Source organism: Cryptomeria japonica, chromosome 4 (assembly GCF_030272615.1).
Source record: "Cryptomeria japonica chromosome 4, Sugi_1.0, whole genome shotgun sequence".
Taxonomy (NCBI): domain Eukaryota; kingdom Viridiplantae; phylum Streptophyta; class Pinopsida; order Cupressales; family Cupressaceae; genus Cryptomeria; species Cryptomeria japonica.
The window spans coordinates 500,760,536-500,832,624 of record NC_081408.1 but is presented as its reverse complement, the minus strand read 5'-3'; the positions used below and the strand labels follow the sequence as shown (position 1 = coordinate 500,832,624).

General features: G+C 33.3%; 2 protein-coding genes across 3 annotated transcripts; one reads left to right on the top strand and one right to left on the bottom strand.

Moving 5' to 3' along the window:
- The first annotated feature begins 38,131 nt into the window (after positions 1-38,131).
- LOC131060357 (FHA domain-containing protein PS1) lies at positions 38,132-50,280 on the top strand. Of its 2 annotated transcripts, XM_057993535.2 has the most exons (11): positions 38,133-38,576; positions 40,145-40,293; positions 41,689-41,823; positions 41,983-42,060; positions 42,337-42,465; positions 44,086-46,116; positions 46,240-46,368; positions 46,457-47,257; positions 48,333-48,492; positions 48,607-48,977; positions 49,882-50,280. In XM_057993535.2, the coding sequence occupies exons 1-11, from the start codon at positions 38,306-38,308 to the stop codon at positions 50,164-50,166; spliced, it is 4,539 nt and encodes a 1,512-aa protein (XP_057849518.2). In that variant the 5' UTR covers positions 38,133-38,305; the 3' UTR covers positions 50,167-50,280. The 2 variants fall into 2 exon arrangements, with proteins under 2 accessions (XP_057849519.2, XP_057849518.2); XM_057993536.2 differs by lacking the exon at positions 42,337-42,465 and having other exon boundaries at positions 38,132-38,576.
- Positions 50,281-64,116: 13,836 nt separating this feature from the next.
- Positions 64,117-64,975, bottom strand: LOC131060421 (B3 domain-containing transcription factor NGA2). The gene has a single exon (XM_057993657.2). The coding sequence runs from the start codon at positions 64,835-64,837 to the stop codon at positions 64,304-64,306; it is 534 nt and encodes a 177-aa protein (XP_057849640.2). The 5' UTR covers positions 64,838-64,975; the 3' UTR covers positions 64,117-64,303.
- Between the last annotated feature and the right edge of the window lie 7,114 nt (positions 64,976-72,089).

Here is a 72,089-nt window from a genome sequence, read left to right as displayed (position 1 = left end):
CTCTGCAATATGCTCTCGTGGACATGTAGATGACAATGAGGATGTATTTTCCCCCGTGGTCTATCTTATAGACTACTCCTAGCCCTCGCCTTCATTTCCCGAGTCAGTCTTCTTTGTCCCGTGACTTTGTCACTTTATCCGGTCAGTCCATTCTAGCCTATTCTTTCTTATCAAGAGATTGTCTGCAATCTTTTCGGACATTTTCATCCAATCTCTCGAGGGGGCATATCATTCCCATCCTGGGGCAACTCTGTATCAGTTCATCTTATCTTCTTTGAAACAACGCGACAAGCCGCATTGTCTCAAAGAGGGGCAAAATGTAGACACCCAAAATTGTCGTGTCTAATTAAATAAATATTTTATTTATTTAATTATCTAAGCTTAATTCTTCTATTAATTAAATAAATCTTTATTTATTTAATTAATTCATCTATCCTCTTCTAGCCTTATTTCTCATTTAAATAAATACATTTATTTATTTAAATTATCCTTTTCCTAAATTAAATAAATATCTTATTTATTTAATTATCCCACTTCTTCTATTAATTAAATAAATCTTTATTTATTTAATTAATTCCTTAACCTTTTCTACCCATGACACATGTCATTCATCTCTTAATTCATACACTACCTACCCCTTTCATTATTTTATTATTTCTTTTACCTACCCTCTAATCATAGCCGACCTCCTTTTACACCTCTCAATCTTAACCCTCCATTTCATATAGTGTCTTCTATATAAGGAGATTCTTCCTTCATTATCAACCCTGGCTAATCGCTCTATGCATTCTAACTACTTGATCAATTGACTACACTACGATCCTACTTGCAACGACATTCCGTTCTTTGTTGAGCTCTTGTGCACATAAAATCTGAGAGCAAATATATCAAGCAAGATCAATGGAGATAGGAAGAATGGAGATCAAAACCCTATTGGACATGTGATGGTATAATATTTGTGATTTCATTTGATTTGCATTGTCTTAGGTAATCTTCATATTTTATGGTGGATCTTTGTTGTTGTTAGGCTAGGGTTTTGTGGTTGAATTCATTTAGCCTTTCAATATTGTTATTATTGTTATCCATTTTCACCATATACAGATATAATATCCCTCAACCCAAGACCTCCTAATTTCTTTGGTTTACACACCTCATTCCAGACAGTCAAAAAAATTCTCTTTTTATTCTCAACTCCTGACCAAAACAACCTCTTTTGAATATTATCAATTAAATCAACAAATTTAGCTGGGATTCTGAATAAGCTCAGGGCATAGACTGAAAGGTTCTGTAAGGTCGCCTTTAACAACTGAATTTTCCTAGCCTGACTGAGAATAGAACCTTTCCATCCAACACGCTTCTTATTAAATCTATCAACTAGAAACATCCAAACAGAATCTAGCGGTGCAGTCCCTAAAGGAAGACCCAAGTAAATTGAAGGGAAGTCTCCAACTGTACACCCCAGTATATTAGCTATTCTTTGTTGCCTTTCAAATGGAATATTCAAGAAAATGAGGGAACATTTACCTGTATTAATGAACTATCCTGAAGCTTCTTCATAGGTGACAAGGACTTTTTTGAAATTTTTGGCCTCTCCAATTGCAAAATTTCCCATCAATATAGTATCATCAATGAAATGTTGATGCTAACAAATTGTTGTGTCAGATGAGGGGTGGAGCTCCTTTAAACAACCATCTCTTACCATCTTTTGCATGTACCGTCCAAGACTTTCTACCATTATAGTGAAGAGGACTACGGATATGGGGTCCCCCTGTCTTATTCCCCTAGAGGACTGGAAAAAATGAGAGGGAGAACCATTAACAATAATAGAAGTGTTGGTCAAAGAAATCAATTACCATATAAGCTATAAAAAATTATTTCCAAAACCAAAAGCCACCAAGACCTTGAGAAGAAAATTCTAATCCATTCTATCATAAGCTTTTGACAAATCCAACTTCAACAAAAAACCTTGGCTCTTAGATTCAACAAGAGAATGAATATTTTCATGCATAGTAACAATCGAATCTAAGATTTATCTACTCAGAACAAACCCAGTATGCTGGTAGGATATGAGAAGAGGAAAACGATCAACAATCTGGACGTGAGCACTTTGGAAATGATCTTATAAAAAGAATTGCAGAGACTGATAGGAAGGAAAAGCATCAAAAGAATCAACACTAGGAGTTTCGGGTATAAGAGCAATGATTGCAACATTAATCTCTTTTAAAATTATTCTAGCTCCAGAAAACTCCTTCATTGCATTACAAACATCTTCTGCAACAATATCCCAAAATTTGTGAAAAATGAACATTGGGAAGCCATCAGGACTAGGAGCCTTATTACCTTCAAAAGAGAAAACAACTTTTTAATTTCTTGACTAGAAGGAACAGTTGACAACTTTTTGTTATTCTCTTCATTAAGCATGCAAGGAATAGCATAAATAAGACATCGTTGAGCCTCAAGTGTCAGTCTCATGTCAGCAGATAAAAACTCATTGAAATACTAGACCACTTCACAACTAATATCTTCCTCAGATTCAAACTTGCTACCAATTCTGAAAATGTGGTTTTTTTAATTGGATGTCCCATGTTTCATTATAGAAAGGTGGAAGAATTTGGTATTCACATCACCAGAAGAAAGCTAGGTATCTCTCAACCTTTTCTTCCAAAATTCCTCCTCCTTAGAGATAATGTCATGGTATTTAGACAATATATTATTTTCTCTTTCTAGGTAACCATCCTTATAACCTTCCTCTTGGATTTTATCTTGGATTTCTTTCAACTCCAATTGGATAGCAGTCTTGTTAACAAATATATTCCCAAAGGACTCCTTGTTCCAGTTTTTGATATTCTTCTTGACCTCTCCCAACTTTTTCATCACTCTAAACATGACAGTACCATTAATACCAATATTCCACCATTGTTTGATTTTATCATGAAGAGAAGGATGAGAAAGCCACATTTTCTCAAATCTAAATGGAAAATTCTTTTTCCTTGAAAAAGAGTCAGCAATAAAACTAATAGGATAATGATCAGAGCCAATTGTTGAAAGTGCAGAAAGAGAACACAAATAATTACACAAATAATTGTTAGAGACTAGGGCACGATCAAGTTTGACCTATATAAGGTCATTGCCAACTCTTCGATTCATCCAGGTGAAGGAGGCGCCTTTAAGGTCCATATCAATCAGACCATGATTATTTAAAAATTCCATAAGATCCAATTTACTATCCAGCTACACTTGGGATCCACCAAATTTTTTTGAATCATTGGTCAGGGTATTGAAATCACCCATAGCAATCCAAGCATCATTCGAGAATTTATCCCTAAATTTAGCCAGAGACTTCCAAAATTTTCTTTTAGCTGATCTACTATTTGGGGCATAAATGTTTGAAAGAATCTAGCTAAAATTATCTCTAACATGGTGAAATTTAGTAGCAACATGATTAGAATCTTCCCATAGAGAGGTTCCACTAATGATATTAAGATTCCAGAACCAGACAATTCCTCCAAAAGCTCCTTTAGAACTATAACCATGAACACCATTAGAGGTGAAGAAATTCAATTTTTCCACTCTATCTTTTGGCAATTTTTGACTCTTTAACTAAGACAATATTTGGATTATGGTCTCTAATAATATTACACATAACTTCTTGTTTATGAGAGCTATTTAACCATCATATATTTCAAGACATTATCTTCATTTCTTACTAAGGGTTAGATTCTTACAAATCTCAAGGATAGTTCATTGTATCCCATCTCCAATATCTTGGCTACTATCTTTCTCTTTGTGCCATCTTGGAGATTTCCTCCCAACACTTCCTCTCAATTCAACATCATCTCTTGTTCTATTTCTAGTAGTCATTCTAGGTGCTAGATTTTTCTTGGAACTTTTCTTTTTGATGACTGTAGTAAACCCACTGTCCTCCTCATAATCTGTTTCTTCTACGCTCAAATTCTCCTTGCCCAAATCATAATTTCTCTCTTTGGAATTTCCATCTATTACCTTTTCTAGTATTATATGCTAGTTTTTCTCCTCTAATGTGTGTTGGGAAGCATTCCCCATACACTCTAGGCCATCAAGGGGGTATGTATATTTAATATAGCTAACAAATTTATTTGAGTGAGAAGACATCTTCTCATTCACGCTATTCAATACTTCCTCTGAGGATGGGATAGGGGAGTCAGGGATCTCCTCATGATAATTCTCTATTCTATTATCCTTTTTTCCAGAAGAGCTAGGGCCATTGTCTACATTCTGCACTGGATCTTTATCATTATCTTCTCCTTTTGTACTAGGTGTCACTTCATGTTATTTTTCATCAAGTTGGGCAATTCTATCTACCCTCTTTGGGATCCCTCCACCCTCTAGGGTAGAACTATTTCCATCCCTCACTTCTTTAGTACCACGAGTCTCCTTAGGATTATTTCCTTCTGGATGATCCTTCTTAGCTTTCTAGACTTATTTTGCCCTGCCTTTTGAATTCACAACATTATTCAGAAAGTATTTTGCCAAATGACCTAATTTTTTACAGATGAAACAAACAAAGGGAAGGGTCTCAAACTCAATCAGTTGAACCCATTTCCCTAGCTTAGAGAGAATCTCAATCGAAGAAGGAAGATCGATGGATTGAGCCACACTTACAAAAATCCTAGCAAAAACCAACCTCTTCCTAGCCACAATCGTTTGGTCTATCGATAATAACTCCCCAAAAGAGCTCGCAGTTCCTTTGAGCACATTCTCATTCCATAACTCCATAGGGAGCCTAGGAAGCCTAACCCAAACCGAAACAACCTCATAGAAGTTTCCAGATTCAATGCCATTTGGAGTCCATTTCTTTAAATCCAATGATGACTTGCCTATAGCCCAAGGCCCACCAATGAACAACAACAATGTCCTCTTCACATGAAAAGAAGAAGGAGAAGAAATCTTTAGGTAGGGCTGCTACTTCCACTTGCCCTTTCAAACATCATTTCTTTCTCACAAACTCTCTAATAGTTTCAATATTAGGCCTTAGGCCCATAAACTTCCCAACCACAGATAAAGCCATCTGAGAGATGCTATGGTCAATAACTGGATCAGGGACTGATATTGAAACACAACCACTACTGGGATTTGAGAAAACTATAATAGGGGGAAAAGAGGATTTACCATTTGGTTTAACTCCAAAGAGAGAAACCCAAGGTAATTTATCCCCAACCTCTTTCCCGCCCAAATTCAAATTTGAATTCTGAGTTTTCCTGCCAGAGACAAAAACTCCATCGTTGGGTCGTAAGGTAGGACCATCTTGAGATTTGTTACTAGGGCCCCCACTAGAACATGAATACCCTTGGGTAAGGGGCATACCATTGTTAAAAGTCAACTCCTTACCTAGGTCCACTTAAGGCCTTGAATCACGAGATCCCGCAGAATAGCTCTTCGTTCTAGCATTCGTGACAGTTCCAGCAAATGGTGGAAAAATAGCTATCTGTCCATGATCATTCCTACAATCCCCATCACCTTTAGCACCTCCATCCTTCTGCAAACTGCTACCATCACCGCTACCATCGCCGCACAACTGTTATGTCCTTTTTTACCTTTGAATTTTGTTACATTGGTAACTTTGTTGGTGTCTCTCAGAATTTGTTCAAAAGTAATATCTATGAAGTATTTGAGACAACCATGGAATAGGTGAGGGATCCTCTTATCCCTTAGTAGACTCGTTCAAGGACCTATTAACTTTGCAAATGCAGTTTCAACTTGTAGTTACATCTCAACTAAAACAAATTCTTACTCATGCAGGACAAGTTGAGCTATCTAACATTTTTCTCCTCCATAATTTTTAATTCAGAGACAACTTGTACTCACCAACAATAAAAGAGGTACTGATGCAACACTTGAAGAAGACTGGGTTAATTGATGATGTTGTGAATATCATTGAAGAAGGTTTACCTAAGGTAAACATTATTCTTATTTTCCCTCAAAGAAAAAACAAACTTTTGATGGATTCTTTTAGATACCATTTTTATCATGTTGTAAAAAAGGCAGAAAAAGAGGCATTGAGAAAGATAAATGATAAAATAATGACTGAAGAATCATATCAGTGTGCTAATCCACATGATAAGTTTCAACAAAATGTGAAGAGTTTTTAAGAATATATAAATGAATTCATTTCTTTATATCACCAAAATCCACCAAGAACAGAAGGGATCAAATTGACTCCATTGAGCTGTAGGTTACTAAGATGGTCAACATATATGATATATCAAAGGATAAAGATGGATCAACTAGAGCTCAAAGATAAAATCTTCATTTGTAGTTATCATTGCTTCAAGACCAAAGAAATTAAAGAAACAATTCACTCCGCTAAGAAAAGTAGTCAACTTGAGACTTGCTTCATTATTTGGGTTGCTAACTGAAGCAGAGAAGATTGATCAGAAGATGAAGGCTCCTAGTAGTGTGGATGAGGCTAAGGATTTATACATAGAACTTTAATGTCAAAATCATGTTCTTTCCTCAACAAAAACAAATCGGACATCTACTCTTACCCAACTCAAGGTAATCTACAAGGGCATTCTACCATCTAAGTTGTAGGACTATTATAGATAAGACTTTTTTGGCTTTATATAGATTTGCAAATGCTTGCAGTGTCTTTGTTTTTTTGGCTTTTGTTCAAAATAAAATTTACATAAAATCAATTTTGGGACATCTTCATCTCAAGAGGAATTTAGTTTGTAGAGATCATACAATTAGGAGTACATGCAAAATTTTGATTGTCATAAGTAGGAGATATTATGCCATTTTCCCTTGATGTCAAAGCATGGTAGATGACTTGTAAATAAATGTGTGTTGCCATCAATGACAAAGGGGGAGATTGTTAGCAATATGAGTTATATGTTGTCATTGGGTCAACTTGCCATTGATGTCAATATATCATACGTGTATTGAAATGGATTAGTGCAGTTGAAGAGGTTTATAAATGGTGTGAGATCAACATGTTTGAGGTAGATGGTTTGAAATAGTTAGATACATGGGATCAACATGATTCAAAACAATCAAGTTATCCTGGAAGATTAGAAAATGCATTCAAGACATAAGAAGACAGTAAGATAGTCCAAAATTATGGTATGTACATGATCAAGCTAGTCAAATATTGTTTATACTTTGGATGAGGGGTGAAATTAAATTAATTGATTTCTACACATTCAATAAGTTAGATGAATGATAGGTTGAGTCTTCATACATGTATTGTTGAGAAAAGTGATCTAAGGAATAAACAATGTATCTTCCTACGATTGTGTATCTATATTTTGGTTTGCATTCCTCTGCATTGCATTATCTAGTTATGTAGTTTTGGAGTTAAGTTTGGTAGTTAGAAAGGATATTATTATTAGACTTGCATGTCATAATATCTTCTATAGGAGGAGTTTGTGTTGATTGTTCTCTAGAGTGCACTAGAATAGAGTTAAGTATCTCAAAAGTTTACCAATCTACTCCACATGTCTTTGGATGGGTAGATATGGTTGTACAAACTTGAAATATTATTAGAGAGGTGTAAGGATCGGTGTACCACATTGCAATATTCGATGTGTTGAAGGGTTATAATTTCTCTAGGATGCTCTAACTTCATCAATTTTGTGGATTTCTCTACTTGTTCTAGCACAAAATGGTTAGATACTTTAGGAGATAGTTTTAGGGATGCCATGGATAGTGTACATTTCTCATATATTGGTCCACATGATGTTTTTGGTCTCTCACTTGTGGTGTAAAGGTGTACAATTGGCAAATTTTGTGGTGTTGCTACTAATTGGGCCAACAATATGATTTCCTTTATTCATGGTTTGATATTAGTCTATTATATTTACTTTGGAGGATGTGTTGAAATGAATTTGGTCCCAATTATTCTTTGAGTTGATCAACAACTCATTTTGTTCATTATGCATGTGTTTGGAGTTGATCTATGTTGTATCACATGTTTCACGTAAAGGTCATCTTGGAGTTGCCCTAATTAGTGTTCTAGGTTGTTGTAGAGGATATAAATAGAAGAAAAAATCAATTGTAATATAAATCATAAGTGTGATATGAAGCTGGAGTAAGTGTGTGAAAAGGGGATTTCCACATTCACATATATCAGATACATCTTTGGCAGCATTTCATGTTCATAGTTTTCATTGCAATCTTCATGTATCCTACAATCAGATAGTGAATCTCATTAGTAGGTTTATGTATCTCTTGTATCTTTCCTAGCAATTCCATTAGGGAACAGTGAGATTTGTTAGGAAGAGAGCCTTAAAACAATATTGTAAAAATTGTTCATTTATATTATGAGATAGCTATCACCATCATTTTTCCCTTATTGAGTTTTCTACCTTAAAACCTTGATTTCCTTATGTGGAATCCTAGGTTGCATGCTTTACTTTAACTTTTTCCTTTTCGCAGATTTGATTTTATGTTTAATCTAAAAATAGATTATTTTTTAAGTATATGTTTATTAACCCCCCCTCTCAAGATTCTAGTGTTCAATATCCATGTGATGAGAGGCTTCTGAATCAAGTAGATGATTGTTGGATTGAAGGTGTGTTGATGTAAAGAGAGCATGTCCTTTGATCATGTCTTCACAACATGCCATAGAAGCTAACTAGGAATGTGTAGATCTTGAAGTGGTGGAAGAGGATGCACTAGATGAAGGCAACTAAATATGATTCCTTTAAAGATCTTTTAGATTATATATTTTCTTTTTATAACAACAATGCTCATCATGTCATGTCTTGGTGTGATAAGCATAGTCAGGCTTATTCTTCCTAGATGAAGATGTTAATAAGATGAGAGGGGGGGGGGGGGTGAATCATAAAAACTCAATATGCAATATATTTATCAGATTCAACCTCGGTAGCCTTTATTGATATGCAACTATGACTGTAAATCATTCAAACTCATAAATAGATACACTTAAAACATCATAACATATTTAACACTAGATTTAACATGGAAACCCAAATAGGGAAAAACCACTGTGGGATTTCGGACCCACTAAGAAATATACCCTTCTAGAGTATGCTCGATTAAAAGCCAATCATGTTACAGATTACATAAATACATTGCTAGATGTGACCCGGTTAAGGGATTTCCCCCAGATTTGTTAGAATCTTGCACTTTGTTAGAAGTGACCTTGTCAAAGGATTTCAAACACTCTTTCAGAATGTTACCTTGCTAGAGGATTTACAAATAAGACTATTAGGTCCACTCGGTTAAGAGATTTCCTGTCACTTACAAAATAAATAACAGTATAAGATATATCTGCAACTTCACATCTGAAATGCTAAAGCAGACTCTATGTGCTCAAAATAATCTTGTCATAAGACTTATCTTGCTCCTTGTTGGGCTTCTCAATCTATTCTTTAATCAGATATTCAATCTTCAGTGCTCAGTGATCACTGTTGTAGTATCACTATTCTTCTATTTGCCCGCATCTATTGTTCATCAATAATTTCTTATTTATAAACAATTCCTAACCGCTTAATCTCCTTGATCACATTTCCCATGATCAATCTTAGCTATTAGATCTTCAAACTTGACTAGGTTCATTGTATCCTTTGATCTGAAAATGTTTTATCTTGCCTTGGAACTTGTATTCCTTCCTTGAAACTTGTGCTAGGTTATGACCGTTCAATATGCGTTGTAGATCTAACTCCTATATTTTCGTTGTCGTAGATCTTCAACAAACTTCTTGCACAACATATCAATCATCTATACATCTCCAGCTCATTGGAATCCTTCATTTAATAATGCTATATCCATCCAATGCATTCTGTTAATACTCGATTGTTACTCAGTAAATACTGAACCTCGCTCGGTAGATATTCTGCCTTCTTTAACTGATAGTGATAACCTTAGGGTTTACTGACTAGCATCTTGCTCGGTAACATAGAACAGTATCAAACCTTAACTAATTCTATAGCTTGAAATATTTTCTCCTTCTTGTTCAGTCTTCGAATACTCATATATAGGATATCAAAACAATCAAAACAACAAAATCTCATCATTGTCTAACTCGGTAATAGTTTCCCATTGAATAACTTATTACTCCCCTTCATTTTTATTCTTTCTGTGTCACTTACCAACATCTTTATACTCATCAAAATATACTCATTAAGATATGGCAACATCATACTAAATCAGAAAAACAATTGCTTGACATCAATGACAAAATAATATTATCAAGACAGTAATCAGCCTTTCTCAATTATATCCATAATCTTCAACAACCTTCTCAATATCCTCATACCAACAAACTTACTGGAATGCCAACAATCTCCCTTTGTGAAAATACTAACAATCTCCCCCTTTGGCATTGATGGCAAAACCAACTTTAATGACAATACCAACTTGATTTATTTCAATTGATTCAGATTCGGATTGTTGTTAATCTTCTCCTGTTGTTATCCTTGAATTGTCCCTCGGTCATTAGTCTTCTCCCATCTTCACCTATTAACCTTCACTAATTAGTCTTCTCCCTCTTTGACAACAATGCCAAAAAGTAAAACTAATTCATGATTCCTTTTGTTGTGAAGTAATTTGCTTTCTGAAAATATAAATGTATCATCTTAGTCTCGGTCAGAGCAACTTGTCTTCAATCACTATTTCTTGCACAACTTTAGGTAACCTCCTAAAGTGTGTAAAGTAGCATCAACTCATAAATAGGTATCCTGTAGATTCATAGAATTGATGCTTTCACCGAATTCGGTTAGTGAGTACTAGATAGGGGTAGGACCCCTAACTTACTTCCGAGATACTCAAAAGTGTCCCTTGGCAGTGGCTTTGTGAAAATGTTTGCAATTTGTTCCTTTGAACTATATATTCCAGCACAACTTTCTTCTCTTGAACTTCTTCTCTGAGATAATGATACTTTATAGAGATGTGCTTTGTCTTAGAATGCATTACTGGATTCTTTGAAATGTTAATGGCACTAGTATTATCACAGAATATAGTTACTGGCTCGGTAACTTTCTCATTCATTCCTTCCAACAGTTGTTTGATCCATGCAATATTGGTCCAATTCAATGCTATAGCGACATATTAAGCTTCAGCTGTTGACTGTGAAATGCATCCTTTTTTTCGCTAAGCCAACTTACTAGTCTGTCTCCCAGAAAGAAAGCTCCACCACTTGTGCTTTTCCTATCATCAATGTTCCCTGCCCAATCAACATCAATGTAGACTTTTAAGTCAAAATCGTTCCTCTTTTTATACACTAAACCATAATCTTCAGTGCCTCTTAAGTATCTGAAAATTCTCTTGATTGCTATCATATGGGTTTCTTTGGGATCTGCAGAAAATCTTGCAACTATACCTACTGCATGTGCTATATCTAGCTTGCTGTGAACCACATATTGCAACTTTCCAATCATAGATCGGTAAAGTGTCTCATCAACAGATGTAGATTCATCATTCTTTGATAGTTTACAATTGGTAGTCATATGAGTGCTTACAGGTTTAGAATCCTCCATTCCAAATTCCTTCAAGATTTCCTTTATATACTTGGATTGAGTAATGAAAATCTCATTTTTCATTTGCAGTATCTGTAAACCTATAAAATACTTTATTTCATCGATTAATGACATCTCAAATTCTTTGCACAATTCATTTCCAAAGTTATTGCATAAAGAGTCATTTCCACAAAAAATAATATCATCAACAAATATGGCTGAAAGGAGTATTCCATGGTCTTCATCATTCTTCATATACTTCTTGTTGTTTTCACTTGTCCTTATAAATCCAATCTTGATTAAGTAAGAGTGTAGTCTTTCATACCATGCTCTAGGTGCTTGCTTTAGACCATATAACGCTTTGTTCAACTTACATACCTGATCTTTATTCATGTCTGCAATAAATCCTTTAGGTTGTTCAATATAAACTTCTTCTTCTAGTATACCATTTAAAAATGCAGATATAACATCCTTTTGATATACCTTGAAATTTTTGTAAGCAGCATATGCCAACAATGTTCTTACTCCTTCAAGTCTTGCCACAGGTGCAAAAGTCTCACCATAATCTATTCCTTCTTCTTGAGCATAACCTTTGCAAACTAGTCTTGCTTTATTCCGAATGACCTTTCCTTTTTCATTTAGCTTGTTTCTGAAAAATCCACTTTGTACCAATCACATTTTTCTCTTTTGGTCTTGGGACCAGTGTCCATGTTTCATTCTTCTTGATTTGTTTTATCTCTTATGTCATAGCATCTACCCAATCTTCATTACTAAATGCTTCTTTTACTATTCTCGGTTCAAATTCAGATATCAGACATGTGTTTTGTCTCAGTTTGTTCCTTGTCATAATTGGATCATCCTTATCTCCTCTAATTTGACTTGATGCATGATTTCTTCTGACATACTTGGCTAATATAGGCTCGATAGGATATGTATGATCTTCTTCATCACTTGGTAACTAGGTATTTTCTTCATCAATTTTCTCGGTAGGACTTCTCGGTTGAACATAAACAAAATCTTCATAATCTTTTGGTTCTTTGGAATTTCCTTCATCATTTCTTTCTACAAATTCATCAATTTTCACATTTGCACTTTCCACTATTTTGTTAGATGATTTGATTAGACATTCAAATGCTTTACTTCTAGAAGAATAACCAAGAAATGTTCCTTCCTCGCTTTTCTTATCAAACATTCCATTTCTGTCATCTTTGTGAACATAACATCTGCTTCCAAATATTTTAAAGTAACTTACATTAGGTTTCTTGTCATACTAGATTTCATACGGTGTCTTTAAAGTTCCTTTCTTCAGTTGTACTCGGTTTAGGGTGTAAACTGCAGTGCTGATTGCTTCTCTCCAAAATGTTTGAGGTACCCTCTTTTCTATCATCAGGGTTCTGACACAATCTACAATTGATCTATTTCTTCTTTCAACTATCCCATTTTGTTGAGGTGTTCTCGGTGCAGATACTTGTCTCTTTATATCATGATCATTGCAAAATAGGTTAAATTCATCATAAATGAATTCTCCTCCTCTATCAGATCTTAGACATTTCAACCATCTTCCTATTTCTTTTTCAACTCTAGCCTTGTACCATTTGAAAATTTGAAAGGCTTCTGATTTTTCTTTTAAAAACATATCTGACATCATCCTTGAGTAATCATCCACAAATAATATAAAGTATTTATCACCATAATAAATTTGAACTTTTATAGGACCACAAAGATCAGTGTACACAAGATCTAAAATTCCTTTAGAAGTGTAGGACTTACTTGTAAAGCTTGACTTTGTCATCTTACCCATTTGACATCCTCAGCATATTGCATTCTCAGGTTTTTCCAAGCTGAGTAGACCTCTTACTCGATGCTTCTTACTTATTTTGATCAGGTTATCAAAATTTACATGACAAAACCTTTTGTGCCATAACTAGGTATCTTCTATTTTAGCATATAGACAATTGTTCCAAGTTGAGTCAAGATGAAATGCATTGCCTTTTGTTTGTGTCCCGGTAGAAGCCAACTTTCCATGTTTGTCATGAACTTTGACACTTCCTTTCTGAAATTGTATTTGGTATTCTGTATTGTTTAGTTGTGCTACACTCAACAAATTGTATTTCAAACCTTCAACCCAGTATACATCATCACATTTAGCATTGTCAAGAAGTTTGATAGAACCTTTACCTTTCATCGGACATGGTGCATCATTACCAAATCTTACATAACCTCCATCACAGTCTTCTAATTTAACAAACTTGTGTTTATCACTTGTCATGTGATGTGAGCATCCACTATCTATGATCCAAGAATCATTTTTATTTATGTGAGATATCAAGGCTTTTTCCTCATACCTTTCTTCATTTGATCCATCTTTGATAGCCACATATACAACTTCCTCTATCTCAGTTCCATCAGATTTGTCATCATTGGTTTCCTCATCAGCCACTAGGCATGCCTTTCTATCTCTCCTTCTGAAGTCTCGGTGTCCTCTGTATTGGTTGTCTTTCTGTCTATCATCTCGGTATTCTCTCTTTTCACTTGATTCTTTGTTAGGACAGTTAGAAGCCATATGTCCTATCCTATCACAGTTAAAACATTTTAAAGGTAACTTTCCTTTATACTTACCTTTGCCTCTTGGTAACCTTCTGGCTAATAATGCTTCAAACTCTTCTTGCTTTCTGATTTCCTCATATAGTTTGTGTACCTCTTCCATGTTTTTGCGAAATCTCTCACTTGCTCCACTATGATTTCCTTCAGTATACTTATACATTCTATCATTGTGATCATCAGATTCACCAAGATGAAAAGAACTGAATGCAGATTCAACTTTATTTACCGAAGACCCACTGTTATCAAAATTACTTAGCTCAAATGCATGTAGCTTACTGATAGTAGCATCCAAGGATACTGGCATGTTTGGTACAAACCTTAATTCATTGATTGCAGAGACTCGAATGGCATAAGCAGGTAGAAGTGTTCTAAGCAGCTTACTTGTTACATCCTTTTCTTCAATAGTTCCTCCTGCTCCTTTGATTTGATTGACAGTTTCCTTTAACCTTGTATTGTATTGGGTTATGTTATCACCTTCATTCATTCTCATGGATTCAATTTGACCTCTTAGATTGTCTACTTTTTCTCTGTGAACATGTTCATCACCACCATACACAGATATAAGCTCGTTCCACATTGCTTTGGCATCAATGCAGCCTTCTAGATCATTGAACTCTGAGTCGGTTAATCCTGATGTTATTTCAATCATTGATTGAATATGTTCTTGCTTTGCCTTTATCTCTTCCATTGTCATCGAGTAGGTGCTAGGTGCACTGTAATCATTCTCCAGATAGTATGTTGCATATTCTCCAATTCCTGATAAGTGCAGCTTCATCCTTTTCTGCCATGTGGAGAAACTAGACTTGTTCAGCTTTGGTGCATCTCTTTTATACATCTTCGGATCTTGCCTCAAGTACCTTTAAACTTTTCTTCCGAAGTCCAAAGCTTTGAGATCAATTGTTAATAAGATGAGAGGGGGGGGGGGGGGTGAATCATAAAAACTCACTATGCAATATATTTATCAGATTCAACCTCGATAGCCTTTATTGATATGCAACTATGACTGTAAATCATTCAAACTCATAAACAGATACACTTAAAACATCATAACATATTTAACACCAGATTTAATGTGGAAACCCAAATAGGGAAAAACCACTATGAGATTTCGAACCCACTAAGAAATATACCCTTCTAGAGTATACTCGGTTAAAAGCCAATCCTGTTATAGATTACATAAACACATTGCTAGATGTGACCCGGTTAAGGGATTTCCCTCAGATTTGTTAGAATCTTGCACTTTGTTAGAAGTGACCTTGTCAAAGGATTTCAAACACTCTTTCAGAATGTTACCTTGCTTAGAGGATTTACAAGTAAGACTGTTAGGTCCACTCGGTTAAGAGATTTCCTGTCACTTACAAAATAAATAACAGTATAAGATATATCTGCAACTTCACATCTGAAATGCTAAAGCAGACTCTACGTGCTCAAAATAATCTTGTCATAAGACTTATCTTGCTCCTTGCTGGGCTTCTCAATCTGTTCTTTAATTAGATATTCAATATTCTGTGCTCGGTGATCACTGATATAGTATCACTGTTCTTCTATTTGCCCGCATCTATTGTTCATCAACAATTTCTTATTTATAAACAATTCCTAACTTCTTAATCTCCTTGATCACATTTCCCATGATCAATCTTAGCCATTAGATCTTCAAACTTGACTAGGTTCATTGTATCCTTCGATCTGAAAATGTTTTATCTTGCCTTGGAACTTGTATTCCTTCCTTGGAACTTGTGCTAGGTTATGACCGTTCAATCTGCGCTATAGATCTAACTCCTATATTTTCGTTGTCGTAGATCTTCAACAAACTTCTTGCACAACATATCAATCATCTATACATCTCCAGCTCATTGGAATCCTTCATTTAATAATGCTTTTATCCATCCAATGCATTCTGTTAATACTCGGTTGTTACTCGGTAAATACCGAACCTCACTCGGTAGATATTCTACCTTCTTTAACCGATAGTGATAACCTTAGGGTTTATCGACTAGCATCTTGCTTAGTAACATAGAACAGTATCAAACCTTAACTAATTCTATAGCTTGAAATATTTTCTCCTTGTTCAGTCTTCGAATACTCATATATAGGATATCAAAACAATCAAAACAACAAAATCTCATCATTGTCTAACTCGATAATAGTTGCCCATTGAATAACTTATTGCTCCCCTTCATTGTCATTCTTTCTGTGTCACTTACCGACATCTTTATACTCATCAAAATATACTCATTAAGATATGGCAACATCATACTGAATCAGAAAATCAATTGCTCGACATCAATGACAAAATAATATTATTAAGATAGTAATCACCCTTTCTCAGTTATATCCATAATCTTCAACAACCTTCTCAATATCCTCATACCAACAAACTTACTGGAATGCCAACAATCTCCCTTTGTGAAAATGCTAACAGAAGACCTCTTAGAAGAGGAGGAAGAATCTAAATCATGTGTGTAGTTCACCTTTACTTATCTAGTCCCATTCCTAATCTACTCATCTTGTCCCTACACTGAAGGATCTCAAATTTATGGGCCAAATTTGGTTTGTTCTCATCTAAACAAGACCATAAACCCCTAGATTGAAGTAATATGGTCATCTTGGTCTTCTAACTATGATAATTATGAGGTGTAAGTTTATCAATAGAGGGTTCAACCATTGGAATCAATTTTTAGATTAGTAAAGGGAAAGGACAATATATGAATTTGAAAGATGATGATTCTACCCAGCACAACAAGAAAAAATGACCCTTTTGCACCTTTTTAAGCTAGGAAATGTGAAAATCAAGAAATGAACTAAACTAAGATCTCATAGTGCCTGGTACAAATTCTATAAAAAATGGATGGAAAATGTGGGTAGAGAACATAACCAGATTTACAATGCTTACTCGTTTGCAAATAAAAGTCTGAATGTGCAAGATTTGGCCCCAAAAGCACAAAAATGAAGATTTGACTTCAAAGGTCTATAGTAAAATTTTGGATTCAAATCTTTACAAAAATCTCAACACCTTTGGATCAGGATTAGAACCATCTTTTCAATGATATATTACCTACATGATTTCAACCAGGTATGCAAAAGTTATGGTTGTTTTATTGACAATAGGTCAGAAAAGGCTTGGAGGAAAATTCAAAGATGGTGTGGTGTTTGTATGAAGGACATTAGCATGACATCATAAAATATTCCCAAAATATTTCTTTTGGCTTGTTGGGCACCGGTGTGGTGGTTGACTAGTTGCTATCTAGCTAGTTGACTATGTAGATTATGAAAACATGGCAAGAAGTTGATGTAGTGTTGGCGCATGTAAAGTCAAAGCTGATATAGGATGATATTAGCATATGGTTGCATGCACATGGATGTATGACCTATATAAAAAAATTCTACCCTCTTTTGTACAAAAATATATAAAAAAATGTATAAAAAATTTATTAGAATTTTTTTTGAACTTGCATTTGTTTTGTTGGGTAAAGGGGACTACCTGCACAAGGGTCATACAACTATATGGAATGTGTACTACTAAGTTGAATCCCAATTGTAGTGTCTGTCATGAACCCTATTCTTCCATAATTATTTAATTAGGAAAATAATGTTTATTTTTCAAATGAAATTGAATTGAAATGAAAATAGATCTGTTAATGAAATAAGAACGGATATCGAATGTACTGATATGATTTATATACAATTGAATGATCGGTAATAATTTTTATTGTAAATTGGGATCGTCATTGCTAATGAGCAATTGAGTGCAAAGTGAATGCAGGAACAAGTGAACAATGATGAAGACGATAACATGGTTCAGGTAGAGTTGCCTTAGCTCTTGTATTTCGTTAGGATAGATGGAATCTCTCACACACCACATAAGGATTTATATTTGCATCTTGAAAGATGGATGATTTAAATGACCTTATTTGAGTGTTTGTTCAAATTGAAATGATGAATTTGGAATGAGTAGTAGATTGATTTAAATAATTATACATGTGCATTGATTGCATGACGTGAGTGGTGTTTGAATTAAAATCTAAGTTGTGTGAGTGATTGTGAAATATTATGCTTTATTTTTAAAAGAGATAAAACGTGTAGATGATTCGAAAAGGAATATCGACCCTAGGTTTTATGTTCTTTTTAGACATGTATAAATGTATGAAAAGCGTACTTATGAGTTTACTTTTGTAAATTGAATAATAGTATTATATATATATATATATATATATGAGAAATTTATTCAATCATATACATATATCAATATCCAGTTATAGTGAAATTTGATTTCGTCAAGAATTTTGTTTATACATATACGTAATCATTTGAGATTAAAATAAAAATTTATACGTATTAGATCATGTTATGTAAATGCGTATATAATTATCGAATATGTAAAAATTTATTTAACCAATTTGTGAAATTAAGTCATTTAATGAATAACCAAAATATATATTTACATATATATATATTTAATTATAGAAAATGGTTATTAAAGAATTAATTAAACAAAGTTTAATGTTTAATATATATATATATATATATATATTAATGAAAGGTCATTAAATATATATTAAAAATATAATAAAAATGAAAATGAAATAAAGTGGCGGTGAAGTAAGTTTTTAAGAGAATTAAATGATAGAGAGAGTGGTCGATAGTAATATCGACCACCCCCCTTAATAAAAGAGAGGGGTCGGTATTACCACCGACCACCCTCCTCCCTTTTAAAAAAAAAGTTCATACTCCACGCTGTAGGCCGAATGCGGTGGGAGGTAAGTTAAGGTGAGTTGTTTTAAAGGAAACAAATCGATGACCACCCCTCCTCCCTTTTAGTAAAACATAAACCACGTTGCATGAAACTCCTTTTTCGACTCTATTAATACCGACCACTCCTATTAAAGGATACTCCACGTGCAGATAGAATATGGTAGTAGGTGTAGTTTAGGGGTTTATTTCAGTCATAGTCAACTTTGGTTTCACATCGACCATGTTGCAAGCATAAACCGTGATGACTATTACACGTGAGGTGGCATGAATTAATAAAAGACATGGGTTATCATCCCACGTAAACACCTTGATCGACATGTATAAGTTAGTTATTTAAACTTTGCATATTTTAGGGAAGTCATTTTTAGTAAAGTGGACTTAGTCTTGGAGTTAAAAGCCACACAGATAATCAATAATTATGAATTTAACAACTTAGTGGTGTGGTGTCATGAAATGGATAATGGATAACATTGCATGGAGAACACATAAGTGTTCAAAACAATTTAGGATTGTTATGTTGCAATTAGATCATGAGCGGTCTCACTTAGAATCAATCCACCTCTAGGAGAGATAGCCCGAAAGTAGGAAAGGAAGGTAGACAACAACACTATATATAGATCATTGAGTTGGAAGAGAGGAAGAGGGAGATGGAAGAGGAAAAAGAAGAGATGCAACTAAGGATTAGAGAATGGAAGAAAGAAGAGAAAAGTAGTAGAGATTTAGATGTGTTTTACGATCAAGTCGTAATCATCTCAGATTTAGAGTCAAATTTCAGAGTAAAGTTAGAGATAAAAGAGATAGAAAAGAAGGATATGGAGGATGGAGTTAGTAGAAGAATCGACAGATGGAAAGCAACAAAGAGTTTGTGAACCATCTTGAAAGAGAGTAGGCAAATGTGAAGAGGGAAGCAAGTTCATCACCTCAAGCCAGTAACAAGAGCATAAGGAGGTAGGATCTACCTTAATTCTTTGATCATTATGCAAGGATAGTGAGTGAGTCATGAAGTTATATACTGTTTATTAGAATGAAGTTTGATTGAGTCAAGCCATGATTAGAACAAAATTGTTTGAACTCGCTTTTGAATAGTCTTATAGAGAAATGTATTATGAGGTACATATGATAAAATAACTAAGAACATGCATGGAAGATGTTAAAGAGTGGTAGGAATTGCATTATAGGTTGCTTTACATATTCTCTAAAGGATGATCTAGTTTTATACCTATGCAATATACTAATGGAAGAGTTAGAGTCGAAAAAGGAATCATTGTTAATTGTTCAAAAATTACGGTCATGTAAATAAAGATACAATAGTGAAATAATTTCTTTAATTTTGTTGATAAACTTAGTAAAACTCTCATAAATGAGATTACCCAATCCTCTAGAAATTAAGTAAGAGGATAGAGAGAGAAACTTTGAGATTGAACCACGAAGAAGATGAAATAATAGGATAACGACTTATTAAATAATGAAGTTATTTTGATATCACAAGGAAAGACTTACACTTGGAATTTTGCATGAAAAGTAAAGATGGTTATCGAGTGTCTCATTTAAAAAGCCTTATAGATAGGCGTTTATGAACTTGTATCATATTAGATTGTCGATATGGTAAATTAGTGAAGTCGGTGTGTTAAGTTTTAAATCATGAAAAGTCACATATTAGTATTAAACTAAATATGATGTTTGGAGAAAAGTGGTAAATAAACCACGACACTTGGAAAGATAGAGAGAGTTTAGATGAGATAAACTTAGAATTCTAAACCATAAGAAATGGAATGCATGTTAATGATTATACTATGTCTTGATAATTGAATAAAAGAATGTGTACTCATTTTATTCAATTTATATGTAAGATACATACATGTGTTACACCTTCTTAATATTTTTAATCTTGTCTTTAAAATTGCTTGAAAGATAGAAGGAAAAGAATGTTTTCTTTTAAATGCATATTTGATTATCCATAAAATATTGTTTCCTTTTAGATAGGATTGATTGTAATAAAAGATTTACTCTATCAATTTCTATTCAAACGAAAGATTGTCTTCTTAGCATAGTATTTTATCTTGCAAGAAATAGGAAGCTAGAATTGAAAGGTGAAAGATTGTCTTCTGTATGAATTTATGTGAACAAAGCTAGATAGGCTTGTGTTTGTGGAAAGTTACCTTCCAGGACGGGTGCCGAATGTGGATTATAGAGAGAATAGTTGCTTTTCCAACTATCTATTTTTGTTGTGCATGGCATTATACTCGGTCGAGTAATCAAATTGAATAAACCATTGAAATAGATGGAATTCTTTTATTTTATCCTCTCTACCATATCCTTGAATGATAATGAATGCTTGTTTCTTAATAGAAGTAGAAAATTGAAAATGCATGTATCATCTAGGCACGCACCAGATTCCATCTTGTCTTTCGAATTCTTTTGCTAAGCAATTCATGCAGGGTCAGGTATTCTTGATTGACCAATAATTATGGGGAAGCATAAGCTTCAAGGTTGGGCGGAAAAAGCGCCTGAATCTTGTTCTCGTCTTCATGCTAAAGATTGCATTGGCGACAGCTTGGGTTGCAGATCAACGGACGCATCTCACCCTTTACCTTGTATTATTTTGTTATTGAACTTACGACAACTTGAAATGCGTAAGTATTGTATGATCAAAATACTACTTTTATCGATTTTTTTGAATAAAGAATAGTTATCTTTTATAGAAATTTCGTGTTTATTACAATCTAAATGGAATGATCAAATGAAGCTATGGATGGAAAAATGGAATGAAATAGATTTATTAACTGATTTATGAGTTTATTTAAGAATAAAGATTATTTCGGCTATTATTTGAAGTTAGCTCGATTTACGTCTTTACAATGTCCTAAATTTTACTTGCCTATAATTTTGTCCTCACCTAGGCCTCACTTTGGCGTTCATCCTCTAAGGCCTAGTTGAAATTCTGATTCTACTCACACTTGTCACCAAACTCAATTTCTTTCATTGTTTGCACCTTTCCTCCTGTTGATCATGGGACCCTAACATCTAGGACTAGGGCACCCAATGCCTTTGTCCTCTCAAAAAAGGCCCATTTTGCAGCCTTATAACAATCACTTAGTTTGAGCACGAACCTAGATCTCGTGTCTGCCTATGTTAGAAATTCAATTTTTGAATAATATGTATAAAAGGGGGTCTACCCCTCTCATTTTAAGCCTAATGAATGAATCCAAGATCATCCTCCACACTAAAAAATTAAAGTGAGCAAGCAATCAGTATTCTTTCAAGCATTGGAGCAGATCTAAAGTCAAGATTCAAGCATTGGAGATGACATTCATGTTCAATGTTTTATGAAGACTATCTACATGAAACCCTAATTCATTGTAAAAACAAACACAACTTCATTAAAAGGCATATCATTAGTGTTTTAGACATTTTTAGTCTTTCCCTCAAAAGGAGATCATTTCATTACAATACTTCATTTACATTTTGTTGGGTGAATATTTTGTCACCAGCGTACTAATGACAAAACATAAAATTCACACAATGCTATGCTAAGAAATTAATCTCTCCTCTCATCAAGGGGAGGTTCCCTATGAAATTTCTCCTCTAATTAACAAGAAATTAAATTGGTGGGTTGGCGTTGGGCATATAACTCTCTTTTTTTAGAATTTATGTATTCTCCCTTCACCTAGTTACAGTTTCTCTACCTCTTCAGATATTCAAAGAAAAGAACTATTAATATAATAAACTACACTAAGAGTTACTTTTAAGCAACACAAAGTCTCCTATATGGTAACATTGATTCACACTGATCGTTACAAATTAAACAAGTAGAAACTTAGCTTAAGCTCAAAGTCTTTAAGTGTAAATTTCTAATCAATTAAACTACTAATAACCGCAACAATACAAAGCTTACTACAAGTTACTTCCTTTATCAGCAGATTTCTCTAGTATGCTAAGAGCACAAAGTCTATTGGCAAGATTTGAGAGCTCTTTAACCATGTAGCAATATCTTAAGATCAAATACGTAAAGATAATATGTATTCAATGGACATAGGAACATTAAATAATATAAACAAATTTATTGATACAGCACAAAGTTTGCAATCAACAAAACCGTTTTCTTTATTTGTTTGATTGAATTCTCATCACAAAAGCTCAAAGTCTAAATTGGGATAAAAATCCAACAGAGTTTTGCTAAGCATGAAAAAGATAAAATATTTACAAAAAGGTCCTCCTTATATAGGAAAAGAAGTTGAGAAAAAGGTGGGCACAATTGACTAATTCAACTGCATAGTCCCACTTGACTACAACTTCAGCATAAAGAAAATATGCAGTTGCGAGAAAACTTGCAGCATCTAACAATGCAACTACATGAAAAGAAAGTATCAAAAATGGGACACTTAAATCATCTTTCTGCTCATTGGATTTCTGAAGTTCTTCAAACCGAGCTAAAGCAACTTGCATCTTAGCTTTGTCTAGCGCCATATCAACAATCTCATCAGCGCATCTTATTTTCTCTGCCGATTTGCTTGGAGAGGGCTCAGACATTTCAACATGAATCATTAGTGTTTTGAAAATGATCACCATCAGACGAGCAAATTTCATCAATCGGAACAAGAAACAAGAGTCAGAAATGACTTAGGAGATAGAATGGGAAAAACTTGCAGGTCGGACTTTAAAGTCCGAACTAGAAGTTCAAACAACATCATACGCAAGTCAGAATTTAAAGTCCGATCTGCAAGGGAAAAACTTGATAAGCAACTGCACGTCGGACTTTAAAGTCTGATATGCAACCTGGGAAGTAAACTCAAAATTCGCACATCGGACTTTAAAGTCCGATGTGCAAGGAAAATCAATCAAAGATTGCATATGGGACTTTAAAGTTCAATATGCAAGAAGGGCAAAACTTAACTTGCAGGTCGAGAAAAATTCCTTGACCTGCACATAGGCAAACTTGCAGGTCGGGAAAAATTTCCCAACATGCATATGAATCGGCAGGTCAGAAAAAATTCTCCAACCTGCATATGAATCGGCAGGTTGGGAAAAATTCCTCGACCTACTCATAGGCAAACTTGCAGGTCGGGAAAAATTTCCCGACATGCATATGAATTGGCAGGTTGGGAAAAATTCCCCGACCTACACTTAGACCTGTAGCTCGGGAAAAATTCCCCGACCTGCATTACTTGGCAGACCAAAATGACACTTTGGGTTTTAAAACCCGACATGCAGGAAAACACAAGAAACACTGCATTTCGGGTTTTAAAACCCGAAGTGTAGATAAAAGATAAAATTAAAGATGAAGGCAAAACCATGAAAATGATAAAAACGAAGATGCAAATAGACACGACTTACGAAGGAAGTCGACTGACCTTGGAGGATGTAGGCTACGAAATGGACACGTTTCGTAGGGGTTGTACCACGATTTTAGTCGCACTGAAATCGAGGACAACACATTTCAAATCTATTTTGTGGTTAATTCTAAAATTAGGGTTTGACCTAGGGCAAAGCCCTATTCCAAACAATTTTCCCCTTTTCACTATGTGCATGAATAGGTACAAAGCTACATTTTGGAGGAATGACATGATTCACAAAGATGAACATGTTCCCTTTTAGACGATAAAAAATTTGGAGGACCAGGGTGACCACCACCATGGTCTCGACAATTCAGGCTGAACTTCTGGGAACAAATCCGAACCTTCATCTACTACTCAAATCCAGGTTTATGGCTCCGTTTGATGACTGTAGCTCACTATTTATGCATAATTGCTTCAATATCCACACATTTACCCTAATTTCAACATCTTTAAATTAATTCAATTCAATTAACTAGGAAAGAAAAAATCCATTTAGGAAACCAGAAATCTTATCAAAATCTAGATCTATCAAGGCTATATCTATCAAATTCCATCTTTCCCTAATATAATGGTAATTAAGCAGAAAATAGTGGTCTTACTACATTCTATGGTGAAACCTTAATTTTTCACCATTACACCAATAATTTTTTTAAAAATACAGTAACAAAATTATGTATCTAGATAGGCATTTTTGAGGTTTTTGACCGCTCTAAGTGTGATGGTGAGGATGATTTTGATGCAAAATGCCCAAATATTTTGCTGGTTGCTAGATGTTGTGTCAATTTTTGTGCCCTCAACAAAAAACCAAAAACTTCAATTGCTTGGATTTTGACAAAACATCTACCAACTTGTAAGTTTTAGGATTTGTGAATGCGATGGCATCCTTCGTTTGAGCCCAAAGTGCACACAAAATTATATCAAGGTTGGATCCCTCAAGAATTTTGATAGGAACTTAGTACTAGATTTGGAGTTTTGATACCATGTTGGAGTTGATGGTTCAACCCCACAAGCTCATGCAAATTATCTACAAGCACAACACTTGTCATGAATGAAGATCAAGTTGTGTGAGTGAAAACACGAGAAATAAAATGAAAGTTGTTTAAAAATCTAACTACACAATCAACAAGCAAAACACTTAAGATTGGACAATAAAAATAAAGCTAAAAAGATAATTAATGAGCAAGAAAATGCAAACTTAATAACTCCTTTTGATGAGGATTTGTCCTTCGATTTGGTTTGATGTGTGCTCGACTTCTATGATTAAAGGGTGCTTGAATGTGCTCCATGATTATGAGTATGAAAGTGGAAGCTAAGTGGATATGGATGTGAAAACAATGAGTAAACAATTCAACATTATGATGATATGGAAAAGAAAGTGGATAGATTGTGAAGGAAAATGAGGGGAATAAATAGGCCAAGCTAAGAGAAGAGGAATCATGAAAATGAGATACTTGTCCTTGAGAATGGCAAGTGTCCTTGAGGATACATGCCTATTTGAGAGAGAGACAACCAAAATAAGAAGGTTCCATTCCAAATATGAAGATATTTCCAAATATCAAGATAATGAGGATATCCCCAAATTTTAGAAAATTTCTCCAAATATTAGGAAATTCAAGATATTTGGGAATCTTGAACACAAATGGACCACAGAGGGGGGGGGAGGGTGAATCAGTGGTAATTAAAAAATTGAACTCATTTTAAAAATAAAAGCTTTAATACAAAAGCCCAAAAATTATGAGCAAAGATATTCAAAACATTCACAGACACAAAGCAACCACATAGCACAAGATGTACAAGGAAAACCCACGGTGGGAAAAAACCTAGGTGAGAAATATTTCTAGAGTCTACTGCTCTAATCCAGCCTCACAATGAAAATGTTTTGATTACAACTTTTATGGGCACCAACCCAAAGGAACACCAACCCATGATGTTCATGGGCACCAACCCAAAGGAGCACCAACCCCCTATCTAAGCACCCACTTACATGATTACAAGAAAGCTACAAATTGAGTACCTTGTTACAAATAAAATTTTGTAACTCAGTGTGTTATCTACGCCTAAAAATGGCTCAACTCTTTTCTACTCACAGGCTTGGTTCTCTGTCTTCTGATTTCTACTAACAATCCCTACTCTTTGTCTTTTGTTCTCTTCTTATCTCTGCTAAGCTATCCCTTTTTCTCTCTACTGCACTTTATCTTATTTTGAATACTTTCTTCACTTACTTTTTCTACCTCTTTGTTGTACCTTTTGCCTTGTTTGCTCTGCCTTCTTAATTCTCTATTTTTCTACTTTTTGTGTCTATTTTCAACTGCCTCTGATATCCTCTTCACCTTATGTTTACTCTACACATAAAATTCTCTGCGATGTTATTGACTGCTTATAAGATGTTGTGTTATGTGCACTTGCGGAAATTGCTTCTTTGCACCCTCTTCCACTTCACTTTTTCTAAATCCTATGTTTTTGCACACACCTTTTCTCTCTGCACATAAACCCAACACACATACTTGCATCTCACTACAACTCCCAACCCACTAGCTTCACTTAGTGGTAAATCTACGTACTCCCAAATTTCCCTCCAAAATAAATAAAAAATAAATCTTCTTGAGAAACTAAATGATTTGCCTTGTCTGTTCATTTTGTCTGGCAGTCGTCTAAATTAAATGTAGCATACTTTCTTCTTTTAGTAAATTCTGCTATTTGGTTTGCCTTGGTGCACAATCCACATTTCGAAAAATATATTTCTCAACTACACTTTTGTTATGCATTTACTCCATTTTTATTTGTTGTTAAAACTAAAATATCTCCTTTGATACGAAAGGTTTTTACTTCATGGACCAAAACAAAGGTTTTTAATGTCCACCTAACATTCACATGTCACTCAGTCACTTATTGGATGGTGGGACCCATTAAAAAATCCCTCAACTCACAAAAGGTCCACGTGTGGAATAAATCCTCACTAGATTCACGAGTGACATGTTGAGCTAGATGTATCCCATAGTATGATTAACATTGTGTGTCATGTGCACCATAGTTCTGCAAGTGGTCAGGCAATCACTTCATGTGAACCTACGAAGTTGCGGAAGCTGGCAGTATGTTGACCATTGACTGTGTGTTATGTGCATTGTAGTTTTGAAAGTGACTATGTAGTCACTTTATGTGAACCTGCAGAGTTGTGGAAGTCTCTTTGCGGTGGCAGTTTGACTAACATATCATGTTATGTGCACCACATACCATCCACCCAGGCTGAGGTGGGATCCACACGCCTAGTCAATGGCTATTGTTGCACTGTGGCCTCCTTTTCTTTGACACATAATCTACCCATTGATGAACGCCTAGAGTTAGATCTGTTAGCGATATGAGCGATGCGCTATGCTACACCAGTAACACATGCATCTAACATGACATGAGCAATAACATAGTGTGTTATGCATTATTGCAACTGCACTCTTTCTGAGTTATATTTGTTTGTCCAAAGATTTCACCACTCTATACCTTGCATCTTCTTTGTCAAAAAGCAAGACCAAGTAAACTTCCAATTGTCATCTTTGTCTTTTTTGTGGACTTTGACAAAATGCCTTTGTTGACTCCATGCTTGTTCAACCGACACATATACACAAAAATCTGCTCACCTTTGTCAACTTGAGATAGCACTATCTCTATCAATTTGATCTGCACAAACTTACATGCTTGTCATCTTTGTCCAGTGAGTGTGAGGCTATCACTTTGCACTTTCTCTGTCAAGCTACACTTGTTCTCTGTGGCACTTATCATCTTTACATCTTTGTCCACTGCATCTTCTCAATTGTTGACATCAATGACAATATAATGCCAATAAGGAATGTGCACACATATGGTGAGGGAAAGAGGATAAGGTTGACTAAATGAGATGTACTTGTCCTTGAGAAGGGAAAGTGTCATGGAAAAGAATGACAAGTGTCCTTGAGGACACATGCCTATTTGGGAGAGAGACACCCAAATAAGAAGCTTCAATTCCAAATATGAAGATATTTTCAAAAAACAAGATAATTAGAATAAAAGAATGACAAGTGTCCTTGAGGACACATGCCTATTTGGAAGAGAGACACCCAAATAAGAAGCTTCCATTCCAAAATGAAGATATTCCCAAATATTAAGATATTTGAGATATTTCCCCAAATTCTAAAAGATTATTCCAAATATTAGGATATTTAAGATATTTCCCCAAATATTAGGAAATTCAAGATATTTGGGATTGTGCACACATATGATAAGGGAAAGGGATAAGGTTGACTAAAACCTATGTTAGCAAAATGGGCGAGGTTTAGAGGAAGCATTAGATGAGGGTTAAGGTTAGGAGACACGTGAGGAAATAAAATTTATTTATTTAATTTATTAATTTCATAATGGGAAAAAGGAGGAAAGGGACAAACGATGAATTAAAAATTCAAACTATGCATTTGATTTATTTAATAGAAGAAGGATGTGAATTTAATTAATTAAATGATTTATGATTATCAAATAATTAATTAAAAGGGGACTCATGTCCAAATATGAAGATGTTTCCAAATTTTAAGATATTTTCCCAAATATTAGGACATTTAAGATATTTTGGAATGTTGACCAAATCCTATGGTTAACTATGTGGGTTAGGTTAGAGGAAGAGTTAGATGAGGGTTAGAGGAGGATTAAAGTTAGGAAACATGTAAGGAAACAAAATTAATCAATATAATTAATTAATTCTATGAGGGAATTAAGAGGAAAGGGTCAAAATGAATTAAATAATCAATTTATGCATTTGATGTATTTAATAGAAGAAAGGGGGAAATTTTAATTAATTAGTTGATTTATGATTATCAAAAAATTAATTAAAAGGGGACTATAGCGTAATTAATAAAATTAATTAGCTAGAAGGAGGGAACACTGATTAATTAAATAATGCACAATTATTTAATTAAAGGCACTCATGATAACTAAATTTAGTTAATTAAATTAATCAAATTTAGGTGTCTACACAAGCAATAATAATTTTCTCAATAACCTAAGAATTCTATATTGATGAACATAAGAATATGATACAAATGAATGAATAAAACCCCTATGAAAAGGACGAATGAAACCCTAAAGAAAAATTAAATTAGCTAGTGTCAAATGTCACAACTATAATGAATGAGAAAAAACAGGCTATTATTAGCCTAATCTAATAAAAGGAAAAAATACTTATGTTTAGCTTAATCAATAAAGTAACAAAGGATCTAATTATATAATCAATTAGATAATGTCTTAATTACTCCAACAAACATATTGGTTCATGTTACTAAATTTGATCTTGAGTTATTTCTCAAAACTTAAGGGATAAACAACTTTTGACCAATTGGCGATAAAACAATACCTTAATAATATGCATATTGATAAATCTTTACTTGAAAAAAATATATTATAAATTAATTCCTTGTCCCCCTTAACCATGTTTTTCAATGGTTCTAGATGTATGACTAGTTCTAGAGCTAGTGTGATATAGATACTACCCTTTGATGACCCAATTTCTTTATATAGTTAGACATTACATGAACCAATGATATGAATACATACAAATATATGTGGCCATTTTATTAAAATTTAAATGTATTGATATATATCATAGTTAGTGGATAGATATGTTATTTGAGATTATAACAATAAAGATGCTTGTCTTACACAATATCATAAGTTAATTTTATAGCTACTAAATTATTTCAACTCATTTACCATTGATGTTAAACATACATACATACATACATACATACATACATACATACATACATACATACATACATTCATGCATGCATATGTACATACATACATACATGCATGCATACATACATACATACATACATACATGCATGCATGCATACATACATACATACATACATACATGCATATATAAGCTTCATGCATATAATAATGTAAAAACTAGCCATAGGAGCAATTTTTTGAACTAGCAAAATTATTAACGAAAATTATTTAATTAATAATATATATAAAGAATTGAGTTTATCTAATTCATATAGTAATGTATAAGTGCAAAAAAATGTAAAGTGGTCATTGTTTATAGGTACATAGAGATTTGTAAGAGCTTGAGTTGTCATGCATAGAAATTGGATGTCTGGGTTTTGATTTCCTTACCCAAAGGGCAAAATACCCAACAAAATGGACCTTTAGCCCATCCACCCAACCAAGTATAATAGTAAGACATCCTAGAGAATAATCCTAAATTATCATTAATATAAAATGGGAGAGGCCAAGTATGGGCTCTCTAGTAGATGATTGAGATGAGAATTGCAATGAACCCTATAGTACACCAAGGTCCATCCTCACCTCATAAGGTCATGTATGCCATTAATCAATTGGGATGAAAACTATGGTGCATCTCATATTACTATAGGAATCCATACTCACTCCCAAAATGATCATGTAGAATAAAAGGAGGTTTCCACGATGAACCTTTGCAAGTTAGTGGATTTTGAGTTCAATTTCTCCTAGGTCATTTTTGATAATTTTTCCCATCCATAAAGGGATTAGCACCAAACATATAACAACACACAACTTATATTTTTTACTAACCCTTTCATAATATTAGTGGTACCTAGCATTAATCACTTTCATGCTAATGGTGATAACCAAATAACTCTGATGATACAACAATCATATCTAGGTACTTATTACCTTCATAATATAGCATCAATTGGTTGAATCACTCCAATATCATAACTTTTGTGTTGTCATTGATGTCAAACAATATCCAAAATTTGGTCTGAAAGTATGTGTTCAATGGTGTTGTATTTGGTGTCTGCTCATGTGTTTGTATTGATGTAAGGTGGTTATAATAGATGATATATATGCTTCTCTTATGACTATTCTAGAGCATTGAAGATGCATTTAGACATCTGCAACAAATTTTGGTTAAAAGTGGGACTATTCTAGTGAACAATCTATCAAATAGGGTTTTGTATTATAGTCAGTGTCGTGTTACATTTTTTTTTATCTTTGATTGAAGTTGCATTATGATGTCGGTGGATGCAAAAGAGTGTTATATCCAAGGTTTCATGTTCTTATTTGATCTGTAAATAATTTGGTGTCACTGTGAGTTTTGATTTTAAAATGATAATGTACCTATTTGTAGGAATGCTTTGCATTCCTCTACTTTCTGATATTTCTAGTATTATGGTTCTTTGATGTAATATTAGTGTCAGGTGATCTTATGTTGTGCATCCATATGTTTTGTGGAGTTCCACACCATATTTTGACTATGTTTGATTGGTTGCTTTTTTCAATTCTATTCTCTAGAGTCGGCTTATGTGTTTTTGGTCCATGGAGTAGCATGTGAAGTTGAAGGTGATAATTTGGGAGTGATTGGAAGGTATGTCGACATGGTGTGATGCTTCACACATCTTGTTTCCCTTCCACATTACTTTGGAGAATGTATTTGGGATTGAATGTTTATACTCTACACGTTACACATAATTAGGGTGCAAATGATATATATAGAATGCGATCTTTTTGTAGGATTGTATGTGATTGTATGAGTTGTATGAGAAGTTTCATAGGGTGTATGGTGTAAATGTGAAGCTGCAGATGAGTTGTGATGAAGTCAGCTTCAGATGCTTATAATAGTAAATAGTAATCAACATTTCAGAGGATGTGCTTATATTTAGTTCAACAATAATTACTCTTTGTAATTAGATCTATTGTATCTTGCCCTTAAGAAGTGATCTTTAGTGTTTTTCAAGTCCTTTGTTTCTTGCCTTAAGGTTATGTGTCTTAGCCTGCTAGTCCATATTAGGAGCAGTGAGCTTCCTTGTCCTAAAGCCTAAAACTTTGTGATCAATTTTTCATATAGTGAGATAGTTCTCACCATGGTTTTTCCCTCATTGGATTTTCCATGTAAAATCTTGGTGTTCTTGTGTAATTAATGTTTTTCTTTTTGTTGTTTACTTCTGCACATATAATAATTCGAAAGAATGATTAATTAATGGTTAAGTTTAAATACATGTTGATTCGTGCACACACCACACCCTCAACATCCGAAAGTGCTCAACATATTAAGCACAATCACCCTGGAGTGAGTGTGGAATTGTGAAGGGATACAATATACTATACTACAAATACAATAAATTTTTTTTGTAAGTGGATGGTAAGTGAGTCATTATGTTTATAAAAATGCCCATATCAAAATGGGAGTTGTGCTTCCAAAACCTAGAATGATTAAGTGTATTTTCCTTAGATAACATTAGGACTAGTAATAACTTCATTGAGAGACTATAGGATAGGACCATCTTAAGAAAACCAAGATTGAAGGTGCCCACTAGGAGAAGTAGAAAATAAAAGTACAATATCAATTAATTCCTCTGAATGCTAAATTAATAGTTCATGTGTTGTGGAAAAAGAATTTGCATTTTTTACCAAGAAGGTCCATAGTCTTTTTCAAAAAACAACCCTACATTTTGAAAGCTCGAATAGTGATTGCTCCTAATATGAACTCGCCAAAATATAAGTTGTGATAGTTGATTTTCATTAATAGTATATGTGATTGTTTGATCATTTATAGATTATTTAAGATTGTCATGTCATGTGAAGTTTCTTGATTATAGGAGTTACATTTAAAAGTGAAATTGTAGCTGGACCAATTTGATTGTAAATGTACTTTTGATTTTACAATCTTAGTTGATTCATATTTATCTTTTAGACTCCTACTTACAAATATGTTTGCCCATTTTTATAGGTCTTAACCCTATCTTCAATAGATCATGACATTGGTCCTCTTTTGGTAAATTTATCATGCTTTATATTAAATATCATCCTATATCCTTTGAAAATGATTATAAATTAGATCTTTCTAGTTTGCATAGGTTTACCAATACGTATCTCTACCAAATATTTTTGAGAGGTTGCACTTACTAGCCACTTTAGAGATTTAAGCATATTTTTGGTCTTTACAAGTTATATATGAAGTAGGAAACTATAAATGACTATTACATGTGGGGATATTGACTTGGTTTTTATGTCTTTAGTTGTATTGTATCTTGCTATTAATATGTCACATTTTCTGACAACTTTCTATAGAGGGATGATTGATTCAAGAGACTTTAATCTTCTTATATTACAGGGATGATGCTATATGCCACATGTCTTCACCATAACCATAGAGTAATCACAGGGATGCAAAACTCTATTAACATCAACTTTATTATTGTATGTAAAATAGGACAAAAAAATATCATATAAATGGATGGTAGGTGAGTCATTATGTTTCTTATAATGACCATGCCATCTCTTCATTTTCTCCTTTTCTATATTAATGTAATACATTTAACACTATTACTCATGGAATAAAGCTATTAGAGTGATTAAAGGATTAGTCATTGAACAAGTCTATTCAAGAATTAATTTCTATGTAATAATTCTAATTCTTATGGTGTGGTCATTACAAGGATTGACTTTCACTAAGTAGACTTACTAATAAAATATTTAATTATTCAAATTTGAGACCCACATTTATCCTCTTCTCAATAATTTAAATTTATAGAAACATAACAAAATATAGAAATTAAAAAAAAAACCACTATCAAAGTGGTTGATTTAACAAGCTAGTGTAGTTTTTCTCCTACATTTAGTTACTAGTATAGATATCTTAAATACATCTATCTAAAGAAATGTCGAGAGATATCAATTGGAACTATTGTATTTGTCTTAAAATTATTTTAATCTTACTTTAAATTATCTTTACTACAAACAAAAATAATTAATTTTTTTTTTCCTAATACAAATTTAGATTGAGAAATGAGCTCGGTTAAAAGATATGAATTGATTACATTTAGCAATAACAATAAAATGTAGAACTTGAAGAAGGAAAGGAAGAACTTGTAGCTGTAATTTGGGTCTGAAAAAATGTATGATTGGTGCGCTAGGTCCTCAGTCCGAGGGTGTCCGGATCAACAGTAAGTTCCAAACTTTGGATTAGGAGGTCATATAGTTCTTTCTCTCCAAAATTAGTCAAAAAGTGCTAGACATGATTTTAGGGTAGCCTAGTCTAGGTATTTTTACATGTTCAAAGTTTGAGAGCATTTATCACTATTTTCTTTGCACCTAACACTTTTGCAGTTAGAACTAAACCCACACACATGAAAATAGGAAAAAAATGGATGTGCTATATAGGGGCTTTAATAATTTAAACCACATGTTAGTGTTTCTATCTCCACTACTACAATGCATAATGAAAAGAGATCTTATCCTCAGAAAGGATAGAATTTCAAATCTTTTTGAAAATGCTTGTATTGACAAATGTTACCTTAGATATGAAACAATTGGATTGAAGTCTCAAATAAGGCTTGATGTTTCTTGAGTGGTGTTAATGCATGCCTTCATCATGGAAGAACACATAAAACTTGATCATGATTGTTGAAACTTGAATACTTGAATCCTTGATTGTATACTTGTGCTCAAGTTCCTTGAATATGCTTGATTGAATGCTCATGACATAACTTAATGTTGATAGATAGAGTTAAAATGAGAGAGGGAGTTGTATTTATATGCAACTTACACCTTTTCATATTTAATTTCTAGGGAAGGTTGACATCAAGGGCCAATTTCTCACTACTTGCAAAGTTGATTATTGAAATTCAAAATTTGGGGCCAAAATACTTTGACAAGGGCATTAGGTGCCCTAGTCCACTAGGATAGGAGCACTAGATACCCTAGTCCCAACAATTTTAACCAAAACAAAGGTTGTTGAGTAGATGATTGCACCAAGTTTCCAAAACAGTCTCAAAACTGAGCATAATCAAACATAAACTAGGTAATTTATGTTGCAAATATAATTTTGTGTTGTCATTGATGTTGAACTTATTGTCATTGATGTCAACCAATATCTGAAAGTTGGTTCAAAAGTATGTATTCAATGGTGTTATATTTGGCGTTTGTTCATGTGTTCATATTGATGTAAGATGGTTGATGATGATTACAGTAGACGATATATGTAGTTGTCTTATGGCTATTCTAGAGAATTGTAGATGTATTTAAATGTCCACAATAGATTTTGGTTAAGTGTGACTATTCTAGTGAACAATATATCAAATAGGGTTTTGTATTATAGTCTGTGTTGTGTTGCATTGATTCATCTTTGATTATAGAGTTGTATTATGACGTTTTTGAATGAAAAAGATTGTTATATCCAAGGTTTAATGATCTTATTTAATCCACAACTAATTTGGTGTCGTTCTACAGTGATAGTGTACCTGTTTGTAGGAATGCTTTGCATTCCTTTGCTTTTCTGATATTTTTGGTGTTGTGGCTCTCTAATGTAGTATTATCAGTGTCAGTTGATACTATGTTGTGCATCCACATGTGTTGTGGAGGTCCACACCATATTTTGAGTATGTTTGACTAGTTGTTTTATCACTTCTATTCTCTAGAGTCGACTTGTGTGTTTTTGGTTTATGTAGTAGTGTGTAGAGTTGAAGACAGTGATTTGGGAGTGATTGGAGGGTGTGTCGACATGGTAATATGTTTCACACATCTTGTTTCCCTTCCATATTGCTTTGGAGAATGTATTTGGGGCTAAATGTTTATACTCTACATGTTACATCTAATTAGGGCACAAATGATATATATGGGATGAGATCTTTTGCGAGATTGTATGAGTCATATGAGAAGTTGTATATGGTGTATAGTGTAAGTTTAAAGGTGCATAAGTGCAGATGAGTTGTGATGAAGTTAGTTTTAGATGTTTAGAATAGTGAATTGTAAGTAACATTTCAGAGGACGTGCTTCTATTTAGTTCAGCAATACTACTCTTTGTAATTAGATATATTCTATCTTGCCCCAAAGAAGTGATCTTTAGTGTTTTGAAAGTCCTTTGTATCTTGCCCTAAGGTTTTATGTATTAGCTTGCAAGTCCACATCAGGAGCAGTGAGATTCCTTGGCCTAGAGTCTAAAACTTTATAATTAGTATTTCATATAGTGAGACAGTTCCCTCATTAGATTTTTCATGTAAAATCTTGGTGTCCTTGTATGATTAATGTTTTGCTTTTTGTTGTTTACTTTTGCATATATAATAATTGGAAAGAATGTTGAATGAATGGTTAAGTTTTAATATACATTGATTCACCCTCCCCCCCCCCCTCCCCCCCCCCCTCCCCCCACCTCAACATCTAAAAGTGTTCAACAATTTAAGCACACTCACCAAAGCGAGTCCACAATGAGTGTCGAATAGTAAAGGGATACAATATACTACACTGCAAATACAATAAAAAAAAGTTTGTAAGTGGATGGTAGGTGAGTCATTATGTTTATTGAAATGCCCATATCAAAATGAGAGTTGTGCTTCCAAAACCTAGAATGATTAAGTGTATTTTCCCTAGATAACATTAGGACTAGTAATAGCTTCATTGAGAGACTATAGGATAGGACCATCTTAAGAAAACCAAGATTGAAGGTGCCCATTAGGAGAAGAACCAAAGAAAAGTAGAAAAGAAAAAAACAATAATACTTAATACCTCTGAATGCTAAATTAATAATTCATTTGTTATAGATCTATGGAAAAAAGAACTTGCATTTTTACCAAGAAGGTCCATGGTCTTTTTCAAAAATTAACCTTACACTTTGAAAGCTCTAATAGTGATTTCTCATTATATGAACTCAACAAAATAATTAGTGATACCTGATTTGCATCAATACTATATGTGATTGTTTGATCATTTATAGATTATTTAAGATTGCTATGTCATTTGAAGTTGCTTGATTATAAGAATTACGTTTAAAAGTAAAATTGTAGCTAGACCAATTTGGTATTTTAAATGTACTTTTGATTCTACAATCTTAGTTGATTTATATTTATCTTTTAGACTCATATTTACAAATATGATTGCCCATTTTTGTAGGTCTTAACCCTATCTTCAATAGATCATGACATTGGTGCTCTTTTGGTAAATTGATCATGCTTTATATTGAATATCATCCTATACCCTTTGTAAATCATTATGAATTATATCTTGCTAGTTTGCTTAGGTTTACTAATACCTATCTCTACCAAATATTTTCGAGAGGTTGCACTTACTAGCTACATTAGAGAGTTATGCATATTTTGGGTCTTCACAAGTTTTACATGAAGTAGGAAACTATAAATGACTATTACATTTAGGAATACTAACTTGGTTTTTACATCTTTAGTTGTATCGTAGGTTGCTATTAATATGTCACATTTTCTCACAACTATCTATAGAGCGATGGTTGATTTAAGAGACTTTGGCACTTTGATCTTATATTACAAGGATGATGATATATGCCACATGTCCCCACCATAACTTTAGGACAATCATAGGGATGCAAAACTCTATTAACATCAACCCTATTATTGCATGTAAAATACAACGAAAAATATTATATAAATAGATGGTAGCATCATGTTTCTTGTAATAGCAACAACATCTCTTCATCTTCTCCTCTTCTATATTAATGTAACACTATTAACACTATTACTCATAGAATAAAATTGCAAGAGTGACTATAAGTCATTGAGCAAGTCTATCCGAGTGTTGATTCTTATGTAATAATTCTAATTCTTATGGTGTGGTTAGTATAAGGATTGACTTACACTAAATAGACTTACTAATAAAAGATTCATTTATTTGAAATTAAGACCCCTCTTCTCACTAAATAAAAATATAGAAACAAATCATTAAAAAAATTGACTCGTCATAAAAACCATTATTAGAATGGCTGATTTAACAAGCTAGTGTAGTTTTTTCTCTAAAATTAATTACTAGGGGGGACCGAATTGTAACATTTATATTTATTATTATGCGATGATTTATTCAAGAAAAATTTACAAAATTGTCCGTTGGACACCTTCACGTTTTAACATAAAGATCCGTTCCGTCGAAACCCTCATTTTACTGGATACACTCCGACAAAATTTGGGGTCTTCAATATTAGACGTTGAAAGAGCCAACGGTCGTATATGAATTCAAATTTTAAATTATAATTCCGTTCCATTTGTTTGTACTCGCCAGCCCTTTCGCCATATGTTTAGAACAAGTGTACCGTACAGACTGAAAGCTTCCACAGTCCGTAATATATGAAAACATAATTGTTTTTTGTAGAAAATTCTGATACATAAAATTCATAGAAATTTGCGGGCCATGGCTGTGAAAGAAGAGGAAAAAGAAGCCTTCGTTCCATCGCTCTGTGTGTTCAAGAATGGAACTTTCTTGAATTCCATTTTCCTGAGCGATCCCGAATTGGAGGAAAATGAAGAAGAAGACAATGGGGTTACACATGAGAAAATACTGAAGATGGGAAGGCATCCGGATTGTGATATAGTTGTGGATCATCCCAGCATCAGCAGATGGCATCTGCAAATCCAACTTCAAAAGTCATCTCAGGAGCTCTTACTCACAGATTTATCTTCTGGTATGAAGCAAAGAAAATTCTAATTAATTTTCCCAATTGCTTGATATGGGAGGGCGAGCCTTCTTTGGCGATCATACTGGGGTTTCACCGTTCACAGGACTGGGGTGACTTCCCCTGTTTTTAGGTGTACTCTATGGTGCACCCCGATAAAATACCTTGCATGCCCCCTGCTAGAGAATTTCTTTAGTTTTAAACTCTGGTGTATCTGGATTAGCATATCAGACGCGAGCATCGTCAGCTCTAATTATAGAAAAATAATGCAGGTTTAGGGTCTGAAACTGTATTACAGGGTTTTAAGTGTAATTAAAAGATTCTTGCTAGTCTTGTCCTGTGATCCATGTTTATGAATGGTAAGCCTTCTCGTGGAGTTAGTGGAATTGAGATTATTAGGGTAAGGTCTCATGGGAGTCTTTAGATCTATTTTTCATGGAATAAAAAGAAATTATAGAATTATTTGAAATCTTTTTTTTTAAAATATCAGTCTTTATTTTCAGGATTACATATTTCAGTGGGTGAAATCTATCAGTGTAGGAATTTTTGTCTCTTGTCAATTAGCTAATATCTTGCATTCCCACCAGAAAAGAAATAGAAGAAAATGATGCTTATTTATTTATTTTTTTATCCACAACATTCTTTATGAGACCACCAGCTTCCATAAATTTCAGAGCTTAAACTTTTAAGCTAATCTGCACCACTAAATTCATAGGACCACAAGCTTTAAATATTCCTAAAAGATCTCAGCAGCACCCATTGAAAGTTTTTAGGAAGCCTCCTCTCTAAGACCTTACCCTTAGACTCTTACTGATGATGTGGCTAAGGTGATTTCTCCCCTAAATAAGTGTAACATATGATTTTCCAGATCCCCTAGTTTCTTAGCTTCTGCTGGAGAATGTCATGGCATTCAAAATATAAACTCTGGCGTCCTAACAAATGTGATTAGATTGCTCCTCAGATGTATCCCCGAAGACCCAGAATCGCTAATGGAGCATTTTACTTCACATAAATGTCTCCTAGCTCTGAGACTGGCTTTACTAAAGCTCGTAGATAGACATTTTGTACCTGAGCATCTCTGGCTCTGAATAAAAGTAAAACAATCCAGGTTTACAGAATTCAATTTAATTGATTAGGGTTTTAAAATAGGAATAAAAAAATGCACTGGTATTCCCATGTGAACCTTGATTAAGTAGGGAAACCCTTCCATGGGGCTAGAGGAGGTGGAATAATCCTTCTAGGATTAGGAAATAGGTGTAATTCTCAGTTCACCTGATCCCCTTGTTTCGACAAGCTGCGCTGGGGAATGTCTTGGCAGTAGCGCTTTGAATTTAGAAATACTGATAATTGTAGGGTGATTACTACTAGGATAAGGTACAACCCCAGCATAACCAAGATCCCCTGGCCTCTGGAAACTAGGTCATATTATTGGGAAAGAATTTATCTCAGTATTGATTAGCATTTAATCCATGGGTATTATCAAATCAAAATTTAAAAATCAAACAATGTACACTCAGATTATTGAATTCATTGTTGCAGGGTTAAAAAATGAGCTCTGATTTTGTTTTTGTTTGCAGTACATGGAACATTTGTTTGTGGACACAGAACCACTCCCAAACTTCCGATAACACTACGACTGAATGACACATTTAGGATGGGAGCTTCTACCAGGGTTTACAAGTTCCAGTGGCTTCCTTATCCATCAGAGGAAGAAGAGGATTGCCCGGTGGGTCATACAGTTCCTTCTTTTAAGTTATTTGTTATCATAGTTGGGTAATTAATCAAGTCTGGTGTTATTTTTTTATGAATTTTTAGATTAAATCTGTTTTTATTTTCTTTTGTTGATTAACTAAAATGTTTATTCGAAGGACCTTTTTGTCAATCATTAAATTCTCTTTGTCATCGTTTGGGGAGTATCCTCTTTTGTTGATTAATTTTTAGTCAGCATCTAATTCTGATCAGTTATGATTTCGTTCTAAGGTAGCTGTTATAGATTTGAGTAAATCCTTAATTATGTGTCATTAAATTTTATCCTCACATTTGTGGAAAAAATACATCTTGTATTTGCTTTTAGCTATTTCCAACCATAACTGAATTTTTATTTTAATTCTGCTGTGCGATTTTTTCCGCCCACTTGTAACTGAACCTTTTGATACCTTTGATTACAATATGATAACTTAGTTTATCTAAAAAATATAGACTTTTTAAGGCTTTTTAACAAGGTTTCTAGTTCAATGAGCTCCTCCCTTGTATAAGTTGTAAATTGCAATATTTTATGTATTCCACTTGTTTTGAGGAATTCTTCTAAATTATAGAAGCACAACTAGGTGTCGGTTTTTCTGTTCCCTTTTGAGTTATTTGTTATCATATTTAGGTAACTGATCAAGTCTGATGAATTGTCATGAACCTTGAGTTTAAAATCTTTTTTTTTTAATTGACTTCATTGTCCTTTTTCAATAATTAAATTCTGTTTGGAGAAGATCCTCTTTGTCATTGTTTGAGTATCCTCTTTTGTTGATTAAATTCTGCCCTGTGTTTTTTTTTGGCTCACTTGTAACTTGGAACCATTTGATACTCTGGACTACAATTTGATGACTTAGTTTATCTACAGATTTTAGACTTAGGATTTTAAGCCTTTTAAACAAAGCTTCTAGTTCAGTGGGGTCCAATATTGTATGAGTTGTAAATTGTAATATTTTGTGCATTCCACTTGTTTGGAGCATTTATTGCAAACTTTATTATAGAGGCATGACTAGATTTGGTTGCTTCAATTTAATTGTCCTGATTTTTTGTATATCTGTTGGCACATTTTTCAATGCTTTGTGGCTAAACAGATCTGCAGTGTTTTAAATCATTTTATTTTATTGGAAATTCAATAGGCACTCTTCCATAAATATTGAACTTTAATTGAAGAAATTTCTGCACTAACACAGTAATTTTTATCTTTTTCTTCCAAGGCCTCTACATTCCCATTGACTTGTTTTAAATTGTTTAAATTTGTGAACATTCTTCTTATATTCTTTCTATTAATATTGTCCCGTTTTGTGAAAGTTACTCTTTGGTTATTTTACATTTTTAAGTCAGCATGCTTATGTTTATTCTCAATGTCTTTGTTTTATAGACCCCAAAGTTTCTGCAAAGTGTTTATGGACCCAACAAACACGAGTGTGCATCTGATGGCAAAAACAAAGAACGAGACTTAGCAAACGAGAAGTGTGGGCAAATGGGAGCTGCTGGATCAAATTCTTGGAATATGGTACAACCTTGGTACCTCTATTATTACTGTCATATTATATAAAGACCACAAGGATGCTCTCTAACATGCTTTCCTTCCTAAAAAAATTCTCTTTTCTGTTTTTGTTGGAAATTTAAGCATTTATTGTAATACTAACCATAAATATAATACAAAAAATAGGAGTGCGGATATAGTGATGCAAACGAAGAACAAGTCTTCGAGGAAGAAACATATGACAAAGCTGTTGACTCCCCCATGGTATTAACAAGATCCCTTCTCTTCGACTTTGAAAAATCTTTGCAATCAAAAAGCCGATAAGATCCTCTCTCAATAGATTCTGTTTTATGAATTTCTTTGGTCTTTTTCATTTTTCTGTAGCATGTTCAAGCATTTTAATAAATATTTTGTCTCATACAGATCCCATAAACAATTTCAAACATGTTCTGGTTCCTGAAAACTTAATCTCTTTCTCATTATTTATTAGAAATTTGATGTGGTTTTTAAAGTATCACCTCTTGATATGCTTTCTTAAAGACCCCGACCTCATCTAGAATTGTTTCTGAACCCGATGAAATGAACTATGGATTTAATGATGAAAATGAAGAACAAGACTCAATAGAAGAGCGACATGCCAATGCTGTTGAATCCATCTCCAGGAATCTGGTACATCCATAAGCATTAATGTATTTTCTTTGCATAGGAATACTCTTCAAGCTCCTCTATTTTATGGCAATTGTGCTTTTTGATGTTTATAATAATGAACAAGCACTAATGTATTTTCTTTGCATAGGAATACTCTTCAAGCTCCTCTGTTTTATGGCAATTGTGCTTTTTGATGTTTATAATAATGAACAAGCACTAATGTATTTTCTTTGCATAGGAATACTCTTCAAGCTCCTCTGTTTTATGGCAATTGTTCTTTTTGATGTTTATAATAATGAACAAGGAAGGGGAATGTGAGGGATCTATTGAATCAAATTCTAGAAACACAGAACAAACATTACTTGTGTTGGTACTTTATTAAAAAAATCTCATAGAACACAAGAATACTCTCTAATGTGTTGTGCTTTCCCTTAACAAATTTAATTACATTTTTAAAGTGTTCAATTTAATTATTTATTCTGAATACGCCATTTTTGTAGACCCCAACCTTGTTAGACATTGTTTCTGAAAATTACAAACAAAAGTGTGGACATAACGATGAAAATAAGGAACTAGCCTCAAAGCGAAAGGAATTATTCAAAGCTGTTGAATTTATTGTCCTTAGCAACCTGGTCAAACTAAAACTATGATGAAATATTTTTGTCAAAAAGTCTACAAGGATACTCTCTAGTAGGCTCTGTTTCTTTGTTATAGTTTTGTGTAGTATTGTGTTCAAGAGTTTTATGAATATATTTATATCATAAGACCGCAAGGATTCTCTGTAATATGCTCTGCTTCCTCCAATGTACTTTCTAAAATCATCTAAAATAAAATTAAAGAAGTGATTGAACGCACTAACTTTTGACATGCCCTTTTAATAGAGCCTAATCTTGTAAGCCATTGTTTCTGATCCCAACAAAAAAAGTGTGGATTCACTGATGAAATCAAGGAACAATTCTCAAAGAGGTATATGATGAATCTAAAGTCCATCCCCTCGACTCTGGTAGAAACATGCGCACCTCTGCTTTCACTTTGAACTTATTACCTCATAAAGCATACCTGCTATTCTCTGTTTTATGACAAGTCTGTGTTATGTCTTCATCATTTAAATGCCTGCTGAAGTTTATTTGTTAAATAATTTTCCAAAAATGTCCTTTTCCTATCGAACCCAATCTTTGTGGATGATATTTCTGAATCTAAGAAACAGATTAAAACAAAGAACAAACCTTAACAGAAGAGGGACATGTGTCAAGGTCAGCTATTGAATCAAATTCTAGAATTATGGTACAATGATACAATCATTAAAAATATGGTACAATGATACAACCATTTATACCTCTGTTGTGACTTTCACAAAAAATGAACCCGTAAAGACTACAGGGATATACTCTTAACATACTTTGCTTACTAAAAGTTTCGTGGGACATTGTTTTTGTACCCACCAAACAGGTTTGTTGATTTAATGACAAGTGTTAACACTGTTGAACCTATCGTCCCCTAGAATTCAGTAAAAATGCTGCTAGGGTACTACTCTTACAGTCTCTCTTTTATGAAAATTATTCTTTGTCTCTTTTCGTTTTCTCTATTATGTTCAATTTATTTATCAATCATTTGCCTCATATTTCTTTGTTTTTTCCACAGACGGGGACTCCAATCCTTTTGGAGAATGTTTCTGAACTTGATAAACAGGAGCGTACATTTTTTGGAAAAAACAAGGAACAGGCCTTAAAGGAACATGAAAATGTTGAAGCTCTTGTGTCTGTTCCAAATAATACATTAAAGACCCCAATCTATTTGGAGAGTGCTTCTGAATGCAACAAAGGGAAGGGTTCATTTGCCAGTGAAAACAATGAACAAGTCTTAAAAGAACATGGAAATGTTGGTGCTACTGAATTAAGGATCCTGAACAGTTTGGAGAGTGTATCTGATGCCAACAGACAGGAGTGTGCATTTGATGGTGAAAACAAGGAGAAGGAACACGGTCATACTGAAGTTATTGAACCTCTCCTAAATAATCCGGTAAAGATTCCAATCCTTTTGGAGAATGTTTCTGAACTTGATAAACAGGAGCCTACAATTTTTGCTAAAAACAAGGAACATGCCTTTAAGGAACATGAAACCGTTAAATTTCTTGAGTCTGTTCCAAATAATACATTAAAGATCCCAATCTATTTGGAGAGTGCTTCTGAATTCAACAAAGGGAAGGGTTCATTTGCTAGTGAAAACAATGAACAAGTCTTCAAAGAACATGGAAATGTGGGTGCTCCTGAATTAAGGTGCCTGAACAGTTTGGAGAGTGTTTCTGATGCCAACAGACAGGAGTGTGCATTTGATGGTGAAAACAAGGAACTGTTCTTAAAGGAACAAAGTCATGCTGACGTTATTGAACCTGCCCAAAATAATCCAGTAAAGATTCCAATCTTTATTGAGCATGTTTCTGAACCCAAAAACCAGGCGTTTGCATTTGCTGGTGAAAATAAGGAACGGGTCTTAAAGGAACACGGACATGTTGAAGCTGTTGAGTCTGTCCTAAGTAATCCAGTAAATATTCCAATCTTTATGGAGCATGTTTCTGAACTCAAAAACCAGACACTTGCATTTTCTGGTGAAATTAAGGAACAGGTCTTAAAGGAACACGGACATGTTGAAGCTGTTGAATCTGTCCTAAGTAATAGGGTAAACACCCCAAGCTTTTTGGAGAGCATTTCTGAACCTAATAAACAGGAGGGTACATGTTCTGAACTCGAAAACCAGACACTTGCATTTTCTGGTGAAAATAAGGAACAGGTCATAAAGGAACACGGACATGTTGAAGCTGTTGAGTCTGTCCTAAGTAATAGGGTAAACACCCCAAGCTTTTTGGAGAACATTTCTGAACCTAATAAACAGGAGGGTACATGTTCTGAACTCGAAAACCAGACACTTGCATTTTCTGGTGAAAATAAGGAACACGGCCATGTTGAAGCTGTTGAGTCTGTCCTAAGTAATAGGGTAAACACCCCAAGCTTTTTGGAGAACATTTCTGAACCTAATAAACAGGAGGGTACATGTTTTCATGAAAACAAGGAACAGATCTTAAAGGAATGCGAACATGTTGAACCTGTTGAGTCTGTCGCAAATAATACAATAAAGACCCCAATCTATATGGAGAGTGTACCTGAATGCAACAAAGGGGAGGGCTCATTTCCTAGTGAAAACAAGGAAGAGGCCTTAAAGGAACTTGGGCATGCTGAAGTTATTGAACCTGTTCCAAGTAATCCAGTAGAGATTCCAATCTTTATGGAGTGTGTTTCTGAATGCAAAAAACAGGTATGTGTACATGAATTTGCAGGTGAAAACAAGGAACAGGTCTTAAAGGAACATGGACATGTCGAAGCAGTTACATTTGTCTCAATCAATTCAGTAAAGCGTCCAGTCATTTTGGAAAGTGCTTCCGAAATCATCAAACAAGAGTGTTTATTTGCAAATGAAAGCAAAGAACAAGCCTTAGAGGAACATGGATCTGCTGAAGTTGTTGAACCCAACCCAAGTAATCCAATAAAGACCCCAATACTTTTGGAGAGTGTTCCTGAACCCAACAAACAGGAGTGTGAAATTGCCAATGAAAACAAGGAACAGGTCATAAAGAAACAAAATTATTTTGGAGCTGATACACTTGTCCCCAGTAATCTGGTACAGTATTTATGTTTCTAACCTGTTATATATCATGAAAAATCATTCTCTTTATTTTCTTATTTGTTTGTTAGGATGTTCAAGTGATTGTAACTAAATTACTCTCTATGACGATTTTTATAGACCCCAATCCTGTCCGATGCCATTTTGGAACGCAATAAACAAGAGAGCAGTTTTGATAAAGAAAACATGGAACAAACCTCAATGAAAGAGGGTGATGTCAAAGTTATTGAATCAGAGCCCAAGAACCTGGTAAATCCATTAACACTATTGTTTCAAGAAAAGTGCTCTAGAATTTTCTAGTAGATGTTGGCTTATTCTAAATTTGTCTTTTCTATAGGATCAAGTTATGTTGGATGATTTTTCTGAGCCCAACGAACAGAATTGTGAATTTGTTGATAAAAATAAGAAACAATTCTTACTGGAAGAGGAGTATGTGGGACTTGTTGAATCAGTCCCATGGAAGCCTGTACAACCATCAGCACCTCCACTTCCGGAATCTCAATCTCATCTGGATTACTTCGCTGCGGTATCTGATGCTGACATGACCCTGGTGCTGGAGAATACGAGCTGTGCAAGGGAAAAAAACCTAGGTATAGGAGCTTCAAACCTTTGGTCAAGAAGGCAAAAAGATGGTAATCTTATCTGCTTGCAGACAGGTCGAATGGAAATGAATTTAAAACCTAAGAAAATGAAGGAAAACCAGGTAAAAATGACAAAGCAAAAACGAATTCTAAAAGAAAATTCAAGTGCTGAAATCATCCTTAAGGGAAAAAATGTGAGATGTGACAAGAAAAACAGGGTTCTTGGTGAAAAGAAGAGAGAGTCTATTTTGCAAGAATTGTTACCAGAAATTAGTGCTCATGGGTCCTCTTCAACTGGATTTAGTCCAGATGACGATGACTTTTATCCATCTGACAAGGAGAATTTGACTCCAAAAGTTTCATGCCAAGCTTCAAAAACAACTGCAAGGAAGATTGGTAGAGTGGACCAAGACACTCATCTTCTTCAAACAGATACAGGGAGGGCACCATTTCAATCTCTTTCCCAGAATTCAAGGGTGAACAGCAGACCGACCATAAGTTCTTCCTCGAAGAATACTAACAGAAGCATGGACAATCACCGGGGCTTACACTCTGAGGTAATTTTTCAACTTTTCCTTCCTATGAAGGTCAATATTAATGGGCCTGTTCCGATGTTATACATTTTCATACAGATTAGGAAATCAAGCTTTTCTTTTATTATAGTGTTGCATCAAAACTTTGTTTTGACACATCTGAGTTTTGTATTTTCCTGATGGAACTCGTACGCTTGCTTATAGCAACATGATGAGAGAATTTGGGGTTGCTCTGAATAACATGAACAGAATATCTTAGATCACTGCTTCAAACTGTATTTTTGCTGCATATCCCTTTTTTTATACATAGGGTCTTATTAGTTTGTTGTGTTTGTATATGGTAATCCATATCTGTTGCACAAATTCTGACACATAGTATATTTCTGTTTAAGCTATATCCAAGACTGGAACCGCTGTAATGTTTTCTGTTGTTACTGTAGAAAAAATATGTTTCCTTCTTCAGTTATATAAGTAAGAATGAGATTCTTATGGTAAGTTTTTCCTCTTCAGAAAGTAGGCCTTTAGTGCCAAGATTGTGATGACTCATGAAAGTCTGATAGAAACGCTTAAGTTGAACATTCCAGATACTAGGTGTTGTAAATGTTTGCTCTTCAGTTGACAGTTAATATATCGTTCCGTGTCCATCTATGCTGAATAAAATTTTCTTAAGATGGTATTGTGATCACAATATAAATTTTGTATACCGCTATCCATGTGTATCCTTTTCTGGACTATATTCATACTGCATATAAAGAAAAGCTGCATTGTAATCGCTTGTAATGTGTCAAATGAATTGTTTTATTGCCTCACCATCCAACTGATTGTTTTCCAGTCTTGCACGGGAGTTCTCCTTTAGCACACAGCTGATCTTTTGTGGTGTCATTAAAAATTTTGGAAGTTATATTTCAGGCACGATGTAGTGAATTTGTCAATCTGTATGAGACCTCTTTGTTTATGCTTCTACACAAGATTTCTTTTGTTTACGTATGCAAGGAGATAACCTGGTTTACTATATGGTAACCCTATGGCTTCAACGAGTAATGTTATGTGATCCACGTTTTAATTTAAAATTTTCACTGGCACTGGATGTTTCGTTTAGGTTCAGATGCCTGGAGTAGTTCAACATTCAAATCTGGCGGACTCAAAGACGAAATGGCATATGGTGGTAGATACTGGCTGTCTTATACATGACGAATCTAGACAGGCTTTGAAGCAACTGGAAGGCATCAAAGGGACTCAACTGATCATCCCTAGAATTGGTAAATTTCATTGTTCTTTTATTCAATGCGTGTGAATGCATAAATGTTTGTTAGTCAAAGTGATAGGTTTATTTAGTTGTACTTTTCTTATTTTTACATATCCTTCTTTTGCAGTTATACGAGAATTAGATTGTCTGAAACGCCAAAATATGTCAAAGAAAGGGAAGGAGGCTCAGGAGTTTTTGAGATGGATTGAGGAATGCATGATAAATAAGGGTTGGTGGGTTCATGTGCAAAACTCTGCAGAATGTTTTTCATTTGGTGTCACACCTCCTGCTTCTCCTCATTCCAATCTAAGTGGTGGCAGCAATGATGCTTCTGCTTCAGTTGCTTTCTCATCCTATGGTAGCTTTGCAGATGTTTTGTCACCTACTGCAGAAGATCATATACTTGAATGTGCTTTGCTCTATAAAAGATTAGCAAATGGTGGGCGTGTTGTTCTTCTCAGTAATGATGTTGCTCTCAAAGTCAAAGCTATGGCTGAGGTAAATTCATATGAAAGATTAGTTTCTTCATGCAAACCAAGAATTCCAAGCAGATTTCTTATCTCTGCCTGCTTATTTTTTTGATTCATTTCTTTGAGGATACCATTATGTTGCGAATTGCACAGTAAGTTGATTGCATCAGTTTGTTATGTGCTTTCTTGTTTCTATATTTGTTGTTAAGTTTGTTTGTTGACCGTGTCATACCCCATCAATAGGGAGACCTCATCAGTAGCCAGAATTGAATCATCTCTCTTTTTGGGTAGGTTTGAATCATGCTCTGTATCAACTATGCATCTTTTGCGTCATTTTATTTTGAAGTCTATTAATAGATTTCCTCAGGCTTTATTATTTAGATATAGAGAATGCTCAATCCTTTGTGGCAACTCTGATATCTCAACCCCAACATTCCTTTGGACTTCAGTATCTGGTAGGACTTTTCTTCACTCTCATCTTGGGTAGGATACTTTCCTTCTGCCACTCGTCAATGAATTTATCATCATGGATAATAATCCTTTGTGCCAATTCTGCATTATTAATAGCATCATTCAGAATTCCACGCGTCAAGAGTTCATCTTATCTACAAAAGAAGATCCAATATTATACCTACTGAAAATTTCTCAAATGACGTTTTCATATTTATATTTTAAATAATCTCTTTGAAAATACAGCAAACAGTTTGTATCATCAGGAAAAGTTATTGAATTGATTGTTCTAAGAAGCGCAAGGATTTTCTATTAAAATTTTATTTCATTGTCTTGGACAGAGAAATAACGGGTGATTAAATAAAACAGATTTGTTTCTCAATCACTGCATCTCTGTCAATATATTGGTATTTAAGCATTTTAATTTTTTAAAAGTAGCTTGTTGGATTTTTCTGAGCTATGAATTAATGTTTTTATTACAGGGAATGTTATGTGAAAATGCGAAGGAGTTTTGTCAAAGTTTAGTAAGTCCTTATTCAGAGAGATTTTTGTGGTCACAAAGCACTGCGCATGGCCACAACTGGACTGACATCAACAACAGCAATAGCAGGAAAACTTTAGGAGTCACAAGGAAGTTGACATACTTTGGCATGATGAGGAACTCTTTGCTTCGTGATGAAGAACCAAAAAAGAAGAGTAATGAGAGTGCAAAGGGATTAAAGCTCATCTTACTGCATAATTCTCATTATGGGCAGAAACACACCTAAAAGAATTAGGTTTCTTGCCATAGCTCGATCACAGCTTGATTAATCACTGTACTTGTGACACTTATGGACACAACTAGATCCAAGGGAATAAATCTTGTGTTGGAATAGTTGCAATTTTGTGTCAATCCGTTTCATAATTCTCATTATGATCAAAGTGTATTCTCATTGAACAATTAATTTATTAAATGATTTTGCCTTGTAACTTTCAGCACATTGCTGAATAATATTGTTTTAATTTCTCTTGGTATATAAGTAAATTGCTGCTTTTTTATGCTGCAAATTGCTAAAATAGTAAGGGTAATGTCTATCCAGCATTTTGGACACACATTTATCAACTAGCACTTGAACCTAAAGGAGGTTCAATGTGTCCAATAGGAAAGTAGAAAAGTAAAGGAGGTTCAATGTGTCCAATAGGAAAGTAGAAAAGTAAAATATATTTTGACATCTTACAATAAGTTATATAACAATACAAATATACACAAAAATCATGTATATAACAATACAAGTAACTATATCAATAAAATGCTTTGCTTGCTTTCAGATGGTGACAATTATAGAATTCTACTTGCAACCCTTGCTCCGTTGTTCTTAAAAAAGTTAAATCTGCTATCTTGAGCTCTTCTTTCTATGACTCGACCAAGAAACGTCTTCTGCCAACCAAAGAAGTAACCCCTCACATTTATGGTGTCCCCAAAATTCATAAGGCTGGTATCCCTCCCTCTACGGCCTATTGTTGACACCATATGCTCCCCGACTTACAAGTTAGCTTCTTTCTTGGCCAAAATCATCGCCCCTCTTTTTGGTTCTTCCAATTCTTTCATCAAAGATTCCTCTCACTTTGTTCAATTTGTTAAGGACAAGAAGCTAGACAATAATGACCTCTTAGTCAGTTTTGATGTTGTTTCTCTTTTCACCAAGGTCCCCCTTCTTGATTCTATTGAGATCATTAGACGTAAAACTAATGAGGAAATCTCCTCCTTAGTTGAATTATGTTTAAGATCTACATTTTTTTTCTTTCCTAGGCTCTTTTTATGAGTAGGTAGATGGTGTAGCTATGGGCTCCCCCCTCTCCCCCATTATAGCTAACCTCGACATGGAGCAATTTGAAGAAATTGCCCTCAACTCTTTCTCGCTTAAGCCTAGATGGTGGAAGCACTATGTGGATGACACTAATGTCTGTTGGCCCCATGGCCTGGATAAATTAGTAGAGTTCCATGCTCATCTCAACAGCATAGCGCATTGCATTTCTTTCACCAAGGAGTTGGAATCTGATAACCAACTTTCGTTCCTTGATTTTTTACTTATGAGAAAACCAGATGGCTCTCTAGGTCCGCGAGTTTTCCGCAAAGCCACCCACATCGACCTGTACCTCCCCTCTTCTTCTCATCACCACCCATTTCACAAAATTAGTGTTCTCAAAAATCTTGCCATTAGAGCCTATAGGATATGTGACGAAGACCACCTTAACCAAGAATTAAACCATCTTCATAATGTCTTTAGATTACATGTTTACTCTAGAAAGAAAATTGCTACAATTCTCAACCAAGCCAAATCTAGCTTCTTCTCCATCTCTAATTTGACCAAATCTTTGGACCTCCCATTTGCCTCCCTTCCCTATATTGAAAGCATTTTGCAAAAAAACGATAAGATCCTTCTTAAGAAAGGTATTAGATGTGCTTTCAAACCCTATTCTTTGTTGAAAAATCAGATCCCCTCCCTCAAAGACCCCAAAGACATATTACTTGACTTAGGGGTCTACTAGGTGGTTTGCTCATGTGGCACACCTTATATAGGTGAAACGGGTCGATCTTTCAATACTATAATTAAGGAGCATAGCGCTGACATTAAGCATGATCGTGTCCTCAAGTTTGCCCTCACCGAACAGTCCTCTTTAACTAAACATCGCATTTGTCTTGAAAACACCAAGATCTTATTCAAAGAAGACAACTTTGTCAAGAGGAAGCTCAAAGAAGCCATAGTAATCCATAATCATCCCTCCAACCTTAACGGGTGGAGCCTCAATCTCTCTTGGCATCCTTTGTTGTCCAACCTCAAAAGGCACCATCCCCCCTCCCTTAAACCTTAGGCCCCTAAATCCTTCCCCTGTCCCTCCTCTCCCCCCTTCCTATTTGTCGTGGTTACCCCCCCTCCCCCCAACCTCCAAGCTACCTCTACCTTCGTTTGTGTGGTTTTGTTTTATTTGATTTGGTCTTTTTTCCTCTATTTGGCTCGGTTCCCATTCTTTTTCTCTCACATTTTTTCCTTTCTTTTGCTTCTTGCTCCTCTAGGTTTTCGCTTTTTGTTGTCTTTTCATACCTCTCTTTCTTATTTTTGTTTCATCTTGTAGGTGTTTAGTTGTCTCTTACTTGGTTTTTTGTTTCATATTCTTGTTTGCTGTTATTTTATCTTTTATTTTTTCATTTTTCTTGTATCATTATTATTTTTATTACTTTTGTTATTATTATTTTTTCTATTTATTTAATTATTTAGTTTATTTATTTCTATAAGTTAGATTTTAGATTTTTAATCTTTCCTTATTACTATTTGTTGTTGTATTATTTCTTTCCTTTTTATTCTATCTACTTCATATTCATTTGTTGATTTTTATTTATTTATGTTTTTATTTTTACATTTTTCTCTTTTTCTCTTTTCTGAGTTTCGTGTTTTTATAGTTCTCTCTCTCTCTCTCTCTCTCTCTCTCTCTCTCTCTCTCTCTCTCTCTCTCTCTCTCTCTCTCTCTCTCTCTCTCCTCTCTCTCTCTCTCTCTCTCTCTCTTCTCTTCTCTCTCTCTCTCTCTCTCTCTCTCTCTCTCTCTCTCTCTCTCTCTCTCTCTCTCTCTCTCTCTCTCTCTCTCTCTCTCTCTCTCTCTCTCTCTCTCTCTCTCTCTCTCTCTCTCTCTCTCTCTCTATATATATATATATATCTTGTTTTTATAACTCATTTAATTTTTATATTTGTAGAAATTATATGTATATATATATCTTGTTTTTATAACTCATTTAACTTTTATATTTGTAGAAATTATATGCTATTTCTTATATCTTATAACCTTTGTTATTCATTTATTTCTTTTCTTATTTTTATATTCTTATTTATTTGTGATTTTTGTTTTTCCTTCTTCCCTCCATCCTACCTTGGGTTCCATGTGTAGCCTCCCCTTTCTCCCCTCCTCCCCTCTTTTTTAGTTAGTCTAGGCCTGCAACTAACCATTTTTCTTCTCCTTATGCACTCTTTCATCCTAATGATGGATCACGAAGTGTGGTTTTAGATGCAAAAATATCACACAATCGAATCCAAAATTACAGAAATCAATATGGATTGTAAAAGTCTAATATCATTAATATAAGTAACAGTTTTGTTTGTGTTTTATATGTGGTTTGCCTTAGGTTTTATCCCATTAACTATCTTCTCTACCTGTAACTTAATCTACTCATTTATGCTATTAAACATGTTATAAGAGAACTTCCCTAACATGGAAACATTGAATTTTAAGCACAAGAACTCTTGTCTTTTGACTACTAACCAAAACATCCATATTTTAGGGGAACTCTTTATCTACTAACTATCTAGGGGAATGGAAACATATATTGACAAAAGGAATAGGATTAAATGGACCCCATGACAATTTTTCAAAATTCATATATTTATATTTTAATAATTAATATCTTAAATTATTATGTGACAATTTTTATTTTTATTTTTATTTTTTTTAACTATCATATTATATTTCATTCTATGTATTTTTGTTATTCAATCAACAAAAATGTTAAATTATATTTTTTATTATAACTCTTTGAATTTTGTGTTAATTTTTTCAATTTGATACTAGTTGTGTATTTATTTTTAAATAGGCAATAAAACTACATATGTAATATCAAGAAGCTTTAACATTTTTTCATAATTTTTTGTTGTTGTTGTTTTCAAATGGTAAATATATTATCTAAAGTTTTAGCATTTGCATCGAAAGGAAAATCTTATTTGAGAGACACCTCATCTCATTCCTTGAGTCCATCTTTTTTAAATTTTAAATTCTTTATTCATCTTTATGACAAATAATGTATTCATTCTATACAACCCGATTACACATGATTCTAATATATGATTTCTATTCTAAATTATACATTGGACTTTTATGATAAATCTTCTTAATCATATTCTAGAAAACTTGTTTAAAATAAATAAAATAATAAACAAGAGACACAATTGTCAAGTTATTCTAATAGTGTGGTTAGTTTGGAGTAGATAAAAGTAGAGATGAAGATAGAGGGGGAGAGGAAGAGGGAGAGAAATAGATAGAAAGAGGTAGAGGGAGATAGAAATGGAGAGATAGAGATAAAAGAGATAAACAAACAAAGAGGAAGAGGTAGAGGGAGAGATAAAGATGGAGAGAGATAGAGAGAAAGAGATAAAGAGATATACAAGTATATAGGGAGATTTAGTGAGGAAGAGATAGATAGACATAAGGGGACATGGGGAAATAGAGAAAAAAAATAGAAAATGAAAAACACTTTTTCTTAATGATAGAATGTTCAAACTCTTAAATGATTGAGTACCATCCGTGAATTAAACTAGAGAGAGAGAAAAAAAGAATATGAAAGACACTTTCCTTGACATTGGAATATTCAAATCATAATGACCATAATCATTTGTGAAAAAAGAATGTCATCTTCATCATTGACATTGATTAATAATTCAAAATATATTATTGTACATAAATTCAAAATTAATAGGAAATAACCATAATCAATACTCCTTAAAATCAAAGCTTCCAATATATATAAAAAAAATTGAACACCATCATTAAGAAAATATAAAATTTCAATATTAATTTCAAAAATTTAAAATAGTTAAACAAAAAATTAAATAAAAGAGTCAATGCAATCTTATAAAAATAAAGATATTTTTATTTTAAAATTAATTGGCTAATTATCCACACTCACAACTCATAATTCTTAATGGAACTTAAGACTTATATCAATCTTAACAAAATAATGTTTAAATGTATTTATTTAAAAAAAGAGGAAAAATAAAAGCTACATATATACGTTATTATATGATTATTTCAATATAAATAAAATTAATTTTTCTTAATTCTATATGTACTTTAATTTTAATATTATTTTTTCTAATGTTCAAACTCTTAATGATTGTATGAAAAACACTTTCCTTAACATTGGAATATTCAAATTATAATGACCAAAATCATTTGTGAAAAAAGAGTGCCTTCTTCACCATTAATATTCATTAATAATTCAAAACATATTAATGTACATAAATTTAAAATTAATGGGAAATAACCATAATCAATACTCCTTATAATCAAAGCTTTCAATCATATGAAAAAAAATTGAACACAAGCTTCAAGCAAATATAAAATAGTTAAATAAAAAATAAATACAATCTTATAATGTATTTTGTTAAAAATGAAAAAAAAAACAAAAGCCACACACACAAACACACATACACACACACACCTATATATATATATTGGTAGGTATAGGCCGTAGCCGTAATATTTTGAATTATTATTATTATTATTTTGTTTGATTAGATTGACCCAAGATCTTCCCCATTATGGAAGGCCAAGAGTCACAACTTAGAATTCCAATTTAGATGTCCCTATTGGGAATTGAACTTGGGTCTCCACAGTGAGAACCCAGTGTTTTAACCAGTTAAGCTCAACCCCTTGGACATATATACATTATTATATTATTATTTGAATATAAATAAATAAAATTAATTTTAATTCTTTTAAATTTTTATAAATTCTATATGTTCTTTAATTTTAATATTAAAAGAGTTTTCAAGCAATGGATTATTTTAAATGGTTGTTAATGGTGCCATGTTTGCAATTATTAGCTGATAGGCTTTAATTATGGGCTTTTTAGCCTGGAAAGTTCATTTTGTTGTCAGATAGTTATTAGCCTGCTTGCTTCTTCCAAGCAGGTAGACAACCAAAAACGAAGCGGGCCTGGTGGCATGCAATTTTTTTTGCCAAAGGTCTTCTAGCATGGAAATTCAGTTGCCACGTAACTTGTGGTTGTCGTGGGATCATATATAGTAGAGTAGCAACTATTCCATCCTCTAGATCCGAAGAAAGGATAACCCCAATGTAGGTCCAATGACAAACCCTCATCTTGAAAGAAGGAAGGCTAAACCCCCACCCTCCATTTATAGACGAAGGCCTAACCCTAAACCCCCACCCTCTATTAATCAAGCATACTTGATCCAGTAAACCCCAACCTATTATTGATACCAATAGTTATATTCCTAGATATTCTTTATTTCTAGACTTCCCTCACAAGAAGAGACGTTCCTCCCCCTCTTTTCCCTTTTATTCATACAAGAAATAACATCACCTATCCTCTCAAGAACAATCTTATCCTCTTTGCTCGACTTTGAACCTCCTTATTATGATAACCCTACCAATCTTGTCTCTACTCCCTCCAACCATGAGGCTCATGGGATATTATTTGTTCGTACTAGAGTTAATAGAGGGGGAAGCAAAGAGATCTCATGGTGTAGAACTAGTAATAGAAAGATGAATTCAATAAACTTATGATAGAAAAAGGTAAAGAGAAAGTGAATGAGATGGGAGATTTATATGTTTAAGCTAATATCCCAAAGTTCAAGGGCCTTTGCCCTAGCTCTTTTGATTTATTTACTAATATTTATTTCCCTTCCTCTTCTCTTGAATTTGTGGCTTTTATTATGAGCTTGTTGACTAATGAATCTAATAAAACAAGCAAGGATATCAACACATAACATAAGATTATGAAATGGTTCTTTATTGTGTTAAATAAAATGAGTTGAAGAGAATGTTAATGACTAATAATGATGTTTTTTAGGAAGTAAGAATACTAAAGGATGAAATCTCAAAATGACATGATATAATTAAAAGGACTGAGAAGGACATCGACAAAATCAATTTGAATGCGAGGAGGATGGTGGATTTCAACAAGGCCACCATTAGAAACTCCAACAAAAGTAATCATATGTTACAAGAAAATGGGATCCAATTACCACATATCCTCAACCCTAAACACTATACAATAAACCCTAAGCCCTATATCCTCAATCGTATACCCTAATGATCAACCCTAAACCCTCAACTATCAACCTTATACCTTAGAGGGGAGATAGAGGTAAGTAGTGAGAGGAGAGAGAGGGAGTATAGAGGGAAGATGGTAGAGAGTGAGGATAGATAAAAGTAGAGAGGGAGGGAGGGAGAAGTAGGTAGAGAGAGGGGGAAGATAAAGAGAGAGTGAGTGGGGAGATAGATGAAAAGAGAGAGGGATAGGGGAGATAGAAAGAAGTAGAGTGATATGTACAGGTAGAGAAGGGGAGAGAGAGATGGGGGAAATATAAAGAAGTAAAGAGAGATGGATAGGTAGAGAAGGGGGGAGAGGGATTGAGATATAGATATGCATAGAGAGAGGAAATATAGAAAGAAGTGGAGAGAAGAGGGTGGGAGGGAGAAAGAGAGAGGATGTAAGAGAGATGTATGTAGATAAATATAGGTAGGTAGGGAGGGAGGTAGAGAATGGTATGTAAAGAGAGATAGAGAGAAGTACATGTAGATAATTAGAGATAGGGAGGGAGTGAAGGCAATTGTATAGAGAGAGAGGATATAGAGAGTAGAGAGTCAAGGATGTGAGATAAAGGTAGATAGATAGGTCTAGATTTTTTGGGAGGGAAGAGAGTGAAATAGAGAGAGGTAAAGAGGGGATAGAGGAAGAGTGATATGGAGATACATAGGTCTAGAGCTTGAGGGAGATAAATAGAGTGAGAAAATGCTAATAGAAACCTATTGATTATTGAAATTTGACTAAGTTTGAAAATTTATAAAAACTTCTAAAATATAGAAGCTTGTTGACGATTGAAATTGACTGTATGAAATACAACTTTAATGTTAAATTTCATGTATATATAAGTCATTTTCAATATTAAAACAACAATCCAAAACAAAATGGGACCCCATTTTGTTTTTGAAACAAGATCCTATTTCAAGAAATTTGAATTCCAATGCCAATTTGTGCTATGGGTCTCAAGTTGGAAAGAGGCTTAGGGAGCTTGTCCCTAGCCTTAGACCTAACTGGTAACTTGAAGGTCATGTCAATGCCACTAGAAAAGAGCGACTTTAGACATGTTTGAATACATTTTTTGCATAATTTTTTAATGAAATTAAAACCCATTATAGAGGAGATTATTTAGATTTCAAATATGCAATTTTTTTTACAATTGGATTAATGTTTCTAATTTTCAAGTCATTTTTAATGAAATTGATCCATACACTTGAAATAATAGGTTTTCTTATTTTTCTAATGACTTTTTATTTTTTTATGTTTTTTGAAAACAAATTATATGAAAATAATCTACAAACTATTATTTTCAATTTGAAAAATAAGATTCAAAAAATGATAAGTTCAAGTTTACTTATATTTGTCATACACAAGGGGTTTTCAAAACAACAATTAGGACCAATAAAAATTTAATAATTAAAAAAATGTTTAGAAAAAAATTACAAAAAATATCCTCAACAATCTTTAGTTTCTTACTAATATTTTCCCAAGAGGATTATAAAAAAACTTATTTATGTCAAAATATGGTTGTTTTACATGTGCATGGTATGGTCCTGAAAAAGTGAATTTTAAACAGTGGTTTTTAGACATACCTATTGAAAATCAATTTGTATCATTTGGTTATTAAAATAAATTACACATTTGGAAACTAAACTATCAGTACTACATTTCATATTATCGACTATTTTAAAGATTCAATCTTGAAGTGCTTTAAATTTTTAGGTTAATTGTGATTAATTCTTGCACACACCCTCCCAACCTTAATCCTCTTCTTCATGGATATTCTCTGCAATTCCAACTTTCTACATGTAAGTATTCTCGCCGGGCCCTACTCCCTATTTCTTGTTTGAAAAATGATCACGGGCTTTCTATTCTTGAACCATGCCCACTTTCCCTCATTTCTTTCTATTTTCACTTTCTCCCATTGTTTCCTTTGTTCTTCTTGTTGGGAAAAGGACACATCCTCATCTAGGTAAATGTGTGTGCCTCTAAGTAACTCTCTATTTTTTAGAATCACATTCTTAGCCTCTATGTTTCTCAAGATAACTTGTACATTCCTATCTCTTCCTCCAACTATCTTCTTTCCAATAATGTTTGCTTGCTAGATATACTTTGCCCACTTCAACTTGTCTTTAAGGAAGTCCCTTGTTAGAATGTTGGTTCTCTCCTTCTCACCAATGCCCCTCTTACCTTTAATTATATTGTTTGTAGTATTTCTTTGTTTTTTGTTTTTTCCCTTTTTTCCCCCCTTGACTTGCTTTTCAATGATTCCTTAATCCTTACTTGATGATCCACTTATCACTTGTGACCATGATTTGACCTCTTCTATCTAGTCTCATAACTAATTTTCTTTTATCCACATATTTTTAATGTTGATTAGATCTCCTTTATATGCATTATATCCTCTCCTCTCACCATTTTTGGCCTCTTAGTTACAACTATTTTAAGTTGATCTAACTCTTTTTTTAAAGCAACCAATTCTTGTTGTTCTCTTTCCATGTTATTCTATAGATACAAGATTTGATCTTGGAGTATTTTATTTTCCTTTTCCACCTTGCAATTGAACTCTATAACTTATTTTATCTTGCTACTTTCATAAACCTTGGGCTTTGTTTCTACAACTTCGAGTCTCTTTTTCATTCTCACGTTCTCCTCCACATATAACTTTGATGACCATATTAGTAGTGTTGATGTGGGCCTATCTATATCTTGGGACACTTTCTCATTGACCTTCTTGTTTATAGTAAGCCCTTCTATTTTTCCCATATTTTACTCGAGGCTCTCCATGCCTCCTATTAGCTTTCCCTCTCCTTTATTTTCAACTTGTTCAATTTGTTCTCCTTTCTACAATATCTTACTAGATATCTTTGTATTATTTCTATTTATCTTTGATAAAATCATAGTGATTTTTTTTTTAGTTTGTCTCAGTTTTTGAGTCTGTCTATGTCTTAAGATCCCTTTATATTGTTTTGTATTATGAAGATCATCCTCCCCTCTATGTTCAATGGATTCATTGTGTTTGGGTTTTCTTGGGGGAATCTTGTTAACAAAGAGCCCCAAGTTCCTATTAAATCCCTTGTGTGGACACTAGGGTAGGAAGTTGCTAGTCTATTCGTCAATTGAAGAGTGTGATTCCATGATGATCCTAAACCCTCTTGACATAGAAAGTTAAATAGACCCTTTAGCTATATTTGGGATTCATTTGTAATTTTGGTGTTGCTCATTGTACACTCCAATACCCCCAAATGTTTTGGAAGTATGTTTTCTTTTGGTATATTTGTGTCTCTTCTATAGTGAGTCCTTGACACACTAGGTCTAGGTTTTCCTTTACACACTCATTTTAACTTGTATATATTAATCTATTGTGGATTGATGTAGAAAACACACAAAAATTTATGAGGTTAGAGAAGTAAAGGAGATGCCTAGGTGTACCTAGCTAGGTTGAGGTCAACTATTCACTTAGGAGACATTTTAGTATTGTAAAGTTTGATTGTTCATCCACAACATTTCACTACTACATGATATAGAGGAGAAACAAAAAAATATTAACTAGCCAATTCTATCTTGGGAAACTTTTGTTAGGGGAGAAGGGTTAGTAGTGGGGAGAGTCCAATTGTTGGCAAAGGGTTATAACATTTAGTCTTTCTATATGTGTGTGTGTGCGTGCGCGCACGCGTGTGTGTTATGTATGTGTGTGTGTGTGTGTGTGTGTGTGTGTGTGTGTGTGTGTAAATATAATTAGTTCACATGTAAATAAACAAACGATCAAGATGTATCATACTTGAACACATGACAACGTATACATGTTATATAAAAAACATAAATACATTCATTAACAAGTGAAATAAATAATTTTTTGTTTCATATTAAATATCATAACCATCCATTTGTGTTGGATATGGAAGTTAGAGATAACAAAAATTCATGTTTAACAAAAGGTATTATGATTTTCTAGGTTGCAATTAAGTTATATTTACATAAAAATATGATTGTTTATCAACAAATGATATTTATTTGTTCAACTACTAGGGATACCATGATTAAGTTTTGGTTGTATCTTTAAGAAAACAATTTTTGGACACTTCTCACTAGACGTGGTGATGTGACAAGTTGTTTGATGAGACACGCTTCCAAAACTTTGTTATAGATAAGATACGAGGCCAATTAGCATTCCCCTAATGATTTGTAGGATAAATTTTACTCCTTAAATATTATGAGGATGACGTAGATGTGTAGTAATTCGTTAAAGAATATATCAATAAGTACAATGACTATTTTAGACATTTGCAAGAGCATCTCCTAAGCAATATGAAGTGTTAAAAAGGGTGAAATTTTAATGTTATGTTTTACTTCAAACTAACTTATTAACACAAATTAATTTAATTATTTTCAATTGAAAGTGAGAAACTTTTTCAATTGAAAATGTCTACTAAACACATTTGTGACATAACTTTAGAACTAATTTAAAAAAAATATTAAAAAACTTAATGTTTTCACAATTCCTATTTCAGCAAATAATATTAAAAAAAAATCTAAAAATACACTTCAATATATATGTAAGTGTATTTTTTAAACATATATTTATTAATATTTATATCTTTTTCATTTTACACCCAATATAACTTCCTCAACATTTTGCATGCAGGGAGTGAGGCTACTCCAAGCCTTCCTTTTGGCACAGGCAGGGAGGTTGCTGGGAAAGGTTGTGGAATTTTTCTATACATCTGTCAATTGCGTTCGCTTGAAAGTTACGAATGATTTATTAACAAATTCAATTTTGTTTATATTCTGAAATCTTTGCAGTCCATGACAGCATATTTCTTTCAGGCATGTTGTCGAACAATTCATAGTTCACGTGCCCTGTCTGTGCTTCTAGATGTAAATGTCGTGTTCCAATATCGCAAGGGAGCGAGGATGTTGGCAAAGCCTATGGAAATTGGCTGTGCACCTGCCGATTGTATTTGCTTTTGAAAATTTCAGAAGCCTCCTAAATAATTCATTTTGTGAAAATCTGTAATTATTGCAATCCGTTTTACAACATTTATTTCATGATTCTATCAAGATATCCACCAGTTTTGTCTATATTTCAACATATTGCTTCAAAAGCCTTCTGAATAATTCATTTTGTGAAAATCGGTAATTATTGCAGCCCATTATACAACATTTGTTTCATGATTCTATCAAGAAATCCACCAGTCTTGTGTATATTTCATCATTTTGCCTGCAGGGATTGAGGCTACGCCATATCCTGTTCCAAGGCTTCCTTTGGCACAGGCAGGGAGCTTGCTGGCAAAGGTTGTTGAATTTTTCTTTACATCTGCCAACTGCTTTCGCTTGAGAGTTACTAAGGAACTCTGAAATATTTGCAGTCCATGAGAACATTATTTTTTTCAGGCATTTTTTCGAACAATTCACAGTTCAGGTGCCCTTTCTGTGCTTATAGACTTTGTGCAAGTCTATAAAGTTTCATATTGGTAACAATTGTGAAATAGAAATCAGCTGCTTTCGGAATAGACTGTAATTTTTTGAATCAACATTTCAGATCACATTCAGTGATCTATTATCAGGATGTAATAATTAGAAAGCAAAACGTTATATTCTGATGATGGATCACTAAATGTGATCCACAATGTTAATGAAAAATATTACAATCTATTTCGAAAGCAGTTGATTTCTATCTCATGAATTGTGAAAACCTAATATCAATTGTTGATAATGATGCTATGAAAACTAAAAATTTTCTAAGATAATCACACAATTTTACAATTTTTCTTTTAAGATGCGTTTTGCCTTTTCAAAGGCAAGGCCATGGTATTTTGGCTTCGTTTGCTTCTCCTTTTGGAGTGAGAGTACTAACGAAACCCAAATGTTACCCTAAGTTCCCAGATTATAGAAGCACAGACGTTCATACTGTATTTGGGAACAAACATAATTTACAACACTGTTTCATTTCAAAGGATTTGGGTTTTAAAGATTCCGCTCCATCAAAATCCTTGTCTGCGAATTATGCAGTGCAGTCTTACACATGGATTGTCTACATTTTCATACACATTTTGTAAGTAAAAATATCAATTGTTTCTTAATTAAGACAATTGAAATTTTATTTAAACATATTAGCATTCGGCACGTGTACAACATCTCACATACATTGAAAAATTTGAGCTCTCGGATTTACAAAATTGTCGGAGAATGAATAAATCATAACTGAATTGATACAATTCATGGCAATTTCCTTCACCCTTAACCCAAAGAGCAGAATAAATAAATAAAATATAATATACAACACTGTTCCATTTCAGAGAGTTTGGGGTTTTAAAGATTCTGATCCATTAAAATGCTTGTCTTATGGCAAGTTATGCAGTCTTACACATGGATTGTTTACATTTTCATACGCATTTTGTAAGTAAAAATATCAATTCTTTCTTAAGTAAGACAATTGAAATTTTATTTGAGCATATTACCATTTTGCACACAAATATTGTTACGGCACATAGGTGCTCAACATCTCACATGCATTGAAAAATTTGAACTCTCAGATTTACAAAATTGTCAAAGAATGAACAAATCATAACTGAATAGACACAGTTCATGACAGTTTCCCCACCCTCAGCCCCAAAAGCAGAAAAAGGGAATCAAATATAATTTACAACACTTTCATTCCAGAGGGTTTGGGTTTTTAAAGAGTCTGCTCCATCAAAATCCTTGTCTTACTGCAGTCATACACATGGAACGTCTATATTTTCATACACATTGTGTAAGTAAAAATATTAATTGTTTCTTAAATAAGACAATTGAAATTTTATTTAAACATACTATCATTTTGCACACAAATCATGTTATGGCACACATGTGCTCAACATCTCACATACATTGAAAAATTTGAACCCTCAGATTTACAAAATTGTCAAAAATGAATAAATGATAACTGAATTGACACAGTTCATGAGAGTTTCCCTCTACTAAATTAATACATGGAAAAGATATTGAGTTAAAAAAAAAAGAAAAAGGATGTTTTTGAGGATAGCCTCAATTTGAGGTCAATCCCCTACTTTTCTTTACTCTTGATCATACCACATTTTTAACCACGAGGTTCTGAATTTAAGGTTCTCCTCCTTTAATTCTTCTATCCATTCACCATTTAACTTCTCTGAGCGCTCCATTTTTGGCTTTTTATACTCTTCCCCACACAACATTTCTGGAGAGGCGAGTTTGAGTTTAAGGGGTTGGTCGCAGCTTATACATAGTTGTTTGGTGTCACTTCTTACATAAAAATTAAAGACATCGCCCATTTTCAATTGCCTCCGCTGTACAAATTGACTCCATCCACTCTTCAGCTCGTAGCACTTGCTACTTTTTAAGAACTTAAGCGCAAAGCTTTCCTCCTGGTTTGAATCAATGTCAAAACCTCGTAGCTTAAGGTCTTTATCCTCCTTAATGTCTTCTCTCTCTTTGCTTGTATACATCGGCAAAATATATGCTTCCGCTTTTGCTTTCGGAATTATTACCCTGCACAACTTATTTGTATCACTAGTGCACAATTCTTTTGAAAACAGGTACTGAAGATTACCAAATTGATTTCTGTTTGCCATTATTTGATAGAGAGATAATGTGCACTAAGTACTTCTCACTATAAAGACTTCTGAGCTTTACAGAAATCGAGCTTAAAATAAATCTTCTCACTATAAAGACTTCTGAGCTTTACAGAAATCGAGCTTAAAAGAAATCTCACATAGAAGTCTCTTTATAGAGAGATACTTTTGGAAAAGAACATGATCTTAATCCTAAAAATATGGTATCGCTTTTTATATAAAAAAGCATAAATGTCTTAATTTAGTGTATTGACTTCTACATAAGCATTAAATTCTAAATTTAGCAGCACTGTATTGAAATTTTTAGCCATTTTTTTTTTAACTAAATAAAAATTTAGCCTATATTACCTTTGCAAGTTATTTTAAGTAATGACTATAAATAATTATATAACATATATATTAAATATAATAATCTATTATTTTAAAATTAAATTTACATTATATAAAATATGAATAAACACATAATCTGAATCCTAAAAATATAATATTGCTTTTTATATAAAAAGCACAAATTTCCTAATTTAGGACATAAAACGTTAAGTTCCCAGTTTAGCAGCGTTGTATTAAAACGTTCTACTATATTTTAAAATTGGCAAAAAAACAAACAAACAGCGTAACCGTCGATCATGGTCAGTCAAGTTATTATTATTTAATAGATTATATTATATTTATTAATAATATCGCATTAAGTTACTTTGTAATCAATTAACTAACCTTCAACCAAATTTCAACGTGAAGTGATATTATATAATATTTAGTTAATTATATTATATGACTTTATAATAAATATATTATATAATTTTGTTCTAATTTAATATTATATTATTTTTTATTTATATTTAATATTTTAAAAATTATTTATTTGTATTGTATTATATTATTAATTTATATTTATAGTATATTATAGTATTTATCTTAATTTATTTAGCATTATATTATATCACTTTGTAATATAATTTTATTTTAATTTAATATTATATTAATTTTTATTATATTAATATTTATTATTTTATATTATATTATATAATTTCATTTTGAAACGGGCGAAATTTTATATTATATGATGGCATAGAACGCTGGTATTTATTTCTTTTTATATTTTTTGCGTTCTTCTAATGAGTGTCATGAGACTCTTTTTAATTTAATTTTTAAGTAAATAGCGATGCATTTTTATTAACCTTATTTCCTTACAAAATCGATCATTGGAGTAAGCGTAAGAAAAACATTTCCATGTCAAATTTGAAGAATAAATTAACAGTTACTAGCTATTTTTCTTTGATTAAAGATAACAACATTTTAATGAATCTATGTTTTTTATTATAAAGCAGTCAAAAAAAGCATTACCAGCACACACACCATATACACTATTGGATAACCCGAGATTGAAACCAATAGCATTACCAGCACACACACCACACACACTATTGGATAACCGGAGATTGAAACCAATAGCATTACCAACACACACCACTGACACTATTGGATAACCCCGATTGAAACCAATCTCGTCCAACAAGCACCATAACCAACAGTAATATAAAATAATAATAATAATAATTATTATTATTATAATTATTTCATTTAATTATATATTTAATTAAAGGATTTATGAATATTGAAGCTTTTTAAATTTTAATTGTATAATAATTTTTAGTGTTAAAGTAGAGAACTAGATATATATTAACTTGGAAATTTATTTTATTTATTTACTTATTTTATGAATTTACAAGTAACAATTAAAATTTATTAATAATTATTTATATTTTAAAAATTATATTTATTATAGAATAATTATATTTTGAATTTTAATATCAATTTATATTAAAAAAATAAAATTGATCAATATGAAAAGTGTTTTTAATTTTTTTTTATATTAAAAATCGAGAGAATCTAGAACAAGGAGGCCAGGCCTCAACAAAACATAGCTGTCACCGCCACAGGACAACAAAAACCCAAGTAATCAATAGGGTGCGTAATCCGCACAAAAGAGTACTAACAAACTAACTGCATCATGAGAAGTCAACAAAAGCATCAAGAGAGGATGCCGTCATGGGGTTCAACCCATGCCGCCCATCCCTGAGGTCCTTCCATCCAAACAATGGTCTTCTGGCTTTGAATTTGTGCTAGCATCTCAACTTGGGCGTAGGAGGGCTCCCTATTGTCTTTAATTTCATTGTTCAACTTCTTGAGAGCCTCCTCAAAGGAGGATAGGTTTTCCTCATTGCATCTCCACTCATAACCATCCTTCATCTCATTGATGAACATGGTGGCGTGACCATCCTTGAGAAACCTCAGGAGCTTGTGTCTCTCAACGTTCATAGTAGAGGCAACCTGCATGACAATTTTGAAGAATGTGAGTCTTCGAAAGGATTCAATAAGGGCCCTATCTTGGCCTTCAAACCTATCAACATTCCTAATTTTCCAAATATACCAAAGAATATTGGCAAATAAAGTAAACCAAAAGATATTAGCATCCTTTTTCAATCCTTTAATGTGCCCAGAAATAATTTCCATAATATCCACAAGATTAGGGATAGAAAAGCCAAACATTAACCAGATTTCCTTAGCAATGGAGCTATCAAAGAAAATACGCCTGCCAGTCTTAGGAAGTTTACAAATAGAGCATAAATCATTATTATCATAATTCCTCTGGAGAGGAAGTCTATTAAGTATCATAAGCCATTTAAAGCACTTTATTTTTGGCTCGATCAAACTTTTCCATAGCATGTTGAAGGTCTTTTGCCACTGCATAACAGGCAGACCAGAATACCATAAAATGTTAACATGATTATTGATGGAAGCCTCATAAGTTAAGATAGAGTAAATGTTACGAGCCTTGATTTTAGCCAAAAGAGTGCCATCAAACCATTTAAAAGACATAAATCTATGAGAATCAGCATCACAGTTTTTAGGAAGACTGAAATCAATACAAGCCTGCTTAATCATGTTGTAGGTTCTTTTTTGAGCGGGGGGGGGGGGAGTTGAGATCTTCCCACGTAATAAGAGTATCATGTTCCAAAATGTCAATAAGATATTTGATCCCTTTGCTGGCCCAAGGTCTAGTCGAACATCCCTGAGTAAGGGCCAAGGGTTTGCCAGTGTGGAAGAGGTTCCACCATAAGGATCTCTCGCCATGAATCAGGTCACCATTGTTGACACTAGTGTTGACCAAAAACCCCCTAACATGTTCCCAGGCTTTCCAAATAGACTTGAACACACAAGTGCCCTGGACAGAAATGAGAAAACCACTGGCCACAAGGTCGGTGAGAGGTAAACCCTTCCAAGACTTAGCATTCTTAGGAACAACCCTCTCAATATTGTGTCTGATTAAAACTTTCCAAGGTTCCTGACCTTCGAGAGAATGGAAGATCCATTTAGCCGCAAGGGCAATGCCTTGGATCCTAAGATCTTTTAATCCAAGGCCACCATGAGATTTCTCAATATGGCACCACTTCCAGTTAACAACGTGTAATTTATTATTACCTTTTCCATCAGACCAAAGGAACTGTCTAACAACCGTTTGAATTTCAAGGATCTAATAGTTGCTAAACATCCAAGCAGAGCCAAAAACCAAAATTACATACATTAAAATGATTGAAGTTTGAAATTTATTTTAATTATTTGTCTTTTTTATGAAATTATAAAATAATAATTATAAGTTAATAAAATTAATTTAGTTACAATTGTTTATCTTATTTAACTTTTACATTTTGTACAAAATTTATATTTTAAATTTTTCTTTTAATTTATATAATAAAATAAATTTCAACCTTTCTTTGTCTTTCTCTCTTCTTATATTTACCTTCCTTACTCTCCTTTGTAGACTAAGACCCTCTTTATCTCTCGATTTCTCTAGCTCTATACATATGTGTGTCTCCTATTTCTCTTTATCTTGATCTCTCTACCTCTATATGTATGTGTGTGCACACCCACCCACCCACACACATGTCTCTTATTTCTCTATCTCCCTCTCCCCCTATTGCAAACATAACATAATTAAAATGGTAAAAATGCTTTCATTGCCAAGCTATAAGAATGATTCCCCTTTCTTATTCTTCAAGCCTGGTAAGTGATTACCATAAAATATTTATTATATTATATTTAATTTTGAAGAATTAGGGCAACTAACATTTGTTAATTATCTCCAAGCTTCATTTTACAAATCAATGTCACATAGTGGACACCTCACATTTTGACTAAATTGAGCCCAAGGCAAATATTTCATGACAAGTATTCATTTATTAATTAAATAATAAATATATTATTATTTTAGATAATATAATTGAGTCCACAAATATATAAGATAAATGATAAAAAGGTTAAAAGTATTTTGTTTTATATGTGATTAAAATGATATTTTTTTATAACTTTTCAAACAATTTAATTTAATTTTTAATTATTTATCTTGAAAATTTGAAGCTTTGTTAGATTGAGAATCCTGCACTTTATTCTACTTCAGTCTCAAATTTGTAGTTATGACTGCCACACTCGAAACTTTAATTATTCTACATATTAGTTTGATCTTTGTACATGAGCTTGAACTTCACATCTAGGATCTTTATAATCTTGATCACCTCTAATATTTAGGAATGATAGTTCTCAAAAGTACCATCAAAACTTGCCATTTTGATGACAAGAATTCAATTAGCTTCCTACTTTATGTTAAGCCCTTAGATCTATTCAATGATGTTGATCAAGTTTCAACATATTCAAGTAAGAGTGTTAAATGCCTATGACTATCCTTATGATCTTGTATATTGATGGAATGCTCCTTAAGTAATGCTTTAGTGACATGTGAATGAGTTAATAAATTCAATTGATTTGGGTTTCTCCTTTTATATAATACCCTACCATCAAAAAATGAATATTTAATGTTTGATTCAATGGACAATGACTAACTAGTAGTAAGTAAGACTAAGCTCATAATTAAATTTGAATTTGGAAAAGGGGTTCAATATCGTATGTTGTTATAAATCAAATTTAGGGTCTTACCCATCATTTTGAACTACGTTCAAGAATAACAATTTTGATGGTTAGGTATTAGCCACTAAAGGATAAGACTTTTTACTTTTTAATTTCCCATTTAGAAATTTAGAAATTATTTTAATTATTTCTCTTTTTATGAAATTACAAATAATAATTCAAAGTTACTAGAATTAATTTAATTTATGATTGTTTGTAATTATTATATGTTTATTGATAGCCATAAGCAACTTGTTCATTCCAATAAAAGAAAAATTTGTTGTAACTAACCTTAACTATATATTAAGGTTAGGAGAGAGGGATATATAGAGAGGGGTAAAAATAAGTTAAGGTTAGTTACAACAAATTTTCCATCTCTATATATACCTCTCTATATATCCCTCTCTCCTCTATCTCTTTACCTCTCCCTCTCCTTCTCCATCTCTATATTTATTTCTATCTTCCTCTTTATCTCTATCTCCTTACCCCATGATGTGCTACATAAATTTATGCAAAAAATAGATCAAAATTTTCCCTCATTGCCTCCATACCTCTTCGGCATACCCATTGCACACCAAGGTGCAATTGCTAGTTTAAAATTGGCGAAAAAAAAGTTCAGCAGAAAAATAATCAAACGACCACACACATGCAATTATTTTGCATTGTTCTCGTAATCGTCGATCATGGAAGTCAACCAGTCAAGTTATTATTATTTAATAAATTATAGTTTATTAATAATATTGCATTAAATTACTTTGTAATCAATTAACTAACCTTCAACCAAATTTCAACGTGAAGTGATATTAAATATAATATTTATATTATTTAGTCAATTATATTATATTACTTTATAATAAATATATTATATATTTGTGTTCTAATTTAATATTATATTAATTTTTATTATTTAATATTTTAAAAATTATATATTTGTATTGTATTATATTATTAATTTATATTTATAGTATATTATATTAGTATTTATCTTAATTTATGTAGCATTATATTATATCACTTTGTAATATAAATTTATTTTAATTTAATATGTTAATTTTTATTATATTAATATTTATTATTTTATATTATATTATATAATTTCATTTTGAAATGATATTATATTCACTTTTATTATATTAATATTGAATAGATTTATATTTATATTTTTTTATTGGTAAAGCGAGCTTAAGGAAATCGTATCTAAGCTAAATTTAGAAGAAATAATAGGGAAAAATACAAGCCTTATTACATTATATCAAAGTATTATCACCCTATTACTTGTAGTCAAAGACAAACTTTGCGAGAATGCATCAGCCCCAAAATAGGGGTGCCTTAGTTTTGCACAATCCTTCATATTTTTTTCCTTAATTGATGATCTTAAAAATATTTGATGCTTGGTTTATGATAGTGTTGGTTTTTTCCTTTTTACTTCTATCTAGCCTTGATTTGTTTAGGAAACTTTGATGCTTGCAGTGTGCAGAAACGCTTCTAGGAGTTCTCAAGATTAGTTGATATTGTGATTATGAGGCAACAAAATCACCTCTAATAAGTTTGACTACAACTTCTTCTTGGCAACTAGAATCTGTATCCAAAACTAAAGGGGTTGGAATCTTTGTAGGGTTATTTGGGGGAGCTTGAGATAAGACTTCATTCTAAGAGTTGGGTTGAATCACATAGTGTTGAGGCTCAACCCCAATCCACCAAGTGGGCTTATCACTTGCATCCAAATTACTATGCCCGTGAGATGTCATCATTTGGCATTGGGGAGTAAAATGATATGTTAAGAAGCATTTTCTACACTAGAAAGAATCCTTTTCATAATCAATTGACTACATCTAGCACTGGGTTGCAGTCTTCAATGAAATCTTTATAGGGAGCCCTTTGGATACGTCCATTTCCATACATATTCATGCATAGGTGGAGAATTGGTAGTTAATTGTCTCATCTGAGCTACAATGGTATCTCCCTAGAAGACATTCCCAATAGCTTGTAAACAATCTAATTCCGGAAACCAAAAGGGAAGATAAGGTAAGCACACCCAAAAAAGTGTAGAGGAGAAGGTCCTAGTTCATGGATCAAAGGAAGGTTTTTAGATCTCCATGCATAGGAAGTTACCCTAGAGTACCTAAGAGCCATATTCCACCACCCACACCATGTTTGTATGTGACTCAAATTCAAGAATGAAAAACTCCTCGGCACAAGGGAAAATGCATATTTTGTCCTCCATGAAATTCTTCTAATTTACCAAAATCCAAGCGTGAAATTCACTTAATTTTGACCATAGTTTAACTTA

What these genes read in the sequence shown, in the direction of transcription:
- LOC131060421 (XM_057993657.2), bottom strand. Translation starts at nt 64,837, where the DNA reads ATGGCAAACAGAAATCAATTTGGTAATCTTCAGTACCTGTTTTCAAAA.
- LOC131060357 (XM_057993535.2), top strand. Translation starts at nt 38,306, where the DNA reads ATGGCTGTGAAAGAAGAGGAAAAAGAAGCCTTCGTTCCATCGCTCTGT. An exon ending in GATCAAATTCTTGGAATATG is followed by an intron (nt 41,824 to 41,982) that starts GTACAACCTTGG and finishes TACAAAAAATAG; the next exon opens with GAGTGCGGATATAGTGATGC. An exon ending in AATCAGAGCCCAAGAACCTG is followed by an intron (nt 46,369 to 46,456) that starts GTAAATCCATTA and finishes TCTTTTCTATAG; the next exon opens with GATCAAGTTATGTTGGATGA.